The sequence below is a fragment of the Amblyomma americanum genome, chromosome 1, assembly GCF_052857255.1.
Source record: "Amblyomma americanum isolate KBUSLIRL-KWMA chromosome 1, ASM5285725v1, whole genome shotgun sequence".
NCBI lineage: Eukaryota > Metazoa > Arthropoda > Arachnida > Ixodida > Ixodidae > Amblyomma > Amblyomma americanum.
In genome coordinates, this window is record NC_135497.1 from 317597304 (window position 1) to 317668309 (window position 71006).

A 71006-nucleotide genomic window follows, 5' to 3' on the forward strand; every position below is an offset into this window, starting at 1 on the left:
GTGTTCGTTGTCGTCATCTTTCTTTTCACAGAGCACCACCCCCATACCCCTGTCGCTGGCATCACACTGAAGAATGAATGGCTTAGAGTAGTCGGGTGCGTTCAACACTGGCTGACTCGTTAGTGCTTTCTTCAGCATACTAAAAGCCTTTTCTTTTGCGTCATCCCACTTTATAGTTTGTGGTTCTGTTTTTCTGAGAGCATCCGTTAAAGAACTCGCAATCTCGGAATACCGCGGGATATATCTTTGGTAATAACCCGCCAAGCCAAGGAATGATCTGATGGCCCGCTTGGTGCGTGGTTGCGGGAAGTTGTCTATTGCGGTCAGTTTAACCTCGGAAGGCCGACGATGACCTTGCCCTATTACATGACATAGATAAGCTACCTCCGCGCGCCCTAATTGGCATTTGGGAGCCTTAACAGTTAAGTTGGCCTCTCGTAGACGACCCAGCACGGTCGCAGGTGTCGCAGATGGTCCGCCCGTGAGGAAGAAAAGATCGCTATGTTACCGGGTTGCGGAAGTGCAAAGTCCTGCATTCCTCGTAGCATCTGGTCCATAAGGCCAGAGAAGCAATATGGCGCATTCTTCAATCCAAAGCTCAGGACTTTCGGACGAAAGGTTCCCATCGGGGCAATAAACGCCGCAAGCCTGCTTGCTCTCTTGGTCAACGGAACCTGCCAGTACCCTCTGACTAAATCGAGCGTAGAGATGAAATTAGCACTGCTCACTTTCTCAAGCCTTTCCTTGATATGCGGTATTGGATAAGTCTGGACCTTCGTTATTAAATTGAGCCTGCGGTAGTCGATACATGGTCGCGGCTCCTTTCCTGGGACCTCAACCAAGATAAGAGGCGAGGTATAATCACTCTCTCCTGGCTCGATTACACCTAGCTCTAACATCTTGTTTATTTCAGCGGTCATGATTTCGCGCTGTCGAGGCGAAACGCAATAACCTTTCGAACTAACTGGGTCCGACGAGGTTAACTCGATATCGTGAATGATCGCAGTGGTCCTGCCCTGCGTGTCTCAAAATACGTCTTTAAATTCAAACATGAGTTCTCTCAGTTCGGCCCTCTGATTGGGATTCAACTCCGCCTGTTCTACCAGCTTGTCAATGGTCTCGTGAACGTCTTTTGCCTCCGTCACGGCTGTTAACTCCGGAAAGTCGTCAGGCATCTCCTCAGATTGGCTAAGGGACATGTTCACAATGGCCTCCCTCTGCCGGTAGGGTTTAAGTAGATTGCTATGGTACACTTGTGGTGTCCTTCGTTTTCCCGGTACCGCGATTACGTAGTTTGTTTCAGATAATTTCTGAATTATGTCAACCGGTCCCTCCCATTGAACCTCTAGCTTGTTTTTCAATGAGGGTTTCAGGATCATTACCTTTTCCCCAACTTCAAAGCGTCGCGTGCGAGCCGTCCTGTCATAGTAATGCTTACCATTGCTTTGTGCCTTACGCATTTCCTTCCCTGCTAATTCTTGAGAAGTGTGCAGACGGTCCAACAGCTCTAGCACGTAGGCCGCAACCGAAGGATCGTCTGCCCGGCCTTCCCAGGCTTCTCGAACAATGCGAAGAGGGGAGCGAAGGCAGCGTCCGTAAACGAGCTCTGAAGGTGAAATACCTATTGATTCGTGCGGTGCAGTTCGAAGCGCGAACATCGCTACAGAAGTTCCGCCTTTTTCATTTTCCTGTGCTGCCACCTCGCGTACAACGCTGGAAGCTCACTGGTAGGGTACTGCGCGCCCAACCCAGCCGGACTGAGTGCCGCTCCGGAGCACGTTTTGTTGGAATCTGTCGACGATGGCTTGTCCTGGGCAGCACCTGGTACCTGGAGGATTTCTAGGATTGACTGATGGCTGGTGCGAAGTCCGAGGCAGGCTGCAGTGACCACCGAAGAGCAAACTCTTCAGTATCTCCGATCATCCGGCATGCGATGCGATCGCCAGCTGAGCAAGGTCCGCCGCTTCAGAGATGAAGGCTACATTCGGAACACAATGTTCAATGAAATATCCCCGATCAGTGAGGTTGGCGTTTTCCGCTGTATATACCTGCCATTCATGAAAGGTGGATACTACATCGTGCACGCCGTAGTACAGAAAACGACTGGGGACAACAGTTTTCACAAGCAATCGTTGTGCTCAAGCGCTGCAGAATAGCTACACGAGCTATAAAAGCACAAGCGTACTCGCAACAAAGCAGCTCTGCTAGCATTTCACTGTATTTTCCCACAGCACACCGCTGCGTAGGTTAAACAAGCATGCGCGTCCATAAAGACGAACGCGAGAGGCGCACATTGATCCATTCCGGCGATATCACGCAGAGCTCTTCATCGTGGATATGATTTGAACACACGCATAACGCACCTCCTTCTTCTTCTGCCTCTTAATACATGGCACATACCCACACCGGGGGATTGGGCAGTGTGTAGTGGCATAAACAAGGAAATTTCCATAGGAGATTATAACAAAATTTTAGCACCATACGTGAATGCTCTCGTAGCTTCTTTTTCGTTGTCCGCTCCATCGCGCGTTGAAAGCGGCTCACGGCACTTGTCCATTTGGCCTTCTTGCTTGAGAAAGTAAAAAGCGTCGGAACGAAGTCTGGGTGCCGCGGTGACATTCGAGGCCTTCCTGCCCATGAATAAAGCATTTCGTGATAGACTGCACACGCATTTAAACCCAGTACCTCGTCCGTACCTGTCACAAAGTGATTTCCGCACAGTCTTGACGTGCTTGACGGTGCCCAAAGTGCGGACACGATCGTCGATTCGACGAATTGCTTTTATCCACGCTTCGCGTCGAAGGCGGTCCCGCGAAGCGTTCTGAAAGCGAAAAAATCCGAGTTTGCTTCCCTTTACATATTGGACATTGCAGCCGTATGCAACACATGCCGTAGGCGTCGCCAAATGCGTCGCGCTGAACGCCCGACGGCTGCAGCAACGCACCCCGCATAGGAAGCCGGTTTGTTTACACTTCCACGGCCGGTCTCGAGTGGAGCGCGCGACACTTCCAATATGTTTCGCGACACCGCCGCCAGGGGATGGGCGCATGCGCAGTCGCGTCATGAAAAAGGTGGAGCTCACGCCACGTATATCCTGGCATAGCCGAGGTAAGCCACTGCTAAATTTTGGTAGCGTAAACTACGCTGTCCGAGGTTGACCGGTTTCGCGTGCATCCTGGAGAGCCGTGCTGCGCATGCGCGAGGAGCAGTGACGTGACACGGCGCACAGCTGGCGCGCCGGAGCCACCGCCACCGCGGCGCGCCTCGCCGGTCTGCGCATCCTCTGGAAACAGCACCACGTGACCAGGTATGGCGCCGCGCTGCCGGCAGCTGCTCCGCACTACATGACGGACCACGTAGACGGCCTAGTTAGGTCTAGCCTTGGCAACGTCGCCGCCGCGTGTATGATCTCCTCTGGTTCCCTCCTTTATCCCTTCCCTTATGGCGTGGTTCAGGCGTCCACCGCGATGTGAGACAGATACTGCGCCATTTCCTTTCCTCAAAAACCAATTTTGAAGCGAAGAACATCCCTACGACAGCTTTTCGAGCCGTCAGCGGGGCCACAAGTTTGACCTTGAATGTAGCTAGAGGTCACCGTGGCCGCAAGTTTCGCCTTGAATGTAGACAGAGGTCAAACCATGAGCATAACTGGTGGTAGTCAGGTTTGACACATGACGTCAGCTACAGCAGGGACATCAGCGGCTGGTAGACCAACTGTTCCGACTTTCACCTTTCACCTTAACCATTGGCATTTGACTTTGGCCTTGACCTTTGACATTGATCTTCGGTTTAGCGGGAAAGCGTCTGCCGGCATCGCATAAAATTGATAAATAATTAGTTTTTGAGGAAAGAAGATGGCGCAATATCTGTCTCATATATCACTGGACACCTGAACAGCGCCGTAAGGAAAGGAATAAAGGAAAAAAAGAGGAGCCGTAGTGGAGGGCTCCGGAATAATTTCAACCATCTGGGGATATTTAGCGTGCACTGACATCGCCCAGCACACGGGCGCCTTTGCGTTTAGCCCCCATCGAAACGCTGCCGCCGCGGTCGGGTTCGAACCCGGGTATTCCGGATCAGTAGTACCCGAGTTCGAACCCGACCGCGGCGGCAGCGGGAAAGTGGCTGCTCCATAAAACGCCGATGCACTTTGAGGCTTTCAGCGAAACGCTAGGTGTGATCGATGCCACGCCTGCCGTGGATACCACGTGGCTACAACGTGACGAGCACCGCGCTAAGCAACGCAAAAGTTGACGGTGCAGCCGCTTCATCTAGCAGCGAGGTTGCGAGTGCAGTTATCACAGGGGGTTAACAGCACGTTAAGCACTGCCCCCAAAGCACTCGGAACGTTTGCTCTAAATGCCGTGCCCAAGACCACTGCAGGTCTAGTTACAGTTACTGCTTCTACCCTTGCGGTAGTTGTTATGGTGGCGAAGTTTATGTCGTTTCGAAGAAAGCAAGATGCTTACGAAATAAAAGAAAATGCCTACTACTGTGTCTCAGTGTGGGCATCTATGGAAACTGCCAGTCGCTCGACCACAAACGTAGCCAGGGAGATTAAGGTTTTGAAGAGAAAAGCTTCACTACGCCTGATTTTCGAGCTGTCAGCGGGGCCGCAAGTTCGACCTTCAATGTAACTAAAGGTAAAACAAGAAAATGACGCTTGGCTCACATATCTCGGTGGACACCCGAACCGCGCCCGTAAGGAAAAATTTGTTTTTAACAGCGGTGCTGTTTATGGAAGAGGTTCCGTTCATCATGCTCGGCATGTTCGTCGCGCGCAGCGGTGGCTGCGTTCGCAGTAATGAGGTCACCCACGGGCGCCTGACGTCCTCGGGGCTTCGAATCGCACGTGTGATCTGCTCGTGTGCGCGTGGCGTCCCTCGTGCTGCCGAACGAAGCGCTTGCATCTCGTGCCGGTTCCGCTTCTTTCTTTCCTGTTCCTCACGTGGTACGCTCACATTTTCTGCATTGATATGTCATACGATGCGTTGATAATCAACCGACCGTGGCCAAACATTAGTTCTTTTTTGCAAAGCGTGTTGGTAAACCACAGCACGGTTTCCTTGATGATTTTGGGACCGGGTTTCGCAGAACGCGATATCCATCGGTGTTCCATCTAAATCCGCCGCGTTGGCTCAGTGGTTAGAACGCTCGGCTACTGAGCCGGGTTCGAACCCGACCGTGGTGGCCGCGTTTCGATGGAGGCGAAACGCTAAGGAGCCCGTGTGCTGTGCGATGTCAGTGCACGTTAAAGATCCCCAGGTGGTCGAAATTATTCCGGAGCCCTCCACTACGGCACCCCTTTCTTCCTTTCTTCTTTCACTCCCTCCCTCATCACTTCCTTTACGGCGCGGATCAGGTGTCCAACGATATATGAGACAGATACTGCGCCATTTCCTTCCCCAAAAACCAATTATTATTATTATTTGTCCACTTTCGGAACCGACCTGGGACAATGCCAAAATTGGCTTGGCCCACCCCTGGAAATTCAAAAATGAAGTGACCCACGTTCGAAAAGTATCTGAGACACTCCAAAAAAGGGTTTTGCCCAACACCAAAATTCGGGTGACCTAGCCTGCTTTCGTAGAATATGTCGTGCGTAGGAATGCTAAACCACCAGCCATATTTGTTTACTCCTTCGGAGAGTACATGTGTGAAGTGCTTTCGCCCAACGCCAACCGCAAGCTCATCGACTTCGGTCTATTGCCTCCGAACCACGTCAGGCACGAATAGCAAACAACGAGTTTTAAGTGTGCACTAAGCATTTTCCTCAGCCATTTCTTGCGTTTTATTAAACCCCATGGCTACTTGGCACTGTATCAGATAATAAATGTGGCATCTGTCATAAAATTCTCCCATTGGCTAGAATAACGGACGTCACCGGACCGAATGATTCTCATTGGCTGGAGACAAGTGGCGTCATTCGAAGCTGGTGCCTCAATTGGCCTGCGATAGTTACGTCCGTGCTCACTCAGTCCCCTTGCTAAAGCAAAATTCACCGGTACACGCCGTAACACACAGAGCGAATATCCAAACACTACAAAGAACACCAGGGAAAGTTCCGCTATCTTCTTTCTGAGGAAGAGGAACATTTGTGGAGCTGTGAATTTGTAAGCTAGGTATTTAAGGTAGCTTCTAACAGGGAGCATTCGCGGAGCTGTAGAACGCGCATGCGCACACCCACAGGCTCAACACGCTGCTGCGTCACATGCGTGACTTCGCAACGGCGTTCGAGTGCCCGCCTACCAGCGCGATCGTCCTGCAGCCGCCAGAATACTGCGTGCCGTGGCCGTACACGGAGCGTTACATCATACGGCCCACTAGCGCGTTCTCCACGACCGCCGGAGACGTCACCGCTGCGACCACGTGATCTGTGCCAGGCAGCGCCCTGTGGTCACCAATTGCAGTGGCTATTGGAGCAATACTGTCAATTTCGTACATGAAATTAGGTTTCGCTTTGAGGAATCACTTGCCAAGCTAAATAATTTACCATCACAGAACAGAAAGATCAGAAAACCTAACTAACCCTGAAATGATATAATATAAAATTTTGTTAAGTAATACAGAGCTCCAATGCTTTTGGTACCCCATGTTAAAAATGTAAAGGGCCCTGAAACAACTTTAGAGTAAAGTAAGCTCGCTCAGTGGCTACATCCTGTTCTCATTAACATCTCAGCCATATAATACACATCAGAAGAGGACATACAACCTACAACCGCGCGGGAAAGTTGGCGAGCCCTTTCCAGTGACATTTTGAAACACTAGCTCTCCTCCGTGTCGCACGTCTGCGTATGTCCGTTAAGAGCTGGCTGTTGGTTAGATTTATCCAGACGTCATGGTGCTAACGGTAGAGTCCAGTCAGCAGCGTCCCTCCGGTGGGCCAGGAAGCTCTGCCATCCGGGCAATTCCCGCGCGCGTCGGCAGCCCGCGGTGGGGCCAAGTGGGTGGGACCGGTGTAAATAATAAAAATAATAATTGGCTGTTGGGGAAGGGAAATGGTGCAGTGTCTGTCTAACATTTCGGCGGAGTCCTGGGCCGCGCCGTGGGGGAGGGGATGAAGGAGGGAATGAGAGAAGAGGTGCCGTAGTGGAGGGCTCCGGAATGGTTTCGGCCACCTAAGGATCTTAGACGTGCGCTGGCGTCGCACAGCACACGGGCGCCTTGGCGTTACGCCTCCTTCGAAACGCGGCCGCCGCGGTGGGGTTCGAACTCAGGAGCTCCGGATCAGTGGTGGTGGTGGAAACATTATTGCCAAATAAAGAGGGGGGCAAGCCCCCTAACATGGCCCGAGGCAGCCCTTAGGGGGCTGCCCTTACAGGGAAAAGGACAGCCCTTGGAGGGCTATCCCCTTCAGGGCGTCGGTAATTATCCGGCGCTGGTCAGCAGCAGCGGAGCTGGCCAGGAGAGTCTCCCTGTATGACTCCGCCATGGTTGCGCATGGATGGTGTGGGAAGGTAGGACATGTGAGGAGGACATGAAGGAAGTCTCTCGGTTTCCCGTAGAGCTTACAAGAAGAAATGAATTGATCGGGGTAGCCGGCATGAAGGAGAATAAGGTAAGGAGCAGTTCGGGTCTGGAGTCGGCACCAGTGGGAGGCCTGGATTCACTAGCCCAGCGCCCTAACCACTGAGCTACTGGGGCAAGTCGAAAATGAAACTAAAATTGAAAATTTGTTTGAGGAAAAGAAAACAAAATTCAAAATTGGTTTTGAGGAAATGAAATGACGCAGGAACTGTCTCACATCTCGGTGGACACCCGAACCGCGCCATAACAGAAGGGATTAAGGAGGCAGTGGAAGAAAGGGAGAGGTGCCGTAGTGGAGGTCTCGGTAATGATTCAGACGACCTGGGGATCTTTTAACCTGCACTGACATCGCGCAGCACGCGGGCGCCTTATGCGTTTAACCTCCCCTGAAACGCGACCTGAAATGGTACGAAACACGTATATGGCTTTATATAACCCTAATTATTATAGGCCCCAGCTACTGTTACCTGGCAACATCAGGCAGAATTCTCAACCTAAAACCAAGACTTGATACATGAAACAGTGCGTGTGGTGTGGGAGCTACGCCACGACGGGCCATGTCGCCTGGGGCTATGAAAAAAGCCCTTTACTACAAAAGATAACTAGCCCTAGTTTAGAGTAATAGGAGCCCTCCTGACTGAGAAAAAGAATGAGTTCATAGACAGTTTATGCTGGTGACTAGGTTGACCACTGAAACTCCAAATATATCTCTCCCCCACCCTTATGCCTTTTCTCTTCCCAAATTAACGTGTTTACTACTACTACTTCAAGAGCACGAACACAGAAGCACAGTTGCGCGCACAAGTGCGCAGACTTTATTGTTTCAAGCCAAATGGTTTTTGGCAGCGAACGTCTTGCGTCGATTCGTTCGAGCAACGACAGCTTAAAAAATATGGCAGCTAGCAGCCACCACAAAATTCTCTCATAAAACTGGGGGCTGTCGAACCATATGCCCCGCGAGACCCGTCGTCGCCAGTGTCAACGGATCCTGGTCGTCACTGCCACTCCGGCGTGCCGGTGGCCTCGTCCAGGACGTCACTGCGCCGTCAGCACCAACATTCGCACTCGCATTCGTAGACGCACTTTTACCGGCATCTTCACTCTCACCCCCATTTTTACGGGCAGCCCGCTGGTCACTGGCCTCGAAGAAGCCGCACCGTAGCGCTGGATTCATGGGCGAGGCCACGGGACACGTAAATGCGGTGGCGAACTCGCGGAAGTTCTTCAGCGGCAGTGTGCAGGACAGCTGTTTTCGCTCGCTGGGCCCGCGCGCGCAGGACGCTTGGCAGAAGGCGACGAAGAAGGCCTGATCCTCTGACAGGCCAAGGAAAACGCGCCGCCTCTGATGCGTCCGCGTACCCTGGTCGGCGATAGAGCGCGACGCGTTGAAGGCCCCGTACGCTATCTCGATGGCAGCGACTCCCTCGAAGGCCTGCACACCTCCTTCGGCTCCACTGGCGGCAGTCGCTGGGCACGCTGTTCTCCGCTCGTAGTCCCGGTACGAGGACTTTCCACACCAAAGACCGGAGGTGGAACCGCGACCGTCCAGGAGGACGCCTCGTGGGTCGAACGCCCGGGCCAGGGCAACGCCGTAGTGGGCTCCGAGGCCTCCCATGTTCACCGCGAGGCCCACTCCCTCCACGAACAGCGGGCTGCGCAGCGCGTGCAGGGAGACAATAGTGGTAGCGGAACAGGGCCCGCGGCGGCTGCAAGTCTCCAGGGTAGAAGGCGTCGGCCACATCCCACTGCCTGCCAAGGAGCGCTCGGCGAGCCGACACGCGTCAAGCCAGTACCGCAACACAGCACCGTCCTCTCTGGGCTCAGGGAAGTTCTCCAATATGGCGGCCACCTCCGATGCATTGAGGTAGGAGTCGGAAGGCCAGAGGGAGGTGTTCATGCGGCGCAGCTTGTCGACGGCGGCCGCTCGGCTCTCAGCGTGGATCCAAGATGTCTTCAGGAAGAAGTTGATGGCCGTCTGAGTGATGGTCATCAGAATGGCGTCCACTGAGGAGCGCCACTGAAGCGGGTAGGTAGCGTTTATGTAGCCGGAGAGGTGGGTTACTCCGAACGCTCTGTGTGTGACCCAGAAACAGTCGGCGCTCCGCATATCTTCCATCTCGTACGCCGTGGGTCGACCCGGAAGTGCCGAGTCGGCCATCCATCCGATCATCTGCACCAGCGACCATGCCAGCTGGTGTAGCACCACCTCAGCAGGAAGCGAACTCAGCAGATAGTCGACTGCCTGCAGCAGCTTCACGTTCGTGGCGATGACGCGGTCAGCCTCGGTCACTCTGAGAGCTTTGTTGAGCTGCCAGTTGAGGAGAGTGTCCCACTGGGCGGTGGCCAGGCGAGGAGTGGCCAAATTCTGCATCTGCTTCAGCGGGAAGGCTAGTTCGTTCTGGCCACCAGACACCGAGCCGCACAGGGCACCGACGATCGTTGACTCATAACGGCGCAGCTCCTCCATTTCCTTGTCGCTCATGGCCGCGAAGCTTCTCGCACGAAGGGCGTCGTGAAAGCGACGCACGCGTGCTTTGTACACTCCCCGCGTTACCATGGTGTCCAGAGCCTGCTTCCAATCGTAGGACACGATGCCGGACCCCACGCGCACCTGCCGTTGGTTGCGGCCCGGTATGGGTGAGACACGAACCGAGAACCACAGGCCCAGGTTCCAGTTGATGTCCTGGTCCAGGAGTACGTCCAGAGGCTGCGCGGGCGCCGTAGTGTGCTCAGGCCAGGACAGTGACCGGTCGGCAAGGAACTCGGTCAGCAAAGCGGCATCCTTGGTACTGCTACCACTGTGCAGGCAGACCTGGTACGCCCGCTCAGCTCGGTTAATGCGCAGTACCGGACGGGAATCGGGCAAAAGGACTTTCCCGGTTGGCAGCACCATTTTGTTTGAGGCGTCGTTCACGGCCTCCAGGTACCGGATGGCGTCTTGCTGGGCCACGGCCAGGAGGTATCGGAAGGCGGTCTCTGACTTGGCTGCGCGAGGATGCCAAGCGCCACACGCGAAGCGGTAAAAGTCGCCGCACGGGGCCGTGCTCCGGTTCAGGGAGTCCTTGAGGCGACGGAAGTGCGCCATGCAGAGCTTGGAGTTGCAGGTGTTCCACGAGCTGCGTCCCATGCCAAAGGCGCCGCTTCCTTCGGAGCCTCTCTGATGACGGAGCACAGACAGGCCGATGGTGATGGCGCTGAGCGTCAGTGCTACTCCCAGTAATGATGACAGCAGGTGACCTAGAGCCACCGCCCTTTGGCGCCGGTCTAGTCCTCCGCTCGTCGTCGAAGGCGCCTCGCAGCCTTCGCCAGCCATTCGAGACCACATTCTTTGTGCCCACCACTCGTGACGATGTGGAACAGCCAGCTGTCCGTTCATGGCTCCTCGGGGCTTCGAATCGCACGTGTGATCTGCTCGTGTGCGCGTGGCGTCCCTCGTGCTGCCGAACGAAGCGCTTGCATCTCGTGCCGGTTCCGCTTCTTTCTTTCCTGTTCCTCACGTGGTACGCTCACATTTGCTGCATTGATATGTCATACGATGCGTTGATAATCAACCGACCGTGGCCAAACATTAGTTCTTTTTTGCAAAGCGTGTTGGTGAACCACAGCACGGTTTCATTGATGATTTTGGGACCGGGTTTCGCAGAACGCGATATCCATCGGTGTTCCATCTAAATCCGCCGCGTTGGCTCAGTGGTTAGAACGCTCGGCTACTAAGCAGGGTTCGAACCCGACCGTGGTGGCCGCGTTTCGATGGAGGCGAAACGCTAAGGCGCCCGTGTGCTGTGCGATGTCAGTGCACGTTAAAGATCCCCAGGTGGTCGAAATTATTCCGGAGCCCTCCACTACGGCACCCCTTTCTTCCTTTCTTCTTTCACTCCCTCCCTTATCCCTTCCCTTACGGCGCGGTTCAGGTGTGCAACGATATATGAGACAGATACGGCGCCATTTCCTTCCCCAAAAACCAATTATTAATATTATTGGTCCACGTTCGGAACCGACCTGGGACAATGCCAAAATTGGCTTGGTCCACCCCCGGAAATTCAAAAATGAAGTGACCCACGTTCGGAAAGTACCTGAGTCACTCTAAAAAAGGGTTTAATAATAATAATAATTGGTTTTGGGGGGAAAGGAAATGGCGCAGTATCTGTCTCATATATCGTTGGACCCCTGAACCGCGCCGTAAGGAAAAGGATAAAGGAGGGAGTGAAAGAAGGGAAGAAGAGGTGCCGTAGTGGAGGGCTCCGGAATAATTTCGACCACCTGGGGATCTTTAACGTGCACTGACATCGAACAGCACACGGGCGCCTCAGCGTTTTTCCTCCGTAAAAACGCAGCCGCCGCCGTCGGGTTCGAACCCGGGTAACTCCGGATCAGTAGTCGAGCGCCCTAACCACTGAGCCACCGCGGCGGGGCTAAAAGGGTTTGACCCAACCCCAAAATTCGGGTGGCCTAGCGTGCTTTCGCAGAATATGTCGTGCATAGGAATGCTAAACCACCAGCCATATTTGTTTACTCCTTCGGAGAGTACATGTGTAAAGTGCTTTTGCCCAACGCCAACCGCAAGCTCATAGACTTCGGTCTATTGCCTCCGAACCACGTCAGGCACGAATAGCAAACAACGAGTTTTAAGTGTGCACTAAGCATTTTCCTCGGCCATTTCTTGCGTCTGATTAAACCCCATGGCTACTTGGCACTGTATCAGATAATAAATGTGGCATCTGTCATAAAATTCTCCCATTGGCTAGAAGAACGGACGTCACCGGACCGAATGATTCTCATTGGCTGGAGACAAGTGGCGTCATTCGAAGCTGGTGCCTCAATTGGTCTGCGATCGTTACGTCCGTGCTCACTCAGTCCCCTTGCTAAAGCAAAATTCACCGGTACACGCCGTAACACACAGAGCGAATATCCGAACACTACAAAGAACACCAGGGAAAGTTCCGCTATCTTCTTTCTAAGGAAGAGGAACATTTGTGGAGCTGTGAATTTGTAAGCTAGGTATTTAAGGTAGCTTCTAACAGGGAGCATTCGCGGAGCTGTAGAACGCGCATGCACACACCCACAGGCTCAACACGCTGCTGCGTCACATGCGTGACTTCGCAACGGCGTTCGAGTGCCCGCCTACCAGCGCGATCGACCTGCAGCCGCCAGAATACTGCGTGCCGTGGCCGTACACGGAGCGTTACATCATACGGCCCACCGGCGCGTTCTCCACGACCGCCGGAGACGTCACCGCTGCGACCACGTGATCTGTGCCAAGCAGCGCTGTGTGGTCACCAATTGCAGTGGCTATTGGAGCAATACTGTCAATTTCGTACATGAAATTAGGTTTCGCTTTGAGGAATCACTTACCAAGCTAAATAATTTAACATCACAGAACAGAAAGATCAGAAAACCTAACTATACCTGAAATGATATAATATAAAATTTTGTTAAGTAATACAGAGCTCCCATGCTTTTGGTCCCCCGTGTTAAAAATGTAAAGGGCCCTGAAACAACTTTAGAGGAACGTAAGCTCGCTCAGTGGCTGCATCCTGTTCTCATTAACATCTCAGCCATATAATACACATCTGAAGTGGACATACAACCTACAACCGCGCGGGAAAGTTGGCGAGCCCTTTCCAGTGACATTTTGAAATACTAGCCCTCCTCCGTGTCGCACGTCTGCGTGTGTCCGTTAAGAGCTGGCTGTTGGTTAGATTTATCCAGACGTCATGGTGCTAACGGTAGAGTCCAGTCAGCAGCGTCCCTCCGGTGGGCCAGGAAGCTCTGCCATCCGGGCAATTCCCGCGCGCGTCGGCAGCCCGCGGTGGGGCCAAGTGGGTAGGACCGGTGTAAATAATAAAAATAATAATTGGCTGTTGGGGAAGGGAAATGGTGCAGTGTCTGTCTAACATCTCGGCGGAGTCCTGGGCCGCGCCGTGGGGGAGGGGATGAAGGAGGGAATGAGAGAAGAGGTGCCGTAGTGGAGGGCTCCGGAATGGTTTCGGCCACCTAAGGATCTTAGACGTGCGCTGGCGTCGCACAGCACACGGGCGCCTTGGCGTTACGCCTCCTTCGAAACGCGGCCGCCGCGGTGGGGTTCGAACTCAGGAGCTCCGGATCAGTGGTGGTGGTGGAAACATTATTGCCAAATAAAGAGGGGGGCAAGCCCCCTAACATGGCCCGAGGCAGCCCTTAGGGGGCTGCCCTTACAGGGAAAAGGACAGCCCTTGGAGGGCTATCCGCTTCAGGGCGTCGGTAATTATCCGGCGCTGGTCAGCAGCAGCGGAGCTGGCCAGGAGAGTCTCCCTGTATGACTCCGCCATGGTTGGGCATGGATGGTGTGGGAAGGTAGGACATGTGAGGAGGACATGAAGGAAGTCTCTCGGTTTCCCGTAGAGCTTACAAGAAGAAATGAATGGATCGGGGTAGCCGGCATGAAGGAGAATAAGGTAAGGAGCAGTTCGGGTCTGGAGTCGGCACCAGTGGGATGCCTGGATTCACTAGCCCAGCGCCCTAACCACTGAGCTACTGGGGCAAGTCGAAAATGAAACTAAAATTGAAAATTTGTTTGAGGAAAAGAAAACAAAATTCAAAATTGGTTTTGAGGAAATGAAATGACGCAGTAACTGTCCCACATCTCGGTGGACACCCGAACCGCGCCATAACAGAAGGGATTAAGGAGGCAGTGGAAGAAAGGGAGAGGTGCCGTAGTGGAGGTCTCGGTAATGATTCAGACGACCTGGGGATCTTTTAACCTGCACTGACATCGCGCAGCACGCGGGCGCCTTATGCGTTTAACCTCCCCTGAAACGCGACCTGAAATGGTACGAAACACGCATATGGCTTTATATAACCCTAATTATTATAGGCCCCAGCTACCGTTACCTGGCAACATCAGGCAGAATTCTCAACCTAAAACCAAGACTTGATACATGAAACAGTGCGTGTGGTGTGGGTGCTACGCCACGACGTGCCAAGTCTCCTGGGGCTATGAAAAAAGCCCTTTACTACAAAAGATAACTAGCCCTAGTTTAGAGCAATAGGAGCCCTCCTGACCGAGAAAAAGAATGAGTTCAGAGACAGTTTATGCTGGTGACTAGGTTGACCACTGAAACTCCAAATATATCTCTCCCCCACCCTTATGCCTTTTCTCTTCCCAAATTAACGTGTTTACTACTACTACTTCAAGAGCACGAACACAGAAGCACAGTTGCGCGCACAAGTGCGCAGACTTTATTGTTTCAAGCCAAATGGTTTTTGGCAGCGAACGTCTTGCGTCGATTCGTTCGAGCAACGACAGCTTAAAAAATATGGCAGCTAGCAGCCACCACAAAATTCTCTCATAAAACTGGGGGCTGTCGAACCATATGCCCCGCGAGACCCGTCGTCGCCAGTGTCAACGGATCCTGGTCGTCACTGCCACTCCGGCGTGCCGGTGGCCTCGTCCAGGACGTCACTGCGCCGTCAGCACCAACATTCGCACTCGCATTCGTAGACGCACTTTTACCGGCATCTTCACTCTCACCCCCATTTTTACGGGCAGCCCGCTGGTCACTGGCCTCGAAGAAGCCGCACCGTAGCGCTGGATTCATGGGCGAGGCCACGGGACACGTAAATGCGGTGGCGAACTCGCGGAAGTTCTTCAGCGGCAGTGTGCAGGACAGCTGTTTTCGCTCGCTGGGCCCGCGCGCGCAGGACGCTTGGCAGAAGGCGACGAAGAAGGCCTGATCCTCTGACAGGCCAAGGAAAACGCGCCGCCTCTGATGCGTCCGCGTACCCTGGTCGGCGATAGAGCGCGACGCGTTGAAGGCCCCGTACGCTATCTCGATGGCAGCGACTCCCTCGAAGGCCTGCACACCTCCTTCGGCTCCACTGGCGGCAGTCGCTGGGCACGCTGTTCTCCGCTCGTAGTCCCGGTACGAGGACTTTCCACACCAAAGACCGGAGGTGGAACCGCGACCGTCCAGGAGGACGCCTCGTGGGTCGAACGCCCGGGCCAGGGCAACGGCGTAGTGGGCTCCGAGGCCTCCCATGTTCACAGCGAGGCCCACTCCCTCCACGAACAGCGGGCTGCGCAGCGCGTGCAGCGAGACAGCCAGCTCGTTTAGGTAATAGTGGTAGCGGAACAGGGCCCGCGGCGGCTGCAAGTCTCCAGGGTAGAAGGCGTCGGGCACATCCCACTGCCTGCCAAGGAGCGCTCGGCGAGCCGACAACGCGTCAAGCCAGTACCGCAACACAGCACCGTCCTCTCTGGGCTCAGGGAAGTTCTCCAATATGGCGGCCACCTCCGATGCATTGAGGTAGGAGTCGGAAGGCCAGAGGGAGGTGTTCATGCGGCGCAGCTTGTCGACGGCGGCCGCTCGGCTCTCAGCGTGGATCCAAGATGTCTTCAGGAAGAAGTTGATGGCCGTCTGAGTGATGGTCATCAGAATGGCGTCCACTGAGGAGCGCCACTGAAGCGGGTAGGTAGTGTTTATGTAGCCGGAGAGGTGGGTTACTCCGAACGCTCTGTGTGTGACCCAGAAACAGTCGGCGCTCCGCATATCTTCCATCTCGTACGCCGTGGGTCGACCCGGAAGTGCCGAGTCGGCCATCCATCCGATCATCTGCACCAGCGACCATGCCAGCTGGTGTAGCACCACCTCAGCAGGAAGCGAACTCAGCAGATAGTCGACTGCCTGCAGCAGCTTCACGTTCGTGGCGATGACGCGGTCAGCCTCGGTCACTCTGAGAGCTTTGTTGAGCTGCCAGTTGAGGACAGTGTCCCACTGGGCGGTGGCCAGGCGAGGAGTGGCCAAATTCTGCATCTGCTTCAGCGGGAAGGCCAGTTCGTTCTGGCCACCAGACACCGAGCCGCACAGGGCACCGACGATCGTTGACTCATAACGGCGCAGCTCCTCCATTTCCTTGTCGCTCATGGCCGCGAAGCTTCTCGCACGAAGGGCGTCGTGAAAGCGACGCACGCGTGCTTTGTACACTCCCCGCGTTACCATGGTGTCCAGAGCCCGCTTCCAATCGTAGGACACGATGCCGGACCCCACGCGCACCTGCCGTTGGTTGCGGCCCGGTATGGGTGAGACACGAACCGAGAACCACAGGCCCAGGTTCCAGTTGATGTCCTGGTCCAGGAGTACGTCCAGAGGCTGCGCGGGCGCCGTAGTGTGCTCAGGCCAAGACAGTGACCGGTCGGCAAGGAACTCGGTCAGCAAAGCGGCATCCTTGGTACTGCTACCACTGTGCAGGCAGACCTGGTACGCCCGCTCAGCTCGGTTAATGCGCAGTACCGGACGGGAATCGGGCAAAAGGACTTTCCCGGTTGGCAGCACCATTTTGTTTGAGGCGTCGTTCACGGCCTCCAGGTACCGGATGGCGTCTTGCTGGGCCACGGCCTGGAGGTATCGGAAGGCGGTCTCTGACTTGGCTGCGCGAGGATGCCAAGCGCCACACGCGAAGCTGTAAAAGTCGCCGCACGGGGCCGTGCTCCGGTTCAGGGAGTCCTTGAGGCGACGGAAGTGCGCCATGCACAGCTTGGAGTTGCAGGTGTTCCACGAGCTGCGTCCCATGCCAAAGGCGCCGCTTCCTTCGGAGCCTCTCTGATGACGGAGCACAGACAGGCCGATGGTGATGGCGCTGAGCGTCAGTGCTACTCCCAGTAATGATGACAGCAGGTGACCTAGAGCCACCGCCCTTTGGCGCCGGTCTAGTCCTCCGCTCGTCGTCGAAGGCGCCTCGCAGCCTTCGCCAGCCATTCGAGACCACATTCTTTGTGCCCACCACTCGTGACGACGTGGAACAGCCAGCTGTCCGTTCATGGCTCCTCGGGGCTTCGAATCGCACGTGTGATCTGCTCGTGTGCGCGTGGCGTCCCTCGTGCTGCCGAACGAAGCGCTTGCATCTCGTGCCGGTTCCGCTTCTTTCTTTCCTGTTCCTCACGTGGTACGCTCACATTTGTTGCATTGATATGTCATACGATGCGTTGATAATCAACCGACCGTGGCCATACATTAGTTCTTTTATGCAAAGCGTGTTGGTGAACCACAGCACGGTTTTCTTGATGATTTTGGGACCGGGTTTCGCAGAACGCGATATCCATCGGTGTTCCATCTAAATCCGCCGCGTTGGCTCAGTGGTTAGAACGCTCGGCTACTGAGCCGGGTTCGAACCCGACCGTGGTGGCCGCGTTTCGATGGAGGCGAAACGCTAAGGCGCCCGTGTGCTGTGCGATGTCAGTGCACGTTAAAGATCCCCAGGTGGTCGAAATTATTCCGGAGCCCTCCACTACGGCACCCCTTTCTTCCTTTCTTCTTTCACTCCCTCCCTTATCCCTTCCCTTACGGCGCGGTTCAGGTGTGCAACGATATATGAGACAGATACTGCGACATTTCCTTCCCCAAAAACCAATTATTAATATTATTGGTCCACGTTCGGAACCGGCCTGGGACAATGCCAAAATTGGCTTGGCCCAACCCCGGAAATTCAAAAATGAAGTGACCCACGTTCGGAAAGTACCTGAGTCACTCCAAAAAAGGGTTTAATAATAATAATAATTGGTGTTGGGGGGAAAGGAAATGGCGCAGTATCTGTCTCATATATCGTTGGACCCCTGAACCGCGCCGTAAGGAAAAAGATAAAGGAGGGAGCGAAAGAAGAAGGGAAGAAGAGGTGCCGTAGTGGAGGGCTCCGGAATAATTTCGACCACCTGGGGATCTTTAACGTGCACTGACATCGCACAGCACACGGGCGCCTCAGCGTTTTTCCTCCATAAAAACGCAGCCGCCGCCGTAGGGTTCGAACCCGGGTAACTCCAGATCAGTAGTCGAGCGCCCTAACCACTGAGCCACCGCGGCGGGGCTAAAAGGGTTTGACCCAACCCCAAAATTCGGGTGGCCTAGCGTGCTTTCGCAGAATATGTCGTGCATAGGAATGCTAAACCACCAGCCATATTTGTTTACTCCTTCGGAGAGTACATGTGTGAAGTGATTTCGCCCAACGCCAACCGCAAGCTCATCGACTTCGGTCTATTGCCTCCGAACCACGTCAGGCACGAATAGCAAACAACGAGTTTTAAGTGTGCACTAAGCATTTTCCTCAGCCATTTCTTGCGTTTTATTAAACCCCATGGCTACTTGGCACTGTATCAGATAATAAATGTGGCATCTGTCATAAAATTCTCCCATTGGCTAGAATAACGGACGTCACCGGACCGAATGATTCTCATTGGCTGGAGACAAGTGGCGTCATTCGAAGCTGGTGCCTCAATTGGCCTGCGATAGTTACGTCCGTGCTCACTCAGTCCCCTTGCTAAAGCAAAATTCACCGGTACACGCCGTAACACACAGAGCGAATATCCAAACACTACAAAGAACACCAGGGAAAGCTCCGCTATCTTCTTTCTGAGGACGAGGAACATTTGTGGAGCTGTGAATTTGTAAGCTAGGTATTTAAGGTAGCTTCTAACAGGGAGCATTCGCGGAGCTGTAGAACGCGCATGCGCACACCCACGGGCTCAACACGGTGCTGCGTCACATGCGTGACTTCGCAACGGCATTCGAGTGCCCGCCTACCAGCGCGATCGTCCTGCAGCCGCCAGAATACTGCGTGCCGTGGCCGTACACGGAGCGTTACATCATACGGCGCACTAGCGCGTTCTCCACGACCGCCGGAGACGTCACCGCTGCGACCACGTGATCTGTGCCAGGCAGCGCCCTGTGGTCACCAATTGCAGTGGCTATTGGAGCAATACTGTCAATTTCGTACATGAAATTAGGTTTCGCTTTGAGGAATCACTTGCCAAGCTAAATAATTTAACATCACAGAACAGAAAGATCAGAAAACCTAACTAACCCTGAAATGATATAATATAAAATTTTGTTAAGTAATACAGAGCTCCCATGCTTTTGGTCCCCCATGTTAAAAATGTAAACGGCCCTGAAACAACTTTAGAGGAAAGTAAGCTCGCTCAGTGGCTACATCCTGTTCTCATTAACATCTCAGCCATATAATACACATCAGAAGAGGACATACAACCTACAACCGCGCGGGAAAGTTGGCGAGCCCTTTCCAGTGACATTTTGAAACACTAGCTCTCCTCCGTGTCGCACGTCTGCGTATGTCCGTTAAGAGCTGGCTGTTGGTTAGATTTATCCAGAGGTCATGGTGCTAACGGTAGAGTCCAGTCAGCAGCGTCCCTCCGGTGGGCCAGGAAGCTCTGCCATCCGGGCAATTCCCGCGCGCGTCGGCAGCCCGCGGTGGGGCCAAGTGGGTGGGACCGGTGTAAATAATAAAAATAATAATTTGCTGCTGGGGAAGGGAAATGGTGCAGTGTCTGTCTAACATCTCGGCGGAGTCCTGGGCCGCGCCGTGGGGGAGGGGATGAAGGAGGGAATGAGAGAAGAGGTGCCGTAGTGGAGGGCTCCGGAATGGTTTCGGCCACCTAAGGATCTTAGACGTGCGCTGGCGTCGCACAGCACACGGGCGCCTTGGCGTTACGCCTCCTTCGAAACGCGGCCGCCGCGGTGGGGTTCGAACTCGGGAGCTCCGGATCAGTGGTGGTGGTGGAAACATTATTGCCAAATACAGAGGGGGGCAAGCCCCCTAACATGGCACGAGGCAGCCCTTAGGGGGCTGCCCTTACAGGGAAAAGGACAGCCCTTGGAGGGCTATCCGCTTCAGGGCGTCGGTAATTATCCGGCGCTGGTCAGCAGCAGCGGAGCTGGCCAGGAGAGTCTCCCTGTATGACTCCGCCATGGTTGGGCATGGATGGTGTGGGAAGGTAGGACATGTGAGGAGGACATGAAGGAAGTCCCTCGTTTTCCCGCAGAGCTTACAAGAAATAATGAATTGATCGGGGTAGCCGGCATGAAGGAGAATAAGGTAAGAAGCAGTTCGGGTCTGGAGTCGGCACCAGTGGGAGGCCTGGATTCACTAGCCCAGCGCCCTAACCACTGAGCTACTGGGGCAAGTCGAAAATGAAACTAAAATTGAAAATTTGTTTGAGGAAAAGAAAACAAAATTCAAAATTGGTTTTGAGGAAATGAAATGACGCAGTAACTGTCTCACATCTCGGTGGACACCCGAACCGCGCCATAACAGAAGGGATTAAGGAGGCAGTGGAAGAAAGGGAGAGGTGCCGTAGTGGATGTCTCGGTAATGATTCAGACGACCTGGGGATCTTTTACCCTGCACTGACATCGCGCAGCACGCGGGCGCCTTATACGTTTAACCTCGCCTGAAACGCGACCTGAAATGGTACGAAACACGTATATGGCTTAAAATAACCCTAATTATTATAGGCCCCAGCTACTGTTACCTGGCAACATCAGGCAGAATTCTCAACCTAAAACCAAGACTCTCGATACATGAAACAGAGCGTGTGGTGTGGGTGCTACGCCACGACGGGCCATGTCGCCTGGGGCTATGAAAAAAGCCCTTTACTACAAAAGATAACTAGCCCTAGTTTAGAGCAATAGGAGCCCTCCTGACTGAGAAAAAGAATGAGTTCATAGACAGTTTATGCTGGTGACTAGGTTGACCACTGAAACTCCAAATATATCTCTCCCCCACCCTTAAGCCTTTTCTCTTCCCAAATTAACGTGTTTACTACTACTACTTCAAGAGCACGAACACAGAAGCACAGTTGCGCGCACAAGTGCGCAGACTTTATTGTTTCAAGCCAAATGGTTTTTGGCAGCGAACGTCTTGCGTCGATTCGTTCGAGCAACGACAGCTTAAAAAATATGGCAGCTAGCAGCCACCACAAAATTCTCTCATAAAACTGGGGGCTGTCGAACCATATGCCCCGCGAGACCCGTTGTCGCCAGTGTCAACGGATCCTGGTCGTCACTGCCACTCCGGCGTGCCGGTGGCCTCGTCCAGGACGTCACTGCGCCGTCAGCACCAACATTCGCACTCGCATTCGTAGACGCACTTTTACCGGCATCTTCACTCTCACCCCCATTTTTACGGGCAGCCCGCAGGTCACTGGCCTCGAAGAAGCCGCACCGTAGCGCTGGATTCATGGGCGAGGCCACGGGACACGTAAATGCGGTGGCGAACTCGCGGAAGTTCTTCAGCGGCAGTGTGCAGGACAGCTGTTTTCGCTCGCTGGGCCCGCGCGCGCAGGACGCTTGACAGAAGGCGACGAAGAAGGCCTGATCCTCTGACAGGCCAAGGAAAATGCGCCGCCTCTGATGCGTCCGCGTACCCTGGTCGGCGATAGAGCGCGACGCGTTGAAGGCCCCGCACGCTATCTCGATGGCAGCGACTCCCTCGAAGGCCTGCACACCTCCTTCGGCTCCACTGGCGGCAGTCGCTGGGCACGCTGTCCTCCGCTCGTAGTCCCGGTACGAGGACTTTCCCCACCAAAGACCGGAGGTGGAACCGCGACCGTCCAGGAGGACGCCTCGTGGGTCGAACGCCCGGGCCAGGGCAACGGCGTAGTGGGCTCCGAGGCCTCCCATGTTCACAGCGAGGCCCACTCCCTCCACGAACAGCGGGCTGCGCAGCGCGTGCAGCGAGACAGCCAGCTCGTTTAGGTAATAGTGGTAGCGGAACAGGGCCCGCGGCGGCTGCAAGTCTCCAGGGTAGAAGGCGTCGGCCACATCCCACTGCCTGCCAAGGAGCGCTCGGCGAGCCGACAACGCGTCAAGCCAGTACCGCAACACAGCACCGTCCTCTCTGGGCTCAGGGAAGTTCTCCAATATGGCGGCCACCTCCGATGCATTGAGGTAGGAGTCGGAAGGCCAGAGGGAGGTGTTCATGCGGCGCAGCTTGTCGACGGCGGCCGCTCGGCTCTCAGCGTGGATCCAAGATGTCTTCAGGAAGAAGTTGATGGCCGTCTGAGTGATGGTCATCAGAATGGCGTCCACTGAGGAGCGCCAGTGAAGCGGGTAGGTAGTGTTTATGTAGCCGGAGAGGTGGGTTACTCCGAACGCTCTGTGTGTGACCCAGAAACAGTCGGCGCTCCGCATATCTTCCATCTCGTACGCCGTGGGTCGACCCGGAAGTGCCGAGTCGGCCATCCATCCGATCATCTGCACCAGCGACCATGCCAGCTGGTGTAGCACCACCTCAGCAGGAAGCGAACTCAGCAGATAGTCGACTGCCTGCAGCAGCTTCACGTTCGTGGCGATGACGCGGTCAGCCTCGGTCACTCTGAGAGCTTTGTTGAGCTGCCAGTTGAGGACAGTGTCCCACTGGGCGGTGGCCAGGCGAGGAGTGGCCAAATTCTGCATCTGCTTCAGCGGGAGGGCCAGTTCGTTCTGGCCACCAGACACCGAGCCGCACAGGGCACCGACGATCGTTGACTCATAACGGCGCAGCTCCTCCATTTCCTTGTCGCTCATGGCCGCGAAGCTTCTCGCACGAAGGGCGTCGTGAAAGAGACGCTCGCGTGCTTTGTACACTCCCCGCATTACCATGGTGTCCAGAGCCCGCTTCCAATCGTAGGACACGATGCCGGACCCCACGCGCACCTGCCGTTGGTTGCGGCCCGGTATGGGTGAGACACGAACCGAGACCCACAGGCCCAGGTTCCAGTTGATGTCCAGGTCCAGGAGTACGTCCAGAGGCTGCGCGGGCGCCGTAGTGCGCTCAGGCCAGGACAGTGACCGGTCGGCAAGGAACTCGGTCAGCAAAGCGGCATCCTTGGTACTGCTACCACTGTGCAGGCAGACCTGGTACGCCCGCTCAGCTCGGTTAATGCGCAGTACCGGGCGGGAATCGGGCAAAAGGACTTTCCCGGTTGGCAGCACCATTTTGTTTAAGGCGTCGTTCACGGCCTCCAGGTACCGAATGGCGTCTTGCTGGGCCACGGCCAGGAGGTCTCGGAAGACGGTCTCCGACTTGGCTGCGCGAGGATGCCAAGCGCCACACGCGAAGCGGTAAAAGTCGCCGCACGGGGCCGTGCTCCGGTTCAGGGAGTCCTTGAGGCGACGGAAGTGCGCCATGCAGAGCTTGGAGTTGCAGGTGTTCCACGAGCTGCGTCCCATGCCAAAGACGCCGCTTCCTTCGGAGCCTCTCTGATGACGGAGCACAGACAGGCCGATGGTGATGGCGCTGAGCGTCAGTGCTACTCCCAGTAATGATGACAGCAGGTGACCTAGAGCCACCGCCCTTTGGCGCCGGTCTAGTCCTCCGCTCGTCGTCGAAGGCGCCTCGCAGCCTTCGCCAGCCATTCGAGACCACATTCTTTGTGCCCACCACTCGTGACGACGTGGAACAGCCAGCTGTCCGTTCATGGCTCCTCGGGGCTTCGAATCGCACGTGAGATCTGCTCGTGTGCGCGTGGCGTCCCTCGTGCTGCCGAACGAAGCGCTTGCATCTCGTGCCGGTTCCGCTTCTTTCTTTCCTGTTCCTCACGTGGTACGCTCACATTTGCTGCATTGATATGTCATACGATGCGTTGATAATCAACCGACCGTGGCCAAACATTAGTTCTTTTTTGCAAAGCGTGTTGGTGAACCACAGCACGGTTTCCTTGATGATTTTGGGACCGGGTTTCGCAGAACGCGATATCCATCGGTGTTCCATCTAAATCCGCCGCGTTGGCTCAGTGGTTAGAACGCTCGGCTACTAAGCAGGGTTCGAACCCGACCGTGGTGGCCGCGTTTCGATGGAGGCGAAACGCTAAGGCGCCCGTGTGCTGTGCGATGTCAGTGAACGTTAAAGATCCCCAGGTGGTCGAAATTATTCCGGAGCCCTCCACTACGGCACCCCTTTCTTCCTTTCTTCTTTCACTCCCTCCCTTATCCCTTCCCTTACGGCGCGGTTCAGGTGTGCAACGATATATGAGACAGATACTGCGCCATTTCCTTCCCCAAAAACCAATTATTAATATTATTGGTCCACGTTCGGAACCGGCCTGGGACAATGCCAAAATTGGCTTGGTCCACCCCCGGAAATTCAAAAATGAAGTGACCCACGTTCGGAAAGTACCTGAATAACTCCAAAAAAGGGTTTAATAATAATAATAATTGGTTTTGGGGGGAAAGGAAATGGCGCAGTATCTGTCTCATATATCGTTGGACCCCTGAACCGCGCCGTAAGGAAAAGGATAAAGGAGGGAGTGAAAGAAGAAGGGAAGAAGAGGTGCCGTAGTGGAGGGCTCCGGAATAATTTCGACCACCTGGGGATCTTTAACGTGCACTGACATCGCACAGCACACGGGCGCCTCAGCGTTTTTCCTCCATAAAAACGCAGCCGCCGCCGTCGGGTTCGAACCCGGGTAACTCCGGATCAGTAGTCGAGCGCCCTAACCACTGAGCCACCGCGGCGGGGCTAAAAGGGTTTGACCCAACCCCAAAATTCGGGTGGCCTAGCGTGCTTTCGCAGAATATGTCGTGCATAGGAATGCTAAACCACCAGCCATATTTGTTTACTCCTTCGGAGAGTACATGTGTAAAGTGCTTTTGCCCAACGCCAACCGCAAGCTCATCGACTTCGGTCTATTGCCTCCGAACCACGTCAGGCACGAATAGCAAACAACGAGTTTTAAGTGTGCACTAAGCATTTTCCTCGGCCATTTCTTGCGTCTGATTAAACCCCATGGCTACTTGGCACTGTATCAGATAATAAATGTGGCATCTGTCATAAAATTCTCCCATTGGCTAGAAGAACGGACGTCACCGGACCGAATGATTCTCATTGGCTGGAGACAAGTGGCGTCATTCGAAGCTGGTGCCTCAATTGGCCTGCGATCGTTACGTCCGTGCTCACTCAGTCCCCTTGCTAAAGCAAAATTCACCGGTACACGCCGTAACACACAGAGCGAATATCCGAACACTACAAAGAACACCAGGGAAAGTTCCGCTATCTTCTTTCTGAGGAAGAGGAACATTTGTGGAGCTGTGAATTTGTAAGCTAGGTATTTAAGGTAGCTTCTAACAGGGAGCATTCGCGGAGCTGTAGAACGCGCATGCACACACCCACAGGCTCAACACGCTGCTGCGTCACATGCGTGACTTCGCCACGGCGTTCGAGTGCCCGCCTACCAGCGCGATCGACCTGCAGCCGCCAGAATACTGCGTGCCGTGGCCGTACACGGAGCGTTACATCATACGGCCCACCGGCGCGTTCTCCACGACCGCCGGAGACGTCACCGCTGCGACCACGTGATCTGTGCCAAGCAGCGCCGTGTGGTCACCAATTGCAGTGGCTATTGGAGCAATACTGTCAATTTCGTACATGAAATTAGGTTTCGCTTTGAGGAATCACTTACCAAGCTAAATAATTTAACATCACAGAACAGAAAGATCAGAAAACCTAACTATCCCTGAAATGATATAATATAAAATTTTGTTAAGTAATACAGAGCTCCCATGCTTTTGGTCCCCCGTGTTAAAAATGTAAAGGGCCCTGAAACAACTTTAGAGGAAAGTAAGCTCGCTCAGTGGCTACATCCTGTTCTCATTAACATCTCAGCCATATAATACACATCTGAAGTGGACATACAACCTACAACCGCGCGGGAAAGTTGGCGAGCCCTTTCCAGTGACATTTTGAAACACTAGCCCTCCTCCGTGTCGCACGTCTGCGTATGTCCATTAAGAGCTGGCTGTTGGTTAGATTTATCCAGACGTCATGGTGCTAACGGTAGAGTCCAGTCAGCAGCGTCCCTCCGGTGGGCCAGGAAGCTCTGCCATCCGGGCAATTCCCGCGCGCGTCGGCAGCCCGCGGTGGGCCCAAGTGGGTGGGACCGGTGTAAATAATAATAATAATAATTGGTTGTTGGGGAAGGGAAATGGAGCAGTGTCTGTCTAACTTCTCGGCGGAGTCCTGGACCGTGCCGTGTGGGAGGGGATGAAGGAGGGACTGAGAGAAGAGATGCCGTAGTGGAGGGCTCCGGAATGGTTTCGGCCACCTAAGGATCTTATACGTGCGCTGGCGTCGCACAGCACACGGGCGCCTTGGCGTTAGGCCTCCTTCGAAACGCGGCCGCCGTGGTGGGGTTCGAACTCGGGAGCTCCGGATCAGTGGTGGTGGTGGAAACATTATTGTCAAATACAGAGCGGGGCAAGCCCCCTAACATGGCACGAGGCAACCCTTAGGGGGCTCCCTTACAGGGAAAAGGACAGCCCTTGGAGGGCTATCCGCTTCAGGGCGTCGGTAATTATCCGGCGCTGGTCAGCAGCAGCGGAGCTGGCCAGGAGAGTCTCCCTGTATGACTCCGCCATGGTTGGGCATGGATGGTGTGGGAAGGTAGGACATGTGAGGAGGACATGAAGTAAGTCCCTCGGTTTCCCGTAGAGCTTACAAGAAGAAATGAATTGATCGGGGTAGCCGGCATGAAGGAGAATAAGGTAAGGAGCAGTTCGGGTCTGGAGTCGGCACCAGTGGGAGGCCTGGATTCACCAGCCCAGCGCCCTAACCACTGAGCTACTGGGGCAAGTCGAAAATGAAACTAAAATTGAAAATTTGTTTGAGGAAAAGAAAACAAAATTGAAAATTGGTTTTGAGGAAATTAAATGACGCAGTAACTGTCTCACATCTCGGTGGACACCCGAACCGCGCCATAAGAGAAGGGATTAAGGAGGCAGTGGAAGAAAGGGAGAGGTGCCGTAGTGGAGGTCTCGGTAATGATTCAGACGACCTGGGGATCTTTTAACCCGCACTGACATCGCGCAGCACGCGGGCGCCTTATGCGTTTAACCTCCCCTCAAACGCGACCTGAAATGGTACGAAACACGTATATGGCTTAATATAACCCTAATTATTATAGGCCCCAGCTACTGTTACCTGGCAACATCAGGCAGAATTCTCAACCTAAAACCAAGACTCTTGATACATGAAACTGTGCGTATGGTATGGGTGCTACGCCACGACGTGCTATGAAAAAAGCCCTTTACTACACAAGATAACTAGCCCTAGTTTAGAGCTATAGGAGCCCTCCTGACTGAGAAAAAGAATGAGTTCATAGACAGTTAATGCTGGTGACTAGGTTGGCCACTGAAACTCCAAATATATCTCTCCCCCACCCTTATGCCTTTTCTCTTCCCAAATTAACGTGTTTACTACTACTACGTCAAGAGCACGAACACAGAAGCACAGTTGCGCGCACAAGTGCGCAGACTTTAATGTTTCAAGCCAAATGGTTTTTGGCAGCGAACGTCTTGCGTCGATTCGTTCGAGAAACGACAGCTTAAAATATATGGCAGCTAGCAGCCAGCACAAAATTCTCTCATGAAACTGGGGGCTGTCGGACCATATGCCCCACGAGACCCGTCGGCGCCAGTGTCAACGGATCCTGGTCGTCACTGCCACTCCGGCGTGCCGGTGGCCTTGTCAAGGACGTCACTGCGCTGTCAGCACCAACATTCGCACTCGCATTCGTAGACGCACTTTTACCGGCATCTTCACTCTCGCCCCCATTTTTACGGGCAGCCCGCTGGTCACTGGCCTCGAAGAAGCCGCACCGTAGCGCTGGATTCATGGGCGAGGCCACGGGACACGTAAATGCGGTGGCGAACTCGCGGAAGTTCTTCAGCGGGAGTGTGCAGTACAGCTGTTGTCGCTCGCTGGGCCCGCGCGCGCAGGACGCTTGGCAGAAGGCTACGAAGAAGGCCTGATCCTCTGACAGGCCAAGGAAAATGCGCCGCCTCTGATGCGTCCGCGTACCCTGGTCGGCGATAGAGCGCGACGCGTTGAAGGCCTGGTACGCTATCTCGATGGAAGCGACCCCCTCGAAGGCCTGCACACCTCCTTCGGCTCCACTGGCGGCAGTCGCTGGGCACGCTGTCCTCCGCTCGTAGTCCCGGTACGAGGACTTTCCCCACCAAAGACCGGAGGTGGAACCGCGACCGTCCAGGAGGACGCCTCGTGGGTCGAACGCCCGGGCCAGGGCAGCGGCGTAGTGGGCTCCGAGGCCTCCCATTTTGACAGCGAGGCCCACTCCCTCCACGAACAGCGGGCTGCGCAGCGCGTGCAGCGAGACAGCCAGCTCGTTTAGGTACTAGTGGTAGCGGAACAGGGCCCGCGGCGGCTGCAAGTCTCCAGGGGAGAAGGCGTCGGCCACATCCCACTGCCTGCCAAGGAGCGCTCGGCGAGCCGACAACGCGTCAAGCCAGTACCGCAACACAGCACCGTCCTCTCTGAGCTCAGGGAAGTTCTCCAATATGGCAGCCACCTCCGATGCATTGAGGTAGGAGTCGGAAGGCCAGAGGGAGGTGTTCATGCGGCGCAGCTTGTCGACGGCGGCCGCTCGGCTCTCAGCGTCGATCCAAGATGTCTTCAGGAAGAAGTTGATGGCCGTCTGAGTGATGGTCATCAGAAGGGCGTCCACTGAGGAGCGCCAGTGAAGCGGGTAGGTAGTGTTTATGTAGCCGGAGAGGAGGGTTACTCCGAACGCTCTGTGTGTGGCCCAAAAACAGTCGGCGCTCCGCATATCTCCCATCTCGTACGCCGTGGGTCGACCCGGAAGTGCCGAGGCGGCCATCCATCCGAGCATCTGCACCAGCGACCATGCCAGCTGGTGTAGCACCACCTCAGCAGGAAGCGAACTCAGCAGATAGTCGACTGCCTGCAGCAGCTTCACGTTCGTGGCGATGACGCGGTTAGCCTCGGTCACCCTGAGAGCTTTGTTGAACTGCCAGTTGAGGAGAGTGACCCACTGGGCGGTGGCCAGGCGAGGAGTGGCCAAATTCTGCATCTGCTTCAGCGGGAAGGCCAGTTCGTTCTGGCCACCAGACACCGAGCCGGACAGGGCACCGACGATCCTTGACTCATAACGGCGCAGCTCCTCCACTTCCTTGTCGCTCATGGCCGCGAAGCTTCTCGCACGAAGGGCGTCGTGAAAGCGACGCACGCGTGCTTTGTACACTCCCCGCGTTACCATGGTGTCCAGAGCCCGCTTCCAATCGCTGGACACGATGCCGGACCCCACGCGGACCTGCCTTTGGTTGCGGCCCGGTATGGGTGAGACACGAACCCAGAACCACAGGCCCAGGTTCCAGTTGATGTCCAGGTCCAGGAGTACATCCAGAGGCTGCGCGGGCGCCGTAGGGCGCTCAGGCCAGGACAGTGACCGGTTGGCAAGGAACTCGGTCAGCAAAGCGGCATTCCTGGTACTGCTACCACTGTGCAGGCAGACCTGGCACGCCCGCTCAGCTCGGTTGATGCGCAGGACCGGACGGGAATCGGGCACCAGGACTTTCCCGGTTGGCAGCACCATTTTGTTTGAGGCGTCGTTCACGGCCTCCAGGTACCGGATGGCGTCTTGCTGGGCCACGGCCAGGAGGTCTCGGAAGACGGTCTCTGACTTGGCTGCGCGAGGATGCCAAGCGCCACACGCGAAGCGGTAAAAGTCGCCGCACGGGGCCGTGCTCCGGTTCAAAGAGTCCTTGAGGCGACGGAAGTGCGCCATGCAGAGCTTGAAGTTTCAGGTGTTCCACGAGCTCCGTCGCATGCCAAAGACGCCGCTTCCTTCGGAGCCTCTCTGATGACGGAGCACAGACAGGCCGATGGTGATGGCGCTGAGCGTCAGTGCTACTCCCAGTAATGATGACAGCAGGTGACCTAGAGCCACCGCCCTTTGGCGCCGGTCTAGTCCTCCGCTCGTCGTCTAAGGCGCCTCGCAGCCTTCGCCAGCCATTCGAGACCACATTCTTTGTGGCCGCCACTCGTGACGACGTGGAACAGCCAGCTGTCCGTTCATGGCTCCTCGGGGCTTCGAATCGTACGTGTGATCTGCTCGTGTGCGCGTGGCGTCCCTCGTGCTGCCGAACGAAGCGCTTGCATCTCGTTGCGGTTCCGCTTCTTTCTTTCCTGTTCCTCACGTGGTACGCTCACATTTGTTGCATTGATATGTTATACGATGCGTTGATAATCAACCGACCGTGGCCATACATTAGTTCTTTTATGCAAAGCGTGTTGGTGAACCACAGCACGGTTTTCTTGATGATTTTGGGACCGGGTTTCGCAGAACGCGATATCCATCGGTGTTCCATCTGAATCCGCCGCGTTGGCTCAGTGGTTAGAACGCTCGGCTACTGAGCCGGGTTCGAACCCGACCGTGGTGGCCGCGTTTCGATGGAGGCGAAACGCTAAGGCGCCCGTGTGCTGTGCGATGTCAGTGCACGTTAAAGATCCCCAGGTGGTCGAAATTATTCCGGAGCCCTCCACTACGGCACCCCTTTCTTCCTTTCTTCTTTCACTCCCTCCCTCATCACTTCCCTTACGGCGCGGATCAGGTGTCCAACGATATATGAGACAGATGCTGCGCCATTTCCTTCCCCAAAAGCCAATTATTATTATTATTTGTCCACTTTCGGAACCGACCTGGGACAATGCCAAAATTGGCTTGGCCCACCCCTGGAAATTCAAAAATGTAGTGACCCACGTTCGAAAAGTATCTGAGACACTCCAAAAAAGGGTTTTGCCCAACACCAAAATTCGGGTGACCTAGCCTGCTTTCGCAGAATATGTCGTGCGTAGGAATGCTAAACCACCAGCCATATTTGTTTACTCCTTCGGAGAGTACATGTGTGAAGTGCTTTCGCCCAACGCCAACCGCAAGCTCATCGACTTCGGTCTATTGCCTCCGAACCACGTCAGGCACGAATAGCAAACAACGAGTTTTAAGTGTGCACTAAGCATTTTCCTCGGCCATTTCTTGCGTCTGATTAAACCCCATGGCTACTTGGCACTGTATCAGATAATAAATGTGGCATCTGTCATAAAATTCTCCCATTGGCTAGAAGAACGGACGTCACCGGACCGAATGATTCTCATTGGCTGGAGACAAGTGGCGTCATTCGAAGCTGGTGCCTCAATTGGCCTGCGATCGTTACGTCCGTGCTCACTCAGTCCCCTTGCTAAAGCAAAATTCACCGGTACACGCCGTAACACACAGAGCGAATATCCGAACACTACAAAGAACACCAGGGAAAGTTCCGCTATCTTCTTTCTGAGGAAGAGGAACATTTGTGGAGCTGTGAATTTGTAAGCTAGGTATTTAAGGCAGCTTCTAACAGGGAGCATTCGCGGAGCTGTAGAACGCGCATGCGCACACCCACAGGCTCAACACGCTGCTGCGTCACATGCGTGACTTCGCAACGGCGTTCGAGTGCCCGCCTACCAGCGCGATCGTCCTGCAGCCGCCAGAATACTGCGTGCCGAGGCCGTACACGGAGCGTTACATCATACGGCCCACTAGCGCGTTCTCCACGACCGCCGGAGACGTCACCGCTGCGACCACGTGATCTGTGCCAGGCAGCGCCCTGTGGTCACCAATTGCAGTGGCTATTGGAGCAATACTGTCAATTTCGTACATGAAATTAGGTTTCGCTTTGAGGAATCACTTGCCAAGCTAAATAATTTAACATCACAGAACAGAAAGATCAGAAAACCTAACTAACCCTGAAATGATATAATATTAAATTTTGTTAAGTAATACAGAGCTCCCATGCTTTTGGTCCCCCATGTTAAAAATGTAAAGGGCCCTGAAACAACTTTAGAGGAAAGTAAGCTCGCTCAGTGGCTACATCCTGTTCTCATTAACATCTCAGCCATATAATACACATCAGAAGAGGACATACAACCTACAACCGCGCGGGAAAGTTGGCGAGCCCTTTCCAGTGACATTTTGAAACACTAGCTCTCCTCCGTGTCGCACGTCTGCGTATGTCCGTTAAGAGCTGGCTGTTGGTTAGATTTATCCAGACGTCATGGTGCTAACGGTAGAGTCCAGTCAGCAGCGTCCCTCCGGTGGGCCAGGAAGCTCTGCCATCCGGGCAATTCCCGCGCGCGTCGGCAGCCCGCGGTGGGGCCAAGTGGGTGGGACCGGTGTAAATAATAATAATAATAATTGGCTGTTGGGGAAGGGAAATGGTGCAGTGTCTGTCTAACATCTCGGCGGAGTCCTGGGCCGCGCCGTGGGGGAGGGGATGAAGGAGGGAATGAGAGAAGAGGTGCCGTAGTGGAGGGCTCCGGAATGGTTTCGGCCACCTAAGGATCTTAGACGTGCGCTGGCGTCGCACAGCACACGGGCGCCTTGGCGTTACGCCTCCTTCGAAACGCGGCCGCCGCGGTGGGGTTCGAACTCAGGAGCTCCGGATCAGTGGTGGTGGTGGAAACAATATTGCCGAATAAAGAGGGGGGCAAGCCCCCTAACATGGCCCGAGGCAGCCCTTAGGGGGCTGCCCTTACAGAGAAAAGGACAGCCCTTGGAGGGCTATCCGCTTCAGGGCGTCGGTAATTATCCGGCGCTGGTCAGCAGCAGCGGAGCTGGCCAGGAGAGTCTCCTTGTATGACTCCGCCATGGTTGGGCATGGATGGTGTGGGAAGGTAGGACATGTGAGGAGGACATGAAGGAAGTCTCTCGGTTTCCCGTAGAGCTTACAAGAAGAAATGAATATATCGGGGTGTCCGGCATGAAGGAGAATAAGGTAAGGAGCAGTTCGGGTCTGGAGTCGGCACCAGTGGGAGGCCTGGATTCACTAGCCCAGCGCCCTAACCACTGAGCTACTGGGGCAAGTCGAAAATGAAACTAAAATTGAAAATTTGTTTGAGGAAAAGAAAACAAAATTCAAAATTGGTTTTGAGGAAATGAAATGACGCAGTAACTGTCTCACATCTCGGTGGACACCCGAACCGCGCCATAACAGAAGGGATTAAGGAGGCAGTGGAAGAAAGGGAGAGGTGCCGTAGTGGAGGTCTCGGTACTGATTCAGACGACCTGGGGATCTTTTAACCTGCACTGACATCGCGCAGCTCGCGGGCGCCTTATGCGTTTAACCTCCCCTGAAACGCGACCTGAAATGGTACGAAACAGGTATATGGCTTAATATAACCCTAATTATTATAGGCCCCAGCTACTGTTACCTGGCAACATCAGGCAGAATTCTCAACCTAAAACCAAGACTCTTGATACATGAAACAGTGCGTGTGGTGTGGGTGCTACGCCACGACGTGCCAAGTCTCCTGGGGCTATGAAAAAAGCCCTTTACTACAAAAGATAACTAGCCCTAGTTTAGAGCAATAGGAGCCCTCTTGACTGAGAAAAAGAATGAGTTCATAGACAGTTTATGCTGGTGACTAGGTTGACCACTGAAACTCCAAATATATCTCTCCCCCACCCTTATGCCTTTTCTCTTCCCAAATTAACGTGTTTACTACTACTACTTCAAGAGCACGAACACAGAAGCACAGTTATGCGCACAAGTGCGCAGACTTTATTGTTTCAAGCCAAATGGTTTTTGGCAGCGAACGTCTTGCGTCGATTCGTTCGAGCAACGACAGCTTAAAAAATATGGCAGCTAGCAGCCACCACAAAATTCTCTCATAAAACTGGGGGCTGTCGAAACATATGCCCCGCGAGACCCGTCGTCGCCAGTGTCAACGGATCCTGGTCGTCACTGCCACTCCGGCGTGCCGGTGGCCTCGTCCAGGACGTCACTGCGCCGTCAGCACCAACATTCGCACTCGCATTCGTAGACGCACTTTTACCGGCATCTTCACTCTCACCCCCATTTTTACGGGCAGCCCGCTGGTCACTGGCCTCGAAGAAGCCGCACCGTAGCGCTGGATTCATGGGCGAGGCCACGGGACACGTAAATGCGGTGGCGAACTCGCGGAAGTTCTTCAGCGGCAGTGTGCAGGACAGCTGTTGTCGCTCGCTGGGCCCGCGCGCGCAGGACGCTTGGCAGAAGGCGACGAAGAAGGCCTGATCCTCTACCAGGCCAAGGAAAATGCGCCGCCTCTGATGCGTCCGCGTACCCTGGTCGGCGATAGAGCGCGACGCGTTGAAGGCCCCGTACTCTATCTCGATGGCAGCGACTCCCTCGAAGGCCTGCACAACTCCTTCGGCTCCACTGGCGGCAGTCGCTGGGCACGCTGTCCTCCGCTCGTAGTCCCGGTACGAGGACTTTCCCCACCAAAGACCGGAGGTGGAACCGCGACCGTCCAGGAGGACGCCTCGTGGGTCGAACGCCCGGGCCAGGGCAACGGCGTAGTGGGCTCCGAGGCCTCCCATGTTCACAGCGAGGCCCACTCCCTCCACGAACAGCGGGCTGCGCAGCGCGTGCAGCGAGACAGCCAGCTAGTTTAGGTAATAGTGGTAGCGGAACAGGGCCGGCGGCGGCTGCAAGTCTCCAGGGTAGAAGTCGTCGGCCACATCCCACTGCCTGCCAAGGAGCGCTCGGCGAGCTGACAACGCGTCAAGCCAGTACCGCAACACAGCACAGTCCTCTCTGGGCTCAGGGAAGTTCTCCAATATGGCGGCCACCTCCGATGCATTGAGGTAGGAGTCGGAAGGCCAGAGGGAGGTGTTCATGCGGCGCAGCTTGTCGACGGCGGCCGCTCGGCTCTCAGCGTGGATCCAAGATGTCTTCAGGAAGAAGTTGATGGCCGTCTGAGTGATGGTCATCAGAATGGCGTCCACTGAGGAGCGCCAGTGAAGCGGGTAGGTAGTGTTTATGTAGCCGGAGAAGTGGGTTACTCCGAACGCTCTGTGTGTGACCCAGAAACAGTCGGCGCTCCGCATATCTTCCATCTCGTATGCCGTGGGTCGACCCGGAAGTGCCGAGTCGACCATCCATCCGATCATCTGCACCACCGACCATGCCAGCTGGTGTAGCACCACCTCAGCAGGAAGCGAACTCAGCAGATAGTCGACTGCCTGCAGCAGCTTCACGTTCGTGGCGATGACGCGGTCAGCCTCGGTCACTCTGCGAGCTTTGTTGAGCTGCCAGTTGAGGAGAGTGTCCCACTGGGCGGTGGCCAGGCGAGGAGTGGCCAAATTCTGCATCTGCTTCAGCGGGAAGGCCAGTTCGTTCTGGCCACCAGACACCGAGCCGCACAGGGCACCGACGATCGTTGACTCATAACGGCGCAGCTCCTCCATTTCCTTGTCGCTCATGGCCGCGAACCTTCTCGCACGAAGGGCGTCGTGAAAGCGACGCACGCGTGCTTTGTACACTCCCCGCGTTACCATGGTGTCCAGAGCCCGCTTCCAATCGTAGGACACGATGCCGAACCCCACGCGCACCTGCCGTTGGTTGCGGCCCGGTATGGGTGAGACACGAACCGAGAACCACAGGCCCAGGTTCCAGTTGATGTCCTGGTCCAGGAGTACGTCCAGAGGCTGCGCGGGCGCCGTAGTGCGCTCAGGCCAGGACAGTGACCGGCCGGCAAGGAACTCGGTCAGCAAAGCGGCATCCTTGGTACTGCTACCACTGTGCAGGCAGACCTGGTACGCCCGCTCAGCTCGGTTAATGCGCAGTACCGGACGGGAATCGGGCAAAAGGACTTTCCCGGTTGGCAGCACCATTTTGTTTGAGGCGTCGTTCACGGCCTCCAGGTACCGGATGGCGTCTTGCTGGGCCACGGCCAGGAGGTCTCGGAAGACGGTCTCTGACTTGGCTGCGCGAGGATGCCAAGCGCCACACGCGAAGCGGTAAAAGTCGCCGCACGGGGCCGTGCTCCGGTTCAAAGAGTCCTTGAGGCGACGGAAGTGCGCCATGCAGAGCTTGGAGTTGCAGGTGTTCCACGAGGTGCGTCCCATGCCAAAGACGCCGCTTCCTTCGGAGCCTCTCTGATGATGGAGCACAGACAGGCCGATGGTGATGGCGCTGAGCGTCAGTGCTACTCCCAGTAATGATGACAGCAGGTGACCTAGAGCCACCGCCCTTTGGCGCCGGTCTAGTCCTCCGCTCGTCGTCGAAGGCGCCTCGCAGCCTTCGCCAGCCATTCGAGACCACATTCTTTGTGCCCACCACTCGTGACGACGTGGAACAGCCAGCTGTCCGTTCATGGCTCCTCGGGGCTCCGAATCGCACGTGTGATCTGCTCGTGTGCGCGTGGCGTTCCTCGTGCTGCCGAACGAAGCGCTTGCATCTCGTGCCGGTTCCGCTTCTTTCTTTCCTGTTCCTCACGTGGTACGCTCACATTTGCTGCATTGATATGTCATACGATGCGTTGATAATCAACCGACCGTGGCCAAACATTAGTTCTTTTTTGCAAAGCGTGTTGGTGAACCACAGCACGGTTTCCTTGATGATTTTGGGACCGGGTTTCGCAGAACGCGATATCCATCGGTGTTCCATCTAAATCCGCCACGCTGGCTCAGTGGTTAGAACGCTCGGCTACTGAGCCGGGTTCGAACCCGACCGTGGTGGCCGCGTTTCGATGGAGGCGAAACGCTAAGGCGCCCGTGTGCTGTGCGATGTCAGTGCACGTTAAAGATCCCCAGGTGGTCGAAATTATTCCGGAGCCCTCCACTACGGCACCCCTTTCTTCCTTTCTTCTTTCACTCCCTCCCTTATCCCTTCCCTTACGGCGCGGTTCAGGTGTGCAACGATATATGAGACAGATACTGCGCCATTTCCTTCCCCAAAAACCAATTATTAATATTATTGGTCCACGTTCGGAACCGGCCTGGGACGATGCCAAAATTGGCTTGGCCCACCCCCGGAAATTCAAAAATGAAGTGACCCACGTTCGGAAAGTACCTGAGGCACTCCAAAAAAGGGTTTAATAATAATAATAATTGGTTTTGGGGGGAAAGGAAATGGCGCAGTATCTGTCTCATATATCGTTGGACACCTGAACCGCGCCGTAAGGAAAAGGATAAAGGAGGGAGTGAAAGAAGAAGGGAAGAAGAGGTGCCGTAGTGGAGGACTCCGGAATAATTTCGACCACCTGGGGATCTTTAACGTGCACTGACATCGCACAGCACACGGGCGCCTCAGCGTTTTTCCTCCATAAAAACGCAGCCGCCGCCGTCGGGTTCGAACCCGGGTAACTCCGGATCAGTAGTCGAGCGCCCTAACCACTGAGCCACCGCGGCGGGGCTAAAAGGGTTTACCCAACCCCAAAATTCGGGTGGCCTAGCGTGCTTTCGCAGAATATGTCGTGCATAGGAATGCTAAACCACCAGCCATATTTGTTTACTCGTTCGGAAAGTACATGTGTAAAGTGCTTTTGCCCAACGCCAACCGCAAGCTCATCGACTTCGGTCTATTGCCTCCGAACCACGTCAGGCACGAATAGCAAACAACGAGTTTTAAGTGTGCACTAAGCATTTTCCTCAGCCATTTCTTGCGTCTTATTAAACCCCATGGCTACTTGGCACTGTATCAGATAATAAATGTGGCATCTGTCATAAAATTCTCCCATTGGCTAGAAGAACGGACGTCACCGGACCGAATGATTCTCATTGGCTGGAGACAAGTGGCGTCATTCGAAGCTGGTGCCTCAATTGGCGGGGATTCTTCCGCCTTGCTGTCGAGGCGGTCGGACGTGCGTTCGGCGAGCTCCGTCGACATCGGGGACGAAGTCGTGCTCAGGAGCCTGAGGACGACCCAAACTGGCTGGAATCAGCGTCGGAAGAGAACCGGAAGGCTAGGAACACTAATAACCAACAAGGTGGGCCGATTTTCCTGAATTATAGGGCCGAGAAGGCCCCAACGGGAAGGAGACCGGGCTAAGCCTAACGAGGCTTAGCCAAGACAAAGGAGAGGCCTAGGCCTAACGGCCGACGCGCGAGCCCTCCCAGTGCCATGGAGGTGGTTGAGGGAAGAGAGATAGCCCCGGAGGAGCTAAAAGCCCCAGGGCAATGGTTTAGGATAAGAAAGAATGGAAGACTAATTCCGGAAAAGGAAATAGCCGACGACCCCGTGGTCGAGACAAAAGCTAAGGACAGGACGGCAGCAAGGCAGGAGGGAAGAAGACTGGCTGCGAAATCGGTGGAGAAACAAATAACGAGAATTCCGCAAGATTTCGACAAAATAATCATGCGTCCCAGAGGTGGGATAGAGAAGCTACTTGTGCACGGAGGAGCGTTTCTGGCGAACGCCATCGCCGAAGCGGCCGAGGTCAGAGAAGGCAGCAGAGAGGACATAATCACCTTCAACAGGAAACAGCAGTCCATCATGATAGCCACCGGAGATGGAAATAGAAGAGAGAAATACGCGTCGCTAACAGAGCTGAAGCTAGGCGACGTAGAGACAACGCTGAACGCGTACCTGACCCCGCCGGAAAACTGCGGGAAGGGAGTGATCTACGACGCCCCGGACTTCTGGACGGAGGAAGAAATTTTCGAAAGACTAGAGCAACACGGAGCCAAGAACCCACCCATACTGGGAGTGAGACGATTAGGGAAAGAATCCAAGGCCGTCCTAATCCTGTTCGAAGGCAACAGGGTGCCATGGCACGTGTACCTATCCCCAACGCCGACGAGGTGCGTCCTCTACAAGAAAAGGTACGAAGTCTGCTATGCATGCGGACGAATGGGACACCGACAGGACGTCTGCCCGGACCCAGAAAACAAGAAGTGCAGAAGCTGCGGAGAAGAAAACCCAGCAGAAGGCCACAAATGCAAGACCAAATGCCAACTATGCGCAAAGGAACACCCACTAGGAGACCGAAGATGCAAGGAAATATACAGAACACCGTACGAGATCAAGAAGAAGATCTGGGAAAAAAGGCAGGAAGAAGAGACCCGCAGGAAGGACCAGAAGCCTACAGGAAGAACGGATCGCCGAGACGACAGCTTCCCCAGATTGGGGGAAGGCGAGGCAAGGAACCAGACGCCCCCAGGAAAACCGGGAGCCCCCAAAGGACAGGGAGGACTCGGGGAACAAAGAAGGGCGAGATCCAGATCACGGTCCAGGGACCCGGAGAGATCGAGGCCCAGGGACCCAAAGGACCCCTGGGGAAAAGGACGCAGCGACCGGAGCAGAGAGCCGAGCAAGGAGCCGAAAACAGTAAGCTTTGCAGGAGGGGCCTCCCAGGCTAAAGATGATAACGACAGGGAGATAGAAAAACTTAACAGAGGGGCCTCCCAGGCTAAAGATGATAAAGACAGAGAGATAGCAAAACTTAAAAAACAGGTAGAGGAGCTACAGAGACTCCTGAAAAAGCACATAGAGGGGAGCGCAAAAGCAGCTCCACTAGAGATGAAACAAGCAGAACAGCCCAAAACAGGTACAAAGCAGACCGGACCTCTTACGCAGAAACCCCAGGCGACAGGGCAGGTAACGGAGGAGGCGGAAAAAGCAAGGAGACCCCCACTCAAACGGAAAGGGGACGAGGAGGTAGATATATGGGAAACGCTCAGGAAAGAGAGCGAAGCGAATAGGCTAGCAATCTCCACCCTACAAGCCGAGATGAGGGAATTCATGATGCAGATAACGCAGGCAATAGGACAGCTGCAGTCTGAAGTCCAGGCTCAGAGAACAGAATTACAAAGCCAGAGAGCGGAGCTGATAGCCCACGCGGAGCAACATAAACGAACGGAGGAAGCAATCGCACGAATCCAACATGGATAGAAAGGCCAAAAACAAGACCCTCATTTGGCAGTGGAACTGCCGAGGCTTCCGAAGCAAGCGAGCGGTATTGCAACAATACATCGATACATTAGAGGAAAAGCCCCTGGCCATAGCCCTGCAAGAAACTGGTAAGCGGCTAAATCTACCAGGGTATCAAGCATTCCACAGTGATAGAGGGGAGAAATCTCACGTCACCACATACGTTAAAAGGAACATAGCAACAATTGAGCATGAGCTAAACACGGCAGAGGCAGAAGTCGTCCTAGTAGAGATGATAACGGGCAAAAAGAATGAACCAAGCCTGTTCCTACTAAACGTGTACTCGAGACCGAAGCAGCAAAAAGTCAGGTTCAGGGCAATATTTCGGAAAGCAATGAAAGTGGCAAACATTAGCCCACTGATCATAGTAGGGGACTTCAACGCCCATCACGAGGAGTGGGGATACAGTACGAGGGACACGAAGGGACGACACCTATGGGAGGACATACAGGAGTTAGGCCTAACCCTGCAAACAGATCCGGGGTGCCCAACTAGGAGAGGGAATAGCGTCATGGCGGACACCACACCTGACCTCACGCTAACCAAAAACGTTAGGGCAGCCACTTGGATGAACACAGGAACGGACCTAGGAAGTGACCACCTCATTATCGCCACGACGGTACGCACGGGCATCAAAGATAAAGCGGGTAGACTGCCCAAAATCACAGAATGGAACAAATTCAGGGCCCAAAGGGACCAGCAAAATTGGGGAACCATCCAAAACATAGAGGAATGGACAGAAACCCTTAAGAAGCACGTGTCGGAAGCGACCGTAACTTTGAAGGGGCAATATGTTCTAGAACTAGCAGACAACAAACTGCTGCACATGTGGGAGGCCAAAAATGGACTCGAACGCAGATGGAAGAAGCAGAGATGGAATAGGAACCTCAGGAGAAGAATAGCAAGACTAAATCGGGACATAGAAAAATATGCACGACAGTTGTGTGAGCAAAACTGGTGCAGCAGGTGCGACGAGATGGAAAGGGGTATGAGCTTAACAAAGACCTGGAACCTATTAAGGCACCTACTCGACCCTACCAACTCTAAAACGCAGGCGAGCATTAGTCTAGCCAAGACAAAGCACATCTATGAGGGGACGGACGAGGAGTTCGTTAAAGAAATTATACAAACATATATAGGGGACACGAAGAGGGTAGAACTCCCAGAGTACCAGGGTCCCCCGATGGAGCTTTTAGACGGCCCAATAACAGAAGCGGAGGTAAGGGCGGAAATAATTAAGCTAAAGTCAAAATCGGCCCCGGGCCCAGACGGCATCACCAACAAAACCCTGAGGAACCTAGTTGATGGCTCGATAACAGCAATCACTGCATATATGCAGAAGGTGTGGGAAACCGGAAAGCTTCCCGCGCAATGGAAAGAGGCGAACATCATACTCATTCCAAAGCAGGGAAAAGCGCCGAAGCTCGAAAACTTACGACCCATATCCCTCACATCTTGCGTAGGGAAGCTAATAGAACACGTAATTCAGACAAGGCTAACCAGATACATGGAAGACAACGAGCTCTGGCCAAGCGAGATGATTGGCTTCCGCCCGGGGCTGAGTACGCAAGACGTGATGCTGAGGCTGCAGCACGACATAATCGAATCCCAATCCAAAGATGCAAAAGTAATCCTAGGTCTCGACCTCAAAAAGGCGTTCGATAACGTCAAACACGAGGCTATACTAGAGGAACTACATAGTCTAGAGGTAGGTCCGAGAACATATAACTATGTCAAGGACTTCATAACTGGGAGAACAGCGAGGATCAAATATCAGGACATAGAATCAGGGAACATAGAACTGGGCAGCAGGGGCACCCCCCAAGGGTCGGTACTATCCCCACTCCTCTTCAACGTAGCAATGAGAGGGTTACCTAAATTACTTCAAGGAATAGAGGGTCTAAAGTTCAGTATGTATGCAGACGACATCAATGTCTGGATAAACAAAGGAGACGACGGGCAAATAGAAAGGAAACTCCAGAAGGCAGCAGACACTGTGGTAGAGTACGCAGCACAAAGAGGACTGGCATGTTCACCAGAGAAGTCTGAGCTTCTGGTATACAACCCAAAAAGAAACAGGCTCAAGCAGGGTGAGGACTTTAAAATCACTGTGGAAGGAAAACTGGTGCCTAAGGTAGATATGATCAGGATTCTGGGCCTATTCATACAAAGTAACGGCTACAATGATGAAACCCTAAAAAGATTGGACAAGTTTGCGACGCAAGTCACGGGAACTTTCAGAAGGATATCGCTTAGAGGTAGAGGCCTCAAAGAGAAGAGCCTAATGAAACTAGTACAGGCATATATACTAAGTAGGATCAGCTACGCGACCCCCTTCCTCAAGATAGGGGCAACAGAAAAAAGGCAGCTTGATGCCATAATCAAGAAAAGCTATAAGAAGGCGCTGGGCTTGCCAATAAGCACCTCAAACGAAAGGCTACTAAATATGGGGCTTCACAACAACTGGAGTGAGATAGCTGAAGCGGTAAGATCAGCGCAGCTAGATAGGCTCAGCAGGACGAGCACCGGCAGAGCTATACTAGAAGCGGTTGACAGGCAAACCGACAGGGGGATGCAAAAGAAACAAGACATTCCAAAATGTGCTAGGGAAAAGATCAGAGTAGACCCATTGCCCAAAAATATGCACCCAGAATTCAACAAGGAAAGAAGGGAAAAGAGGGCAGAAGCCATGGCCAGAGGACTGGACAGTCTAGATAAGAAAGCAGTGGCATACACAGATGCAGCAAGTGGGAAGCTAGGAGCAGCCGTGGCCTCGGTGGTCAACGGAAAGGGGGAACCTGAGATAGCAGCATCCATTCGAAGCCGCAACCCGGAAACGGCGGAAGAAGTCGCAATAGCGCTCGCATGCGTAGGAACGCAGGCCAAAATTATAGCTAGTGACAGCAAAACTGCAGTCTACAATTATGGCAGAGGGAGGATTGCCTTAGAAGCAGCACAAATTCTAAAAAAGAAGAAAATTGGGAGGGACGTACGCATCGTGTGGGTACCAGCTCACGCATCCATCCCTGGAAACGAGGCGGCAAACACCCTGGCTCGAGACCTCTACTTCCGAGCCAGGGGAGAGCCGCCCGACTGCAAGGACCTGGATGAGAGACTGATCAGCTATGCAGAAATAATAGAGAGCTATAGAAGTCAAAGGAGGATTTTCCCTCCGCCGGACAAAACACTAGGGAATACAGAAGCTACAACATGGCGTAGACTACAAGCTGGGAACCTCATAAACGCGGTGTGGGCATCACACGTATTTAGGGAAAAGGAAATAGAGGAAAAATGCAAAAAATGTGAGAATAGGGGGACCCTAGATCACATCATTTGGGAATGTACACACTCCCCAGGGATTAAAGAAGGAATAAATAGCAAGGAAGCCTGGGAAACCCTTCTGCAAAGCGCGGACCCCGCCGTGCAGAAAAAAGTCATTCACCTGGCACTGGAGGCCGCAAGAGACCAAGAACTCTATGCCTGCCTTTAGATGCGAGGCTCCCGGCCCCCACCCCTAGGCCTGCGTGCCAGAGATGGGGAGTAGGGGAGCCTCTTCTCTGGTGGAAATAAAGGTTTTTGGAATGGAATGGAATGGACGACAACTAATACAAAAAAACACAGACGCCTTCGGAGGCGTTGCGTGGTACTGTAATAAACACTTGAACGTACTGATGACGGAATGCTCGATTATTTTTTTAGGGTGGGGGCACAGACAACAGTTAGAAATGACGAGTATAATCACGGTCAAATTAGTAGAACAAAACTCAAGCAGCATCGCTGCGTCATCAGTCTTACACGGGAGTGTAATATGCCCTTCATTTTGGGGAAAGGAAATGGCGCAGTATATCCCTCACATATCGGCCGACACGTGAACCGCGCCGTAAGGGAAGGGATAAAGGAGGGATTCAGAGAAGAAAGGAAGAAAGAGGTGCCGTAGTGGAGGCCTGGCTCCGGAAGATAATAATAATAATAGTGTTTCGGGGACAGGAAATGGCACAGTATGTCTCATATATCGTTGGACACCTGAACCGCGCCGTAAGGGAAGGGATAAAGGAGGAAGTGAAAGAAGAAAGGAACAATGGGGTGCCGTAGTGGAGGTCTCCGAAAGAATTTTGACCACCTGGGGATCTTTAACGTGCACTGACATCACACAGCACACAGGCGCCTTGGCGTTTCGCCTCCATAAAAACGCAGCCTCCGCGGTCGGGTTTGAACCCGGGAACTCCGGATCAGTAGCCGAGCACCCTAACCACTGAGCTGCCGCGGCAGGTAAAAAATGGTTCTGGGGTGAATACCCGCCGCGGTGGCTCAGTGGTTAAGTGCCCGGCTACTGATCCGGAGTTCCCGGGTTCGAACCCGACCGCGGAGGCTGCGTTTTTATGGAGGCGAAACGCCAAGGCGCCCGTGTGCTGTGCGATGTCTGTGCACGTTAAAGATCCCCAGGTGGTCGAAATTATTCCGGAGCCCTCCACTATGGCACCTGTTTCTTCCTTTCTTCTTTCACTCCCCACTTTATCCCGTCTCTTACGGAGCGGCTCAGGTGTCCAACGATATATGAAACAGATACTGCGCCATTTCCTTCCCCCAAAAGCAATTATTTTATTATTACCGGGGTGAAGGAAATAGCGTAGTGTTCGTCTCACATATCGGTGTACAGGCGCGGCCAGTATTATACGGAGCACAAAAACGGTCGCAGATCTGCGGAACTAGTGTTCCTGTATATGCGCCCGCAGGGAGCCGAGTTTCGCGAAGGTCCGCCATTTTGTTCGAAGCTCTGCAGGAAAGCTGCTTCTCGTGTGGCAGGAGCCTCACGAGACGGCCGTTTAAAAGCACCCCTTCTCATCTCTGTGGGGGCTTCACAATACCCCCTCAGTCGGATAACAAAGCAGACTGGGCTCAAGATGGGGAACCTGCGACCCCATCCTCCTCCCACTGGGGGCTTCACAATACCCCCTCAGTCGGATAACAAAGGAGTCTGGGCTCAAGATGGGAGCGGCTGTCCCCCTCCGGCTCATGTGTTGGGCATGAGCAAACAGGGTTTGGAACAAAATACGTCATCGTGAACATGTGATCGCCACTCCGCGAATAGTGTTACGAGCGGCAGGGGAAAACAGTCGCGCAACTCTGCTCCCTGCGGGAGCATATATAGGAACACTATGCGGAACTAAAGTCACTGGAACGGTAAAAGTACCGCAACCAGTCGCCATATTTGGTCCAGCGCCGCTTGCTGTGCACGCTTATCTCGGCCCATAAGAGCAAGTGCTACGTAATGCTCCGGATTATCTGTGTGCCGGCGACCGCGAGAAAGAAGCGAGCGGACCATTTATGGCGGGGAATGACCGCGTCACCGCGGAGAACGAATCGGGAACGCGCGCGCGCTGGCCGGTCGGCGCGGCGGCGAGAGAAAACGAATGCGGTACTTTTCCCGTTCCAGTGACTTTAGTTTCTCCTAGTATTCCTGTATATGCCCGCATATATATGCTCCATGCGGGAGCATATACAGGAACACTAGTTTCTCCTAGGTTTCTCCTAGCTAGGTCAGGGTGCCTTAGAACGCGCAGCTACAGAAAGAAATTTAACGAAGAAGATGACACATGTGCTCTGAGTTGTAAATCCGTAGAAACAATAAAACACCTCATTATAAATGTGTTGGTATCCATACCGATGTCGATGCAGGCACAGTTACTCTTCCTGCGGCCTTAGGGTTTAGAGATAACAATAGTCATGTAAATAAATCTGCGGTGGAAAGTAGAAAAAAGCAATTGAAGGATTGGTGGCTCAAAAGCAGAGAGGTGACATAAGTTTTAAACTGTAGGAAGGCCTATTTTAAACAAAATGGTGATTTTTATTAACAACTTACAACAGAGTTAAACAAAAATAAAGGAAAACAAACTGAGCATGGTGGCAACTACCACTGCCCCGTTTCAAAGGGGACGCTCCTACCTTCCATCCATCCTAGGGTGCCTCGATCACCAGCGCCGCTTTCAGGGTGAAGACACCGCTCCCGGTGGGGTCATGTTGGGTCTCACTCTCCCGTTCAGTTGCATTGATCGTGCAATGCGGCGGAGCGCCGTTTCGAAGAAAAAAGTGCAGCTGCTGCGATGAATTCAGAAAATTTGGTGTTGATGGTTTAAACAGTGAATCAGAGGTAGTTACTCTAAAGTACACTATCTTTAGCAGCTAACCTGCCGATAAAGTCGGCGCCTTATGAACAGTCGGTGAACTCATGCGTGTTGGTTCTCTTCTGTAGCGTTTATTTCGCGCTGTGTTCATAACAGCTTTCTTTCAACTTCTGTATAGCATATTCCAGTGCAACCTTTTGACCTGAATACGCTACATTTCAATTGCATTTCCAACAATCAGGATTACTTATTTCGAGCTACAGTTGCATATTGGCCAAAAACTGCCATTCAGGCAGCTTTTCGTTCGCCATGAAATCAATGCGAGAACGTGCGTTTTATGGCCGCTAATTTCAATAATTATGAGGATGCAAAGATAAGTAGTGCGTTATCCCTCCGTGCCAAGCATAAATTGTTCTGGAAAACAAGCGTTTCCCATGCCTTACCTCTCATACTTTGGGGTTTACTCTTGTTCACGCAGTCTGGTTTGACCTGCGATTGGCCATTTTTTCGGCACGCGCTGTCACGTTCAAAGCCAAATAACCGAGTCATTTCAATAGTGCGGGCAGAACACCCGGGAACACAACAGCGCCTCATAACTTGGTCTCTGACTGCTACATCACGCACACTACGAGCTCACTTGAAGCAAAGGGGCGTGGCCCGTTTTCGCCTCGGTTTTGCAAGTTCTGTGCGTTCTCCGCCGCCTTTCTTCTTCCGATTAGAAGCACGTCGTCGTCATTACGCGTCGCGGCCTTTCTTCTCCCGATTACAGCCGCCTCGGTACATATCGCACGTTCTGCACCACGCTGTCAAAAGTCGCATGTTTTGACCACCAGACCACAAGCGCTTGCACTGATGACGTAGGCCAAGAAAGCTGAAAAGCGAGGGCTAAAACCTGCCAGGCTACATGAAAAGTTGCCGAGTGGTTTTGGCTTCACAACCTGATCACAAGGCGTTTCGCAATAAGGCAGCCGTATTATTTTTGCGCTCTTGCGGGTAAGTGAGTATGTGATGCTCTGGTCGCAGCTTTTTGTTGAGTTTATTATTTGTTTTATCTTAATGCCACGAAGGCAGGAAGGATCTCCCCTCTTCTTCTTTGCGCCACCTCGCTACGAATATCCTGGCGCCAAACGTATCTACTGTCACTAAGCACAGAAGCCGTGGCTGCGTGACGTGAACGCAAGGCGGCTTTTTTTCTCCAGTAACGGTTTATTTTCCTTCCTTTTCGTATCACTTTTAAAGAAACCACAACTGGGGAAAAAAAGACTTTTTTCATTACCCTCACGCAGCCACGTCAGTAAAATTCATCATGCGTGCTACTGGGCAACCATATCCTATATATTACATTTTTTTCCTCTTTCGATGACAGCAGCAGCAGGGATGGGCGAAACGCAAAGGCGCCCGTATGCTGTGCGATGTCAGTGAATGATAAACGTCCTCAGGTGGTCGAAATTATTAGGGAGGCCTCCACTACGGCACCTCTCTCTCTCTCTTCTTTTACTCTCATCTTCTTCCCCTCGCTTACCGCAGATATGTGAGACAATTACTGCGCCATTTCCTTTCCTCAGAAACCAATTTCCAATTTTTTCCTCTGTTGCTGCGGCTCCTCTTTCTTAATTTACCCTGGCAGGGACAATGGTGTTGAAAATAAATAGTTACCAGGGGCTGATTTTGTGAGGCCTCTTTTTGCATCAGTCGCTTTTGAGGATTTTTCTTGACGTTTTGAAAGGAAAAAGAAATTGTTTAGTAAAATTTGTCCTGCAATACAGCGACTTAATCACTACGAATTAGGAAGATTTCATCGCATCGCTTCATCAGTCTACGTGTAGTCAACACCATCCAAAGGGAAACGCAACCATTTTCATTGTTTTGTTGCGGTAAAAGCCACTAAGGAAAGCAGTTCCGAAAATATGGCCATTTGGTTTCAGACGTGTCCTCAGCTTTCTACTCTAGAGCAGTGAGATGACAGATCACATGGAAGAAAAATTTGACATCATTACGTGGAATTTTTCACATACAGTGCAGGAATAAGACAAAGGCACTTCCGAAAATGTTGGAAAGTGAATGTAGACTGCGCAAAAATATTATATTTGGCAGGACATGCATGCTCCGCGCTGCTTTTATACAAGGAAAACTTGGGGCCTTGGGAAAAATCTTTCTTGGGAACAATGCCATTTTCTTACTATTAACTACTTTCTTACTATTAACTAGAGGGAAAGCTGGCGCCCCGTCTATGGGAGTTTGCATGGAGCTTCCTCGAGACCACCTGTACCACCATGGGCGCTCTAAGCATCATGGGGCGGAGAGCTACCGACTGCAGAACTGCAACTTTTGGCCAAAAAATAATGAAAAAACAAACGTTGTTCAATAATCAAGAATGTCTTGACGTTCAATATCTTGTCTATAAATTGCAACAAACGAGCAGAAAAGCACGTAAATGCAAAGTTTGCCCAAAATCAGCGATGGCTTGCTCTCCTATTGGCCAAGCATTGCAGACTACAAAAGCCAATATTTCGTGCTTAACAGGCGCACTTTTAAAAAGAAATATGTTTTTGAAAAAAATGTTGTCCTTTCAACATCTTAAAAGGTTTTTCCACAGCATTTCGGAAAACAAAAACCTTTTATTGGCGTCGTGTGCTGTTGCGTTTTCGATACTATGGTTTTTGCACACTATTTCTACGCCGAAGTCGTCTGCGTGCGGAGGGCGCCGTCGATTCGGAATGGGACATCTCTGTAACGCCACTCTGTGTTCCTGAAAAAACCTACTGTCCTGCACCAAGTAGCTCATCGCCCCATGATGCTTTGCGCGCCCATGGAGGTACAAGTGCAGTGACGCCAGCTTTCCCTCTAGTTAATAGTAAGAAACTCTATGGGAGGCGAAGCCTTGCGCGCCGCTACCGAGAGAGGGCGCTCGCCGGTGTGACGTCACGCTAGGAGGATAAAGGGGGCTACAGCTCGGCTCCTCGCAGTGATCGGCTCGTTGCCTTGCGCTATATCGGATGATGTGTACAAGGCGAGGCTGGAACGATCTGCTGCGGCCAAGCTACGGCGCCGTGCTGAAGAAACAGAAGAAGAACGGCGAGCTAAACAACGTGCGTATGCAGCAGCGTGGCGAGCACGCCGATCAACATCGCTTGATGCGGGTGCATCTACAAGTTCAAGGCCAAGTTTAATGAGTGGTGTTAACGGTAGCGAAACTATGGAGACAACCAGTACTTCGGAGACAAGTTTCATGGACGCTCTTAATGCCGAAGAGACTGAGTGATGTGTGAGATTTTGGGGAGCAGGAAAAAATCACAGGATTTAAGTACTAAGGTTATGAAGAGGAACTAACGTTGTTAACTTTGTGCGAGTAAGGGCTCACCACTGGTCTAATTTTCTTTTCAGAAAGTTCACCCTCCTTCCTCTGTTTTTCTTTTTTTTTCACCTTTTTCAGTAACTCTCAGCGACTGCTTAACCAAAGAAGGAAAGCCTGCTGGTATAGCTTTTGAATCAGTCAAAGCTTTTCTGCACTGTGTGTAGTCATACAGTGCAGGAAAGCTTTGATGGACAGATTCAAAAGCTAAGCCAGGCAAGCTTTCCTTCTTTGTTTAAGCTCAGCCGCTGAGAGGTTACTGAAAAAGGTTGATGCTCACTCCCACAGAGTTGCTCACACTCTGAAGCCTGTTGCTATCAGTTGGTACAAAGCTCCTATGGTCTTTTCTGCTCCTTGAAAACTCCCTTGGTCAAATGTTTAGGGGAATCCGCCAACGTGGAGTAGATATGTAAAAAGGGAGTAATTACTCATTGGCATCCACCCGAGTGCAGCCATACGGCTACAAAGGATACAGCTTTCTCAGAAACTTCGTAGTTAAAGAAAAATTCATCCTGGTCGGGGAAAGCTGTGTAGCTTTCCTTTGTAGCCGTATGGTTGCGCTCGGGTGGATGTTAGTAATTTCTCCCTCATTGAAAATACTCTTATCACTGCACCCGCCACATGATTGAATCTGCTAGTACAGAGAAGATAGATTGTCAAATGAAGCACGCAAACCCTTTTGTGAAGAGTGTTGCAAGGTTCAATTATAGAATTGTGTTGTTGTGTGGGAAAGTGTACATTGCCCAGGTGGACTGAAGTATCAGTGACCGCGCTTAAGAGGAAATATCGTTGAAAATGGTACAGGTTCACATTACCGCATCAATGTCAGGACTGCAGGAAGGAAGAACAGAAAATAAGTGAAGCAAGGCCTCAAGATGTTAGTATTGTAAGCGGAAGGAAGATGCCCACCTGCACGTGATCTGATAGAGCCGCACTATATCAGAAAAAGCGGGAGGTCCTCTGCTCGCACTCCATCATTGATTATACATAAAATTGAAATTCAGTTGTTCAGTATGTTTCAAGCAATTCATGATTGACGTGTACTTTCCTTAGCATTACTCATGTTCTGCCCCATGCTTATATACTTGTCTTTCTTACCCTCCCATCCCTCCATCTTCGCCTCAAGGTTATATAATCCGCCACTTCTGGAATATATAGAGAGTTGCAAGTAGCGTAGGTTCTGTCATCCCTCCTTTTTTGGGCTGTGCTTTTTTTCCACTTGATCTCGAGTGATTTGAACGCTCCTTACATGTCACCATCGTTCAATTGTTGAAACAAAAATGGCATAAAAATAGAAACTAAATTACAAATTATTTAGCAGTTGCGCGGAAGTATCATAGGGTGATTCATGTATACTAATGTGTAACGCATCATTTGAAAGAAGGAAACATGTAAGCAAAAATTTCGCCCCTGTACTACATTTTAAAGAACACCAGGTGGTCCAACTGAATTCTATATGTGTTGCTTTGGTACATTTAACTCCACAATTTATTTAAAAGGGAGACTTATGCATTAGCAAAAATCAGTTGTGCATATTTGCACGCTTGTTACATTCCAGGATTCGCCAAAAGTATAAAAATGATCTACGCAAGCTTGCATCAGACAGAGTTGTTGAGAACAGGCTGAAGTATGGAAGCAGTGTGAAAAAGAGGCTGCCTTCTGTTGACGATAATGGGGCCGGCCTGCAACATGGCACTATTGGGCGCACTTTGGTGAGTGATTGAAGCTTAATCTTTCTGTATTTTTATTTATTTTAGTGTTATATTTAATGCAGGTACAGAATTTGCCTCCTTGTGTTGAAGACTCCTACAGCCTCGGGCTTCATGAATATTGGCTTGTGGCTGAGTTTAAGAAGCCAAACAGAGACACTGCTCAAATGAGCTTCAGAATGGAGTTAACACACACGGCACGCATGAAGCAGCTGCCCAGCATGGCGGTTGCAGCAGCTCAAGAAATTTCCGTATCTTATGCACGTTCATCAGAGCTTGTGTGCAATTTATGAAGGATTGAGAACCTTGGAAGCAGCTGCTTTCATTGTGGTACATTAGTGTTCAACACATTAGAATGATATCACCGCTTTACGTGGAATCAGTGCAAAATAACATCACTGTCACTAAATTATTTCTTGTGCACAATTTGCAGCGTTTCTTACTTCGGTGAACTGTAGTCAAAATTCCCTGTGTCTTCTAAGGCCTGCAGTGATTCTAATGTCATCGTACAAAAATAAGTTCTTCAATCTTCGACCTCGTTACTTATTTGTTTATTTCATTACTGCTGTGAATTAGCCCTTATACTGTTGAGTTGAACACACATAAGTGTACAAATGATGCAAGGTAGTTGGGCATCTTGTATTATTAGGGACGGAAGCATGAAAAATGAAACCAACGTTCGAGGGTGCTTTAACACCTGCTTATGTATAATTCATACAGGACACATCAGACGGGAAGTGGGAACATAAATGGCCCTCAACTTGCAACTGCTTGATACTTGGTAACACCATAGAATAAATGCATTTTCCAATGAACTTAAGGATAGCGTGCCCATCATGAGCCCATCTTAAGGGGCGAAGAGGGTCAGAGAAAAAAATTTATTGATGAAATCACAATTCTAAAATCTTGGGGAAACAAGCATGCTTTTTCAAACATATAAATTACTTTTATGTGAAACAAGTCCTCGAGCACTTATGTAATGTTTTATGCAATTTTTTGCTGAGAGCTTTCAAGAATTTTTGCTGCAGAGAACTTGCTAAAATGTCTTCCACTGCTTTCTCATAACATCAAGGATTGCAGTAAGAGTAAAATTATCATCCTGCCTATAACTCAGCTTCTGTGATAGTCAGGATAACAGTTTTACGCTCATTGCATTCCTTGTAAAAAGAAATGAACGGCACATATTTTAGCAAGTTTTCTGCCAAAAAACGTCTTGAAAGCTCTCGGCCAAAATTTGCCTAATATATTGCATAACTGCACAGACTTGTTTTACATACAATTATATATTTGGAATCGGCATGTAAAATACATGTTCTCTTGAAGACTTCATAATTTTGACTTCATTAATACAACATTTTTTTAAAAGAGTAGACACCTAACATTTGGGTCCTTGTTTTCTTATTTGTAATGATGCATAACACATTATTAGATTACCACCTGGTATTCTCCTATGACCACTGAATAATATAAAATCTAATTTCTTTCTCATGCTGTTTCGGTTTCAACAGCCAAATGAGGATGTGACAGCGTGTGCTTACAGGTCATGCGAGACATGAAAAAACTGCAATATAGTCTCTGCTTCCACCTTCGTTGTCACTGCGGCTCTTGACGAAGGCTGGCTTCAGCGCTGCAGTGAAAAAAAACGATGAAGCATTGATTATTTGGACGTTTTGCCATGCCTCATGTGACATAAAAGCATTCCTTGGTGTCACAGCCATCGTTAAGCTGTTGAAACCCAAGCAACATGACAGGAAAAAATTCGATTATAAATTGTTTAGCGGTCGTAGGCGAATCTCAATGGTGCTTCATGCGTAGTGGTATCTTCCGCATCTTTGTAGAGCAGAAAACATGCCACCAAAATTAGGTGTCTGTATTGCTTTAAATTCCTCTTCTGCCCTTAATTGCTGCTTGCAGAAAAAAAATAAGTGATGGCTGCACACTTGCAAACACATTTTTTTTCGTTGTTCGCTGGTTTAGCAGTTTTTGTGTCATTGGATGACCGTTTCAGCCAGTAAGAACACAAATCTGCAAATCATGGGGCACATCTACATTCCTTGCAATGCAGCAAAAGGATGTCCAATCCACTGGTGGTCAGCATGCTTACCTGTGCTTACAAAGCCTATTACTAAGACATCTGCCTGTATGCATATGTTACTTATGCCCTTGCCAATATTAGCTGTTTGTTTTACAGTGAACAACACCTGGAAAATGTAGGGGAGCTCTTATTTTGCAAGCTGCAGCTAATTCATGCCTCTTTGTCTCCTAATAAGTGACAGCTACTAAGCCCAGCACATGCCTCAGAAAACCAGCATTGTGAACCTGGGTGTGTTGTGCCTGAAACTATAAGCAACAGCTTTTGGAGGTCACCTATTGAGGTTTTTGTGAAGGACAAGCTCGCAGTAAACGTATCTGCCAGTTTAACTAAAAACCTTTTCACCTTCCAGGTTTGAAGTCTTGGCGCACATGGCTATTTGGAATGAAGTTTATTCAGTCGACCGCTTGCACTGGGCCTTTGAGCCTCAAAAGAGAAAGAGTTGTTTTTGTTCGCTTAGCTGGCAGAAAGATTTATTGATGGTGAACTAGTACTTGGAAAAAAATAGAAAAAAGATGTAGTACAGCACTGCTTTATGACTGAATGAGTTGTCAGTGCTGTATTAGTTCCTGGTTTCCTTTCTTTGTTCGTTTGATGTTGCATTGTTTGACCATTATGGCCGACCAGCTGCTTCAACAGCTTGTTATTATAAAGAAGCGTACTTTAAAGTTATTCTTCAGAATACTGTCAACAGGTCTGCATAATGTTTCAGGCTGAAAAGTTACATTCTCGGATGTTTCTTTTGCAAAGCATGTTTGGTTATCGATGAATGGATTGCATCTTGAGAGGATGAGGATAAAGAAAAATGTTGCACTCATGCTTCAGCTTGCATTAAAATAAAACAAAGGATAGTGATTATCTCGTAGATTCTACAGTTGTCATGACAATCTACACTTGTCACGCACTATAAAGCAAAAGTAATTCCTCCCAGACAACCTTGAAGAGCTGTGTTGAATAATACCCCTGTCACATGGGCACTCTAAAGGCACTTTGAACTAATGCTCCTTTACGCTCCCAAAGGAGCACTACTTCAAGGGAGTTCGTCCGTGCTACACGATCGCGGAACGACCTTCGCAAGAAGTTTTTAGCGCCCTCATCGGCGAAAAGCGTTATTAAAATTGCAAACCTCACTGCACATGTAAACACAGAAATGTCACATTTTTTAGTAAATTAGTTTTATAAGCGTATTATTTTAAAGCAACGCAATTTTGACTGCAATAATGACATGATTTTCCAAGTACAGAGCATAACATCACAGTGCTGGCCACACTGAGCCCAACTCGCTCAGTCTGGCTCAGGCTCAGCTTCGTTCTTCGGTTGTTCCCTTTGGTTCTTTTGCCCCTGCGATCGTTGTTTTTGTGGTCACGTTTTTCTGGTGTGCCTTGTGTTCGGCGGTCTCCATCAAAATGAGTGACGATCCACGCGACGACGAGAGAAAATTAGAAATGGCGCTTGCAATGTGTGGTTTTGTCGTCGTCCGTGGACCTTGCGCTATCAAGGCGAAAGGTGCGTGAAATAAGGCGGCGTCTCTTGGCGAATAACGCCTTGCTTATAGCCCTGGATGTATGCAAGGCGTTGGTTTTATCGGTTTGGCACTGCCAGACGCCGCAGGTTCACCGCCACTCATTTTGTCGACGCACGCACACAAAAAAAAAACAAGCACGAAACTGTATTAAAAAAACGAGCAGTGCAGTCTCGACGTGCGATAATCATGGGCGAGCAGTGGCGACCTGAGTCTAGTGGCAACAGATGTGACGAGCTGCTCTCCGTCGCTACTCGCTACAAACAACAAACAACATGGCCGACATGGCGGCATATTTACCGTGGCTACCGTGATGCTCGTATATATGGAACGAGAGTATGGCGTGGTGAGACTGCCACAAAACAAATGATCTTATATTTTAAAACACCCCTAATCTTATGAAGTGAATTTATGAAATGAAAATTGAACGTTTCTTTTCTCAATTTATTTATGCTGTTAACTCGCTGGGAGATAGAGTACTCCCTTGAAGCCTCAAAGGACGAACTCGGGCTGCCTTGTTTCGAAGCTCCTTTGAGCTAGGTGTCCTTTGGCGCGTCCGTGTGGCAGCGCGCGTTCGTCCTTAGAGTAATGGAGCATTAGTTCAAAGTACCTTTGCAGTGTCCGTGTGACAGGGGTATTACTCAAAGCCTCTGGTAACGTTACCTGGCTGTGAAAAGAGCATAAAGTTTGACTCATACTGGTGCAAAGCACAAGTTGTTTATTAAATGCGTCTAACATGCAGTAGTTGCTGTGTATGTTAAATGAGCAGGCATCTTTATGATACACTTATGGGAGGTGCATCTTCTGTTGCTTAAAATGCATGTATTTTGTAATCATTCAAGAACACCTATGGAAAAGACAGAGCTTATTCTTAGTTTGTAAGCACTAGAAAAAGTGCATTATGAACGTGGTTACTGACCAGCCCACTTGAATGTGTTAGCATATTCTGTGGCATTGCAAATACTCTGGTGTATGTCATCGGCTGAAGTTTCCAACGGTTAATTTATAGAATTGTCAAGCCAGAAGACATGGTGAAAAAAAGCAATAAGTGATGGGCACCATACGTGTCACAAAAAAAGGTTGATCTTTGGTGCCAGCAATGATTAACTCGGGTTTTCAGTGGTCACATTATACAAAGAAATTGGAGAATTTATTTTGTTGATGCCGCTGAAAAAAATACCTTTTGCATATTCAGGGAATTCTGTGCATATATGTTTCCTCATCTTGACTGCATGAGCAGCGTGAATCGTTTCCAAAAATAAATATCCCAGCAGGCAAGTTGTTTTGTTTAGTGCATGATTTTTCATCCCTTGTAGAATCAGCTAGAAGGCAAAGTAAATGCAAAGTTGTGCACTATTGTAACGGTCAACTTAAGATGATGATCTTGTGGTCTGCTCACTATTGTGTTTGATGTGCATAGACTAGCTTGAGCAGAGTGGTGAAAAACTGTCAACTCATTTATTTGTCGCTTGTCAAATCAAATGTCAGTTCCTCCTGGATTTCAACTTGCTCGTGAAGAAAGACTGCTGCAAAGCAGTTGAAGATGGCATTCAGCAAGTGACCAGCCTTGCTGTGCTAGGGTCGCTAAAGGCGAGGAAGAAGGACCTGAACCACCTGCTACAGGTCGGCCCTGTAGGGGTCAGCTGCAAGCGAAGGAAGCGTAAGTGGATGTCAGATTATAGTTACCATGGAAGTTTTTTTTTGCTTAATGCGTATGTCACTGTTTCTTACTTGAAGTGAGTTGTTTATGTAGTATTAATAAATTTTTAACGTTCCAGAATTAGAATTGTAATTTTTAGTTCACAATACAGAGCCATATGCTATTTACCCTGTAATGACCAAGAATTGAAAACATAAGAAAAAAAATAAGAATTTCCAGGATTCCATTACTGTATGATCACTTCATTGTAGAAGTATAAACAGAAAGATTTAGCAAGGTAAAGATGATTGCAGCATAATCATTTTAGCTAAATTTGAGAATTTTTGTATGCTGAAGGTTGATACAACTGCACTCAATTACCCAGGTGCATACAGTAGATCGGGATCAAAATACAAACCTGCTCCATCCCCTCTCAAATGCAGCATTAGAACCACAAAATTCAGGCTGTTCTGCCATTGGGGTTAGCTTTTGCATGAATTATCTTTTGATCTCCTGCATATCTGGCAGCCTACACATTGCCATTGCTTTGATAAACATGTTGGAGAAGACCGTTACTTCAAACTTTAATTATGCCAGCAATTCACATACTGATGTGAGCAAAAAACCAAAAATAAAAATCCGCATTTTTACGCTCTGTATCAAATTTTAATATGTTAGGTGTTGCAGGGTTAAATCACCTGTGAAATTAATGCAGGCTAGTCAGCATTTCCAGCTATGGACATCCAACTTTGTTATCATAAACTTACTGCGGAGTTCTTTGCATTGCTGCACTGAATGAAATTTGAGTTTATTTATTTCTTGCCTAGTTTTCAAAACAGCATATGCTTTCAAAGCTCTAAAAATATGCCAGTGTAGGTAGAGTGCAATTTGTCCTGCTTGCATAATTTTAGTGGCTCGTGTCATAGTACCAAATTTACATTGCCTTTTGTAAATATTTTTCTCCAGACATTCAAGCTACACGTGTACTCCAGCTGTTATGCAAAATCATCAACCAGCCTGGAGCAATAGATTCATATTTGAACAGCGCAATAAAACAACGGGACACAACGAAGAAAGGACACCACAAGGTGTCCTTTCTTCGTTGTGTCCCGTTGTTTTATTGCGCTGTTCAAATATGAATCAATACCAACTCGCCCAGTTCGCAGCTTTAATGGAGCAATAGATTTGCTGTTCATTCCTTTGGTAAGTTTCCATTAAGTACAGTTGGAGCTTCATAAGGGGGATGCACCAGCCACTGTTGTTATTTCCTCTTGGCATAACGTGCCACCTATCAGTGGTAAAAAGACCACTGTGAAAAAAAAAGCTGCTACCTGTCCCCTTCATATAAAGAAAGATTTATTTTCGTCATCATTACAGAATTAGAGAAAGAGGAGAATGAAAGTGATTACCACTTCAGAAGGTTCATAGCCCCTGTAGAGTAAGCAGTGGCATGCGACAGCAACTCTTATCACTTTGCACATCTGATTAGTAACAGCTTGTATAAGGTCAGATGATGTGGCAACAAACTCTTTCCGTGCTATGAAATGAGTTGCTCTTCCAGACTCACTGCATCGTAATGATGGACAGCTGAACCATTATTTGCAACCAATTTGTAGTTCTGTTGTCTACATTGTGCCTGAATGTTTAAGACAAAGCATCGGCAAGAGTAAGAAATTCATCTGACAGTTTACTGTACACATAATGATGCCCTGTGCAGCCACCATTTGTGACTGACCCTGAATGCATCCTTATGCCACCATATCTTTTGAAAGGGAAAATGAGAGCAATTGGGTTCTGTTTTTTTGCTGAATCATTTACGAAAAAATGCTGTGAGGGAGGAATTTTGGTTTTATGTGGTTCAATGTCCCAACGCAACTATGGCTATGAGGAACACCATAGTGGAGGCCTCTGGATGATTTCAACCCCCTGAACGTTCACTGACACCGCACGGTACACAAACCTTTAGCATTTCGCCTGCATCGAAATGTGACCGCCCCATTTTCGGGATCAAACCCGCGCCTTTCGGGTCAGCGCCGAGCACCGTCTGCACCCACGAACACAGTTGTTAGTTGCAGTTGCAAAATTGCCTTGCCTGCTAAAGAAAACCATCCATGTTCCTTTTATGAACAGTTGGCAATGTCACTAACATGTTATTCTGAACTACTAATTTCGTTGAAACAGCAGTGGTCCTCTTGAACGAGCTTACGGGTAATGGGTAACAGCCAGTGCTTGCTTACTTTCACACAGCTTTCAGAGGGGCACTAAAATTGTCTTCTTATAATAAACTTTGACACATCTTTAACCAATTGGTTAGAGATGTATTGCAACTAACAAATGTGTTCGTGGGTGCAGATCTCGAATAAACTGCAAGCCGCACTACACAAGCCCAGTGAGGAAGATGAGAAAAGTTGGGTGAAGCTACAATGTTCACAATTGCATGGCCAGCTGTTCATCACCTCAGATTCATTGCAACAGTATAACTGGCGTTTGAATCCCTTCAAGCAGAGGCACTGCTTACACAAATACTCCAAACATAGGACAAAAAGCATGCTTTCAGTTCTATGCAATGTGTGCAAAATCTTTAAAGGCCAAAAACAGTGCTAACCTTCCTAACGTCTGCAGCTACCACACTTGAACCGCTTGACGAAAAATATGCACAAGAGGAGCAGAATGTTTCCAGGCTCACTACCTTCCTAGCAAGCCGCTGCGGTGGCTCAGTTGATATGGTGCTCGGCGCTGAACCGAAAGGCGCGGGTTTGATCCCGAAAAAGGGGCAGTCGCATTTCGATGGAGGTGAAATGCTAGAGGTTTGTGTACCGTGCGGTGTTGAACCACATAAAACCAAAATTCGTCCCTCACAGCGTTCTTTCGTAAATGATTCAGCAAAAAAAGTGAGCAACCCAATTGCTCTCATTATCCCTTCCAGAAGATATGGTGGCATAAGGATGCATTCAGGGTCAGTCACAAATGCTGGCTGCACAGGGCATCATTATGTGTACAGTAAACTGTCAGATGAATTTCTTACTCTTGCCGATGCTTGTTTCGGAGCCGGCTCGGCGCCTTCGTCAGGGGTGACTGGTGCCACTAGCTAGCGTCTTTAAGTATGCATGGAGGAGAGCAGGAAGTCGAAAGAAGGAAAGTGCTGATGCAAAAGGCGCGGGGGATGGTGGAAGGGGTTAAGGCCGTGAGTCGCGTCTGAAGGGAGGCAGCCAATGGTGACTTGTCTTTGAGCTGTAGAGCAAAGTCCCTGTGTATATTCTGTGGGCAGGTTTCCTATTGTGCGGTTGATGTTTGGGTAGTTTGAATGTGCCAGGATTCGAGTAAGAGCCCTTTTTGGTAATTCGTTTCTCTTCCGAGGATGCTGTTTCGTTAAAGTTGATTCTGTGGTCTGAGTCTTACATCGGCTACAGGATTTCGCTCCCTTAATTGCGAAGTTGCGGATGTCACTCAGGGCAAAAAAAGAGAGAGCCTAATAATGATAGATGTTGCATCACCTATATCTTTGAGAAAAAATTTTTGATCTAGGATGTGTATCACAAGAGATATCTGTGATTAAAAACAGCCTCCACTTTTCTCTCTCAACTTGCTGAGCAAAAAACAAAAGATTACACACTGGCACAACACTCTGCCCAAGAAATCACCACCTGGCCATTCCAGCCCTTCTTTTTGCACTCACTCTCCTGCCACGGCCAATACAGCACAGGGTCGAAATGAAGATGCCGCAATCTGCTGCCAGCCATTCACCCATCCTTCTTCACTGCGATTTTTGACAAGCCATTGACAGCTCTTACTGCGGACAGCATGAGCTCAACAAGATCTGTTGTGCAAGGTGCCGCGCGAAAAGCTGGCACTGCAGGCCGCCGCGAGGCATTAAAGCTGACTTGTACCTGCACACTAAGTGGCATTTGTTCTATATAATGCACGCATTTCATAGTCACTTTCTGAACCGCTTTTCAGGGATCCTAAGTGCTGCTGACAGTAATTGTCGGATGGATCATCTTTTTTTTTTGTGCAGGATGCCGAGGAAGCCGTGCCTTGCGTCACCCCATGCGTGGCGTTCTCTGGAGGTGACCTGGAACAGGCAGATGACTTGTTCCTGTATGTCGAGGGACACAAGCTGATGCGAGTCATCGACCCGCCTCTTGCCATAACTGCCATCATGGCAGCTTTCTGGCTTTTTAATATACTGTATCCAAACGGTGCTTACAACTTCCTGTGCATCATAGAGCATTTGTTCCTCGGCGTAACCATTTCAAAGCCTAAACTCAGTGCAAAGCGCTTTATAGCTATGCACAGAAAGGACTTTTAAAGTTCGTTTTTGCTGGAGAGGGAGTTGATAGCTTTGGTGGTGGTGTTGGTAAAACTTTATTTTCCGCAGTAGGGGTCCTGAAGGACACTCGGCTAGACGCCAGGTGTAGAGGTCAGCTCCCACGTCAGCACAGAGAGCCCAAGGCTCTCCGCCGCTGCGTGGGCCTCCTGGACAGCCCGAAGCTGGTCGTGTAGTGAAGCACTTTTCAGCGCTTTGTCCAATGTTCCTTGATTCGAAAAGACCAGCGCGGAAACAGACAGGGACACGAGAAGAAAAAACACTGACTACAGGACGAGCGCTGTCCTGTAGTCAGTGTTTTTTCTTCTCGTGTCCCTGTCTGTTTCCGCGCTGGTCTTTTCGAATCATGTCACACCAACTCGCCCAAACGGCAATTTTGATTCAATGTTCCTTGTTCTTGGCGTATGTGTCGCTCGATGCACAACCATGCAACATATATGGTTCAAGTTCACACGTTCACTGCACTTTTCACACACATGTTCGTCGTAGTCTGGGTTGATGTGCTTCATGCGCTAGGGGTTGGGGTAAGAGTTCGTTTCGAGCAAGCGTAATGTGACCGACTGGCTGCGGTTTAATATCTTCTCTGGCAGGGAAAACTCTCGTCTGCCTGGATAAAAGTGCTTAGTGAGCACGTTGTACATGAATAATTGATCCCTGTACTCGATATGTGATGTAGTGGGGGAAACCATCAACAGCCACATTTATGGCTGAATGGAGATTGAGGATCTCTCCAACCTGCCCTTTTTTATGTGTGCTTTGTGCACTTGTGTATCGCAATAAATGTTGAATATTTGTACCATGGTGTCGTTTCCATCTGAATGCATCCTTTCTGCAAGTGCATGCCGCCCTTCCACTGCTATGAAAATCGGTGGACATATGTCGTAAGCTACATTAAAGGGAAGCTGAAGCACTTTTCGAAAAAAATGAGTTCTCTATGTCATTTTATAGTTTTTAGTCCACTGAAACAGAGTATCTCATTCAAAAAGAGCGGAAATAAACGCAAACAGCTGTTTTTTAGAAGAAAACGCGCCCCATCGCCTCAGGGCGCCGAGCGAACGCCGCTCTTGCCCGCGATTGGTCGGGACCGTCGTGACGTCATCCACGGGGATCTCCGGCCGGCACCGACGGCGTTGCTGCATAGCGCGTTTCTTCAGCGGGCTGTTAAGGACTACGTTCTGGAAATTATTGATAATTCAAGCAGTGTTGAACAGTTTGCACTTTCACCATGCATGTTCGAGCCATCAGCAGCTTCATAAAACGGCGGAACCAACAACGCCGCGGAGTGCGCCGGCAGCGAATGTCAGGTCGCGACATTTTCACGTGTTGGAAGTCTCGACTGGATGGATGGGTGGATGACAGCTTTATTTCCACTGGAAATGGAGACCCCTTACTATTCACCGCCCCCGGCACGCCGGCCTTGAGGGCGGGGGCCGGAGCCTCCGTGACTAAAGGCTAACCAAGAGATTTTTTTCTCTTCGCGGCATCAGCCGCCAGGCGGATTGGCTTGTTTCTGCCGAGCGGGTTCTTCGCTGCGCAGCAGGGCTTCCCAGCTTTCTCTGCTATCAATATCTTCGTCGACTCCGGGGTAGTCTGCGCATTCCCATATTCTTTGCTTCCGGGTAACCGTGGAACCGCCGGACTGTCGGAATCTGGACGGGCGCGCGCAAGACTATTCCGAAATCGTTTATAACTACAGACTAAACAGGAAACTGGTGCCACCGCCTGATAAGAAACTAATAGAGAAGCGACCGCGTGGCGGCGCCTGCAAGCCGGAAATTTCGTTAACCCAGTATGGGCCTTTCACGTCCTACCAGGGTAACACAAAAACCAAATCTCGACTGATACGTATGTTTTGCGTAGGTGCATGCGTGTGCATATGTTTTGTGTAGGTGCAAGTGGCAATAAAAAAAAGTAAATTGCGCCGAGACGTTTCTGTGTACCGCTGCTGCATAAAAGCCTGGCCACCAACTTCTTGTAACTTCTGTAAACATGATCTAAATCAGGTCACCGGCACGCTTACACGAGTCGCGCGAGGTAAAGCATTTGTTGGTTCATTTATTTATAGTTACTTGCCTAATTACCCCCGAAGGCCTTTTAGAACTACAAAAGAATGAAAAACTGCATGAGTTGGAATGGGTGCACTGCTGTACTACAGCGCGAAGAGACGAGGTGACCGGGAGGAAGCTTCCGTGGACGCTTTCCTTCTGTCGCATGTTCGGGCTACTGTTCAACCATGAAACTTTTGCACTTACCCCCGTGCGTTGTTTTTTTTTTTTTCATGCTGAACACGCTTTTGAAAATAATTATGGCCGCGTTTCGGAGCTCGCAGTGCTGCTCATCAAAACTAGTGTGTTGCGAGATATAGTTGCTGCTGTTGCGTATCTAGATAACGAGCAGAATTACTTGTGGAAGATGTATGCGTACCGCTGCTCGACCACTTTGCCGTTCTGACTCAAGGACAAATTTGTATTAATTCTGGCCCCATTGTCGATCGTCAGCCATGACCAAGCGCTCATGAATGCAAATTTTTGCTTTGCTCAAGTATACTAGGCCTATATAATCGGTTTTTTTGCTCAGCTAGGTGCGGCTGCATGTGCTGCGCGCTGATGAAAGATTAAGAGAATTGCTTGTGCTGCCAGGAGGTGCAAGCAATCAGGAAAAAGCAAAAAGGCACACAGTGCGTAACGAGCTCAAAAAAGTTCAAGACTGTGTGCCTCAGTAAAGCATTGCTGGAAGTGGCTTTAGCTCAGCATTAATGTGAACCAGCTGGAAAAGGCAGAGTTTACAAACAGGTAAGAAGGTAATATAACGAAAAGAGAAATATTGCTGCACATATTTTGTGCAGGCAGTTTCGGCATGCTGCGTACCACCAGATTGTCTGGTTAACGTGGAAAAGGCTGAGAGAGAAGAACCGACGGATTCTACCAAGCTGTGGGCTGAGCGCTGTTCGAAAGAAGTCCCATGCCAAAACTGGTTTATATACAGGCTTCAAGCATTACAGGGAACGCCCGAACGAGAGAAAGCAAACGGCGATGGCAGAAGATTACGTTGATCTGTGGTTCGCCAAAGCGCGGGCCGCAGCGAAGCAAGCGCAGCCGGACGGCCGACCGACTCTCCGTGAATGGCGTCACTTCCGCCAGTTCTCCCTCTCTGCCGTCCCCCCACCCGGCGCTTCCGGAAGCGACGAGGGCGTGCCGGCGGCGGGTTTTTAAGAAGCGATTGCAGCTCTGCTTGCGGATAGAATCGGGAAAAAATTTACACACATGATTTTCAAGGTCCTTTCTTCCCAACCACAGCGTTTCATGCGATTTGAAAACCGTTTCAGCTTCCCTTTAAGTATTAAGGCATATAAGCACTGTTATTTGCTTGTAATAAAATACCTGAACCCAATGCATGCCTTTTTATTCCAAGGGTGCTAGAATCGCAAAAAGGCCCTTTGGTAGAAGGTTATGGAATCTTGTGAACCCTAACACATATTGTTTCAATTTCATCATTTTCGGGTGTACCGTTTCAGTTAAGTACCCGCCTGATGGTGGCATGATATTGCAGAACACCTTTGCGTGTACGGTGCGAGTTTGAGACACCTGAAGTCCTATAAAGGTGTTTTATTTTTTACAGTGTACCTTTTCACAGTTCTAGACTGCTTTGGTTTCCCAAGGCGTCTGATAGACGTCTCGAGATTGTTGCACACCGACTTAGCAGGAAGCCTCGAAGTCAACGATCAGATAACCGACCCCATTCCAGTGCGCCGTGGAATACGCCAAGGCTGCCCACTGTCATCAATTCTATTCGTCCTTGGCATAGAACCACAGTTGCAACAAATTCAAAGTTGCAAGTCGGTACCGGGCTTTCCTCTCCCAGGCTTGGGCGAGGTTAAAGTAGCAGCTTATGCTGATGATATTTCTCTGTTTATTAGAAACATTGACAGCTATAGAGCATTTCTGAGGCTCTTTCAGAATTACAGTTGCCTGTCAGGGGCACGTCTCAATCCTGCTAATAGCCAGGCATTACGCTCTGGATCATTTAATGACCCATTTCCCGACGGAGTCCAATGGGTAGCTGGCGTAAAAGTCCTTGGTTCCTCGCCTCCGGTGAAGTAGCCCAAGCCACTTGGAATGAAATAAAACGCAATGTTTATCAGCGTATCGAAATCGCAAAATCCTTTAACCTACCTTTCTGTGAACGAGCTTACCTTATCAGAACAAGCATAATAGCTTCCTTATTCTACGTCGCAAAAATAGCGCGCCCTCCTCGCCGCGTCCTCCAGAGGCCGCTCATCAAATGGTTCCCGGCCCATATGGGAATCAATGTACCCTCTGAAGTTGTTAACTCCAATGAGTTGGCCCATGATTGTGCGCGAGGTCTTACACACCGCAGCGGTTCCGGTGGACTCACGGGCGGCGACTTAGGACTGTACAGGGATTGGCTTCTCACGTTCCATGAAATCTTGGCACATTATCAGCTTGCTCGGCGGGCGTATCCGCTACCGCATCCTTCACATACTAGACCACAATCGTCTGCCTTTCGAATGCTCCAAACGGGGTCGTTCCCCTCCAGGGGCCGATTCAGTCACTTCGCGCCTAATGTAGAACCCCACTGTCCAGACTGTGGGGAGGCGTACTGCTCTTTATCTCATATGCTCTGGCAATGCCCTGCGTTACGCAGCTCATCGCTTACCACTATATCCGACTGGGAGGCAGCCCTTAAGAGCGGCGACCTCTCAGAGCAACTACGGGCTGTCCAGAGGGCCTGCGACAGGGCGGCGGACCACAATTTTCCGACCCCGACGTGGGTGCGGCCCGCGACGGCTACGGGGACTCCCCTGAAAAGGGAGGTACCATAACGCGGTTCCTCAGGACCATCAATAAAGTTCTTTGTCTGTCTGGCCACAGCGTGTGGATCTTTCTTTTGGGGTGGACACGCAGAGAGCGTTGCAAGAGTTTTCGTCCACCTGCCTTCTGACATGGGTGGCTTCAGCATCCCGGATCTTGAAGTTATGTGTCGCGTATGTGCCTTAAGGGCCATGTGGGACCTTATCTCACACACAGCTTACCGAGGAAGAGCACTCACCGCATATTTGATGGGAACATCGCTTCGCTTCTTTGAGTTATCAAATTGGAAAAGCCCTGCGGCTGAAAAGTCGCCAGCTTTCTATATATATATATATATATATATATATATATATATATATATATATATATATATATATATATATATATATATATATATATGTGTGTGTGTGTGTGTGTGTGTGTGTGTGTGTGTGTGTGTGTGTGTGTGTGTGTGTGTGTGTGTGTGTGTGTGTGTGTGTGTGTGTGTGTGTGTGTGTGTGTGTGTGTGTGTGTGTGTGTGTGTGTGTGTGTGTGTCGTAAGATCCTTACATTTTCTTGAAGGTACACTTCTTGATTGCGATTTGAAAGAATTGTCCGCGAGTGAAACTTGCGATTATGTTGCTTTTCGCACCCTGAATGTAGACCAGCGCAGGAAAGCGCGCAAAAGGCGGAAACAAAGAATCCTTGCCTCTATCCCCGCTGATGTATCCAATTTTACCTGGCTACGCGAATGGGAAGCATTACCCACAGCTGACCGCCTTGCGGCGTGGGGCGTGGCGCCCTCCGCCTCGTGTCCGCAATGCGGTCGAACTTAAACTTTGAACCATGTCGTTTTTGAATGCCCAGTCGCGCGCAATTTCTGGCGCTTGGTAGCGCACATGTTCCACGCGCTCATGCGGGTGGCGAGTCGCAGTCGCGATTTCTTTGTTGAATTAATAATGTGTGTGGTTGCTTATATACTCTGGAAAGAAGGGGGATTTGGTGTCTTGCGGGGACGCCCGCAGAAAGCAATGATCCCTTTACTGTACCGCCTTAGATCTTTGCTGCTGAAACACTTGAATGAAGAACTCGTCGTGTTGGGTGAGGAGGCCTTCCTCCTCCGCTGGTCAACAAGGCTCATTGTTGTTAGCGATAAAGGTGTGTCCACGCCCAACCTTCCGCATTAGGAAGTTTGGCGAGTGTTGCTCATTTTTTCCTTCCTTGTATTCCACTTAAGCGCATAATGAAGCTGCTTTAAGCCAGCACGTGTAGAAACCACGAATTGTTCACTGAAATGTCATTTGCATAATGTGATACCTGTACAATAATGCTCATTGTGATGTTCTTGGAAACCAGAGCACTTGTGTAAAGAATCCTTAGCACTGCAGATATTTTCGGAAAAATAAAATTCTCTTAAGCGGGACTACACCACCACAGACCGCTGAAAACATTTATGAAACCGAAACTACGCAACCAAAATATCCAATAGAAGCCAGCCAGCCTGTAGAATCCATCTCGCGCAGAGCGGCAAAGGGCGGAGGGAAGACTTCTGTTAGAGGTCAAGTCCTAGCGTCATTTTACCTTCAGCTTTGCATGCTAGAAGTGGAGCTTTTCCCTCCAAAAGTGTCGCGCCAAAGTTCACGCCGGAGACGCGTCCCCCCGCAAGACGCCCGAAACTTGGGAGGGCGCTTAAGCTTCGGCTCAGGAGTAACCAATCCACAAAGACCACACCCATCACATTCATCGATTACAATCACAATTAACGATCGTGTTACCGATTACCATTCACAATTATCGGTTAACAATCACAATCTTGTTTACAGAAGACGCCATACTACGTACCTACTTTCAAGCATGCACACGATTTGTTTGAATGCAATGAGCCACCATAACACCACCTCTTAATTCCGCGCAATTTGTAACTCCTAGTCAGCGTATGCATTTACTTAATTACTATAACATCAGCCCCACATCTAAACTACACATTATTGTCATAAACAATACAACGTGCTCAATAGGTGCTCCTCTAAATCTCCTTTACCATCAAGCGTTCGTGGCCTACGCGCTGCGTCTCCGCCTGGCACCCACATGCATGTGTTACGTTGGAACTCGAACATGGAGCCAGACTGCTGGGGAAGTGATCATCACCCTATTATTATCGGTCTTCACGCCTCACATTTCCGACCATTACGCTACAAATGTTCTGTGATCAACTGGGACAGTTTTCGCTCCTGTATGGACAATCTCTCCTCAGATTCTTCGCCAAACGTTGTTGAGCGCATACAAACAGCGCTCAACATTGCTACAAATACCACCTGGACTGATGTTGGTCGACCGGCACCAGACCTCGGCCTTCTTAACTTGTGGGCGGCACGCCGTCAAGCCGAGCTGGCTGCTACGCGAGACCCTACTTCGTCGCAGGCACGTACGCGATTGCACTACCTTACAGCTAAGGCACGCAAATATGAACGCGACCTCTCTCGGCGGCAGTGACATGCGTGGTGCGAACAATTTTCTGCAAAATCCTCGAATGCCTCTCTCTGGCGAACATTCCGTACAATGGAACGCGGTCGCCGTTCGACTGACGCAGCGCCAACCGCATGCGTCACGGCTAACTTGTTGCCAGATGATTTCGCCAAAGCAGCAGCGCGAAAGTTTTTCCCAAAATACGATGCTGTGCCTTCTTCATCCGCTAGTCTAAATATGGCAGGCATCCCAGCACATGTATATCAAATTCCGTCTGACAGCTAAGACGTGCTAACTAGCAGGCCGATTAACTAATAGTGAACTTAATTTTTTAGCTATTACTGTTAGGCTAATTATTGAAAGGCGTGTATCCCATCGTAAGTAATATCCACTACAAGCACTAGAACACAACTTGCCATCTGCTCTTAATAGATGTGAATCTCTAGCTAATGTTACCCTAACTTAGCTTAAAATGTACTTTGTTAATATGCAGTTTGGTTGTGCAGCCCCTTTCAAAATTATGCAGCCAAAGGTGTTTGCTTATAAGCTGTTTAGCGGGGCTCCCTAGCACATCCAACAGTCCAAAGCTTGGGAGGATTGAGGACGCGAAGTCATTCCTCTTTCGAGAGATTATCGTCCCTGAGGATGCATAACGAAGCCTCAGAAGCAAACCCCTTGGGACTTATACTTTTGACGGGGAGCGTACGTGCCTCTATAATTTGATGTCACACCTGCATATTGAGTGGTCATTTTTGTTTTTTTCGCTGTCTCTTTACGCGTGCAATCTTGCAATAGATTGTGTCTGTTTGCATTTGCTTTGGTTTGTATTAACTAAGACCAATATCCATCTGTTAAACATGTTATTAATTTCTCTTCCAAATTACACGCTGCTTTAAATATTCTTAAGCTAATCACGTTCATCCAGCTGTCTGCGTTTTGTTGTCTACTGCTATTTTAGAGGTTCTTGGGCCCAATCAAGCTGTTCTCTAACAGCTTTTTGCCCTAGAATTTCTCCAGGATGTATAATTTTTCCTGGAAAAATGAAGTAAATTGAACTGAAAGCTTTAGCACGTAGAGCCTTCGTGGCGGTGGCTTAATCCTAGCAATGAAATGAGCTAGCAGGTAACGAAACGCAGAACTGCTGCTGTTGCTGCTGCCCTGCATAGTACCTGCCGTTGTTTATGCCAGCTGTGTTGGATAGTTTGGAGCTCGGTATCCACACACGTACCTTTTCGCTGCTCAGCGATCAGGTCGCAGCCCTCGGTGGCATTTTGAGGATTGTTGTCGCGTTAACGGCCGAGGTCCGAGTTTCGACTTCGATAAACACGCCGGGAGGTCTTCGAACGCGTAATCAGAACAGCGCCCCCACGTCCTCCATTCCGGTTGGGGGCACCGAACTGCGCCTGCTCTCGCGCTGTGACAGTACGATACCATCGACGGCACGAATGATGTCACTCACGTCAAAATACTTTTTGCACACACAGACATTCGTGGAGTCCGACTGAAAACCCTGGTCTCCTGCCGTGGCATTTCGCATTTCAGCACTCGGCGCTGTTCAAGATCAGCAACTAATCCAGAGAGAGTAACAACACATTTTCTTCGTCCTGCAGCCGACACAGGAGTGCGGCGCACACTGATCTTCGGCATCCGTCGTTTCGGCGACACTCAGCGTTCCATGCGCACCAAACGCAGTGAATTAACTGTTTGTTGGGAGGGGAAGGCCCGTTGCCGTTTGTTGGAAGAGTGTGGTTTTTAAGGAAGGGAGCCACACATATGCAAATTATTGCTACATCATCGCGTCATATATTTTACCAATGGCGGCTGCCTTCATCGCCGTTTTCTTATCCCGATGACCCTATGCAATGCAATCGTCAGTCCTGCAGCGGTGTCACCGCTGGCAGCGTATGAAGCTCTCCCATAGTGTACCGCAGAGGCTTCATGACTAGCCTCTGATGAACTCTGGTTATAATTTGTATCTTCAGTAATCACGGAATGGTTTCCGCTAGAAGAGATTAAAACTATCTTATTTGGTCAAATAAATCCCTTGTGGTTTCGTTCCTACATGTGGCGCATATAAACAAAGAAAGAAAGGGAAGAGAAAAATGGCGGGGAAAATGCGAGAAGAGAGTTGGAATCGGAGATACTCGATTACTGGAATACATTCCGTGGTCTACGCATGTTTAAATGTTAAGCTTTTACGCTGTGCAAAATATCTAAAGGTGTGGGCTACCTTAATGGTACCCTTAGCAAGGGTACCCTGCTGTCCCATATAGGGTTATTTGACACAAAGATACCCCTCAGGATAAAGGGACATGTTTACAAGACGTGTGTAGTGAGGCTATCCGTGATATGTGCAATGGAGACGCCTGCTGTGAAGAAAAGGAATAGTAAGAGGGCGGAAGCAGCTGAGATGAGAATGTTTACAGGGATGTGTGCAGTGACCAGCTGGTATTTAATGCCACGGAAGAGGCGCGGTCAATGTGTCAAGCATAGGAGCAAAGCTACAGGAGTGAAGTCTCCATTTAGACTGATCGTGTGGTGAAGAGGGATGAAGGGTAGGTCGGAGGAATGGTGTTAGAAATTGACAGCGAAGACAACAGGACGCCGGGACGACCAAAGAGGAGCTGGAAAGAACTCGTGGAGAGAGAGATCACTGGGAGGAGAAGCTGTTAATGGAGAAAGCGCATCACAGGAACGGGTCGAGGACACTCATTACAACCCCGCATGAACAAGTGTGACAAACAGAAGGAGAAGATATTTTCAAAGTTGTCTGCTATAACGTTTCATGACCAACGTAATTCTCGCTATCACGGAGCCCTTTTGCGGTCTTGCATGCGCCGTGCTTTCGTTTCTTGCCATCGCGCAGCTTACCGACACTGAGAGCATTTTTCATTCGAAAAATATTATGTGTCTTCTCCCTACAACCCGCATTGAAAATAAAGACTGGGGCTGATAGTCGGCGCCTGACCTAATAAGACATGCGCGTAGCCTGGCTGGTATCGCAGGCGGCCAACGTAATGTGCTGGTATGTTTTTGCCTCAATGGAAAAAACACCGGGAAAGTGGTGCTGCACATGTCTGCTATAAAAAAAAAAGATCACAGCGGAGAAGACTGCGAAGACGGAGCTCTTTGTCGCTATAGAAACGATGGACAG

At 51.0% G+C, this 71006-nt stretch overlaps 5 protein-coding genes across 5 annotated transcripts; all 5 read right to left on the reverse strand.

Moving 5' to 3' along the window:
* Positions 1-8449: 8449 nt before the first annotated feature.
* On the reverse strand, positions 8450-10903 carry LOC144120437 (endothelin-converting enzyme 2-like). The gene has a single exon (XM_077652827.1). The coding sequence runs from the start codon at positions 10901-10903 to the stop codon at positions 8450-8452; it is 2454 nt and encodes an 817-aa protein (XP_077508953.1).
* Positions 10904-14852: 3949 nt separating this feature from the next.
* On the reverse strand, positions 14853-17261 carry LOC144120443 (endothelin-converting enzyme 2-like). Its single transcript, XM_077652840.1, has one exon. It carries the CDS (start codon positions 17259-17261, stop codon positions 14853-14855), a length of 2409 nt encoding a protein of 802 aa, XP_077508966.1.
* A 4017-nt stretch (positions 17262-21278) lies between these two features.
* Positions 21279-23687, reverse strand: LOC144120450 (endothelin-converting enzyme 2-like). The gene has a single exon (XM_077652852.1). It carries the CDS (start codon positions 23685-23687, stop codon positions 21279-21281), a length of 2409 nt encoding a protein of 802 aa, XP_077508978.1.
* Positions 23688-28459: 4772 nt separating this feature from the next.
* On the reverse strand, positions 28460-29869 carry LOC144120454 (endothelin-converting enzyme-like 1). The gene has a single exon (XM_077652867.1). The coding sequence runs from the start codon at positions 29867-29869 to the stop codon at positions 28460-28462; it is 1410 nt and encodes a 469-aa protein (XP_077508993.1).
* A 4674-nt stretch (positions 29870-34543) lies between these two features.
* On the reverse strand, positions 34544-36193 carry LOC144120463 (neprilysin-1-like). Its single transcript, XM_077652879.1, has one exon. It carries the CDS (start codon positions 36191-36193, stop codon positions 34544-34546), a length of 1650 nt encoding a protein of 549 aa, XP_077509005.1.
* Positions 36194-71006: the final 34813 nt, after the last annotated feature.

Excerpts from the sequence above, each read along its gene's own strand:
- LOC144120437 (XM_077652827.1), bottom strand. The coding sequence starts at position 10,903 with ATGAACGGACAGCTGGCTGTTCCACATCGTCACGAGTGGTGGGCACAA.
- LOC144120443 (XM_077652840.1), bottom strand. The coding sequence starts at position 17,261 with ATGGCTGGCGAAGGCTGCGAGGCGCCTTCGACGACGAGCGGAGGACTA.
- LOC144120450 (XM_077652852.1), bottom strand. The coding sequence starts at position 23,687 with ATGGCTGGCGAAGGCTGCGAGGCGCCTTCGACGACGAGCGGAGGACTA.
- LOC144120454 (XM_077652867.1), bottom strand. The coding sequence starts at position 29,869 with ATGGCGCACTTCCGTCGCCTCAAGGACTCTTTGAACCGGAGCACGGCC.
- LOC144120463 (XM_077652879.1), bottom strand. The coding sequence starts at position 36,193 with ATGGCTGGCGAAGGCTGCGAGGCGCCTTCGACGACGAGCGGAGGACTA.